Consider the following 60,948-nt stretch of genomic DNA (forward strand, 5'->3'; position numbering starts at 1 on the left):
ACCTCTCCTTTATACTTGCTTGGGGTTTAAACTTGTTAGCCATTGTTTGCTGGGTTGCCCACACCTCATGGGATTGCTTTTGGACTTCCCATTGGTCTAAGAATTAGCCAATCATGTCCTGTGAGGTATGCTAAAGAAAAAAGGATTTTTTACTTACCCTTAAAATCCTTTATTTGTACATCATGACCCCTCTCCCTTGTGTCTATGATGACTTCTTTATTGCTTGCCACAAAACTTAAGTCCCTAATAAGAAATTTTTTGCAAGGTGTTCATGTAACTCTGCAAGTTTTCCTACTATCACCTCTCTTCAGGACCGATGTCCCTCTGACAGTAGCTGGTGATCGGCTTATTTTTTCTTTTTTTTTTTTTCTTTCACGTGATCAGCTGTCATTGGCTGACAGCTGATCACGTGGTAAGGGGCCAGGATCAGCCGAGTCTTGTGGACTCGCTGATCAGAGCAAGCCGTGCGCACCCCGCGGGTAGCTCCTACACGGGAGGACGTACATGGACGCTCTCCCAGCAATTTAGGCCCGCGCTGTAGCAGTCTTTCGGTTATAGCACAGGCAGAAGAGGATAACTAAAAGTCCTGTGTCTTGGACTGTACTCCAGTGTAGGCACTGTGTAAGGCAGGGAGTGTTACTGGCTGGATCACAATGTGAAAACTAAGGGGAAAAGGTCTAAAAAATAAATAAAACCGTAAACTAGTGCAGCCAGCACATCTAGGGATTGGTAAGCTGCAATATATTACATTTTTGGTTTTGGGTTTATTACATCTTTTTCACCACATATCCTCTGCTAGCGCAAAATTACTTTGATTTGCCAAAGAACATTTTCAATGTGTGCTTAGTTAGTTAAATTTTTCTCCTGGATGTATTTCCCTCTTTGATTTCTGCCTGTCTGTATTTTAGTAACACCTCCAGAGGCAAGCTTGTTTTACCTTGTGAGATTGATTTTAAAGTGCATATAAAGTCAAAACATTTTTTAGTTTTAAATAGAATGGAAAATATTAGAACTTTTCAGGTTTCTTTTGCTGTCTGGATCCCGGTTGGTAAGATTCAACCTCATTATTGATCTTGGTAACCATGTCATCAGTACAGAAAGCAATGGAAAACCCAACTTGTTGTTTTGTCCCAGGAACTAACAGTAAGGGGACATCTTCTTCTAGTGGGTGAACCTGTTCTGGAGAAAAATGTATAAGAGGGGATTTCCTTTTGCTTTGGAGAGATCCTCTTACGGCCTGCTTTGTCTACGTGAAAGGAAGGTAAACGAAATCTCTCCAATGGGAGAAAGGCAAAAGCCTGACAGGGGTCTTCATTTTCTGCTCTTTCCAAAACCTAAAAAGATTGCTGTGTGCGTATGTATGTATGTATGTATGTATGTATATGTGTGTGTGTGTGTGTGTGTGTGTGTGTATGTATGTATGTGTGTGTGTATGTATGTATGTGTGTGTGTATTTTTTATTTTATTTTTTTTATTGGCTCTAGATAGTAGATGGAGTTGGAACTAAAGAATAGTCACTGAAAAGTGCAAAATATCTTGTTTTGTGATTTGATATTGAATTTGTTTTCCAGGTCCTTTCCGACTTGAAGGCGGATAATCAAAGACTTAAGGATGAAAACGCAGCTTTAATAAGAGTCATCAGCAAGCTTTCTAAATGAGGAGGCAGAACAAGGCAAGGATGATAATGGCCATATATCCAGTATCCATACCTTTGGCCTCCCTAGGCCAACATGGGCTTGAAGGCCGGCTGGGCCAGAACGCTGTCTTCCTGGATTGAGCAGCTACTGCATAGGACTGTCTGGAACAGAAGCAATGTTCAGTTTGGCATTGTGCTGCACACACTGGAGCAAGACTTTCAGAGCCAGCTTCCCAACCCCGTGAATGTGGAGAAAATCTGACCTGCTAGTTTTTCAGTTTTTTTTTTTTAAATGTATATCTTCAAATATTTAACAGTGCATATATACAGAAGTCTTCAAATCATCGAAAGTCAGCTTAAGATGACACCTAAAAACGTATTGCCATCCTTGGTATAACTAAGCCAATTACCCTGTTTTCCCTGTGGCTGAAACGTGTTGTGATTGATTAGAAGAATCTTTTGGACACTTCCTGCCTCACTCCAGCTACAACTGACACACCCCCTTGTTACTCCAGCAAATTTAGTAGTTTATTTTAACAAAACCACTAGTACTTACTCAAAGCAATAAGTGAGGTTCAAAATCAGACTTCTAATTCCTATTTAAATTCTGTATTCTATAGAAACACCATGCAACACATTTTTTTTTTTTCTGCCCGCTGACTACATATGAAGGCATGCCTATCCAAGAACAAATATGCAACGTTTAACACATTGACGTATCTATGAATGTTGTGTTGTACGAGCTTTTCAGCTTGTTGAACCGTTACACTGTTAATGCCTTTAATGCTGCATTGTTCTATAAAGTTCCATGCTGGGTCCTGCCAAAGTACGCACTGAAAATTTCTACGAGAAGTCCACGGTAGAGTTTGGGAAAACGCGAGGAATGTAAAGTTTGTGTAGCAAATGTCATCAAATCAGGCTGCCAGCTATTATTTTTCTAGTGTATGTTTAAAAAAAATGCAGATGTCTCCTGTTGTATCACATTTTTCTTTGAGGTTTTTTTTTCTTTTTTTTTTTTTAATCACTATCCTAAAAAGCCAGGATTTTAAGATTCCAGAAATGGGAGTTGTATAATTTCCTGGAAGCATTTTAATTGGTTGTTCAGTCAACTGTGCGATTGCTAATGGCTATGTAATGCAGAGTTCTCCTGTTCTTAAGTAAGAACCATCTTTAATAAAAAAAAAAGTAATTTATCTCTGTGCTCAACTGAGTAGGTATAAACCTGCAGTGGTACAGCAAAGTTGTCTGTTGAAGCCAACACCAGTGATTCCTGATGAGCTCCACTGTTATTTTAATTCTCTGTAAAACGGATGCACCCCAGGGTAATGTGAATCTCCTCTTATGGGCATGTCAGACCCCCATAGCTGTATATTTATAAGACCTGTTTGTTTAGACAGCTGAGAACCATGTATTGTCAAGGAAATTCCCCACCAGGCAGATCGTAAATGTTAGCCGACCTAGGAAGTATTCATGTCCTTTACATGTAGTTGCGCAGATGAACATAATGTCTTATGAGTCTCAAACATTGTGTGTGCAACTGAAAGGATAATCATTACACTGTAAACTCATTTATATGTTTGTATGTATGTATCATTTTTTATTCATAATATTTAACTTTTGTATAACATTTCTGTAATTTCTTCTTTTTTTTTTTTTTTTTTAAACTAAATTAACTACCAATGTTTTTTTTTTTTTTTTTCCTCTGTCACACCTACATTTTATTGTTGAATATATTCAGTGTTACCTTTCAGTGATGCTTTGATACAAGTTTAGGTCACCGGTTAAAAATTAATTTTTAATATTCACTGCAGATTTTCTTGAGCTTACTACCCTTTGTTTATAAGATGTGCTGCAGTAGGCTTTGGAGCACTGAAAAAAATATATAGAATGGCACGTTTAAATACCTAGTATGATTCAGGTTATGTGGACAAAAACGTTCAAAAGCCCCTTTTGAATTTGTAAGGCATTCAAGTGCCCTTACATGGGTTAATGAAAGTTTCACCTGATAGCAAGGCTATGCTTAAAGCGTAAGTGCAGGAAAAATGAATAAAAGCACCACAAGGGACATTTACAGTCAGTAGGATTTGTCCCGTGTTCTTTTTTTAGTTGAAGTCCACCTCCATCCATACCCCATCCCCGCCTCTGTGTTCTTCCAGTACAGAAGGGGTTAATACAACTAAGAGGCTGTCAGACTTTCATCAAGAGCACAACTATGCCACTTTTTTCCACCATTCATGGAAGCTGTTGCTATAGCTTCTATGAAAACAGGATCTATGAATGGAGGTAGACTTCATCCGCCTGTCCTCCATTCTTAGATTGTTTCATTCATAGAAGCTGAAGTAAGGCTTCTATGAATGGAAGAGCTGTGCGGAAAGGTTGGGCATATTCGCGCACTCTTGATGAGCTGTATTAACCCCCACTGCACCAGAAGGATTGCATGGGTGAGGGGGTGGCATGGATGGAGAAGGCTTTCAATGAACAGAGGCATCTGCACAAGGGACACATCCTACTTGACTTTATGTCCCTTTTGCAGATTTTTAGTTTTATGTTGGCTGTGCTTGGGCTTTAAGATAAACTTTGTGTATATCAAAGACTTTTGAACTTGATGGTTGGCTAATTTTGGGAAGCAGAATGGAATCCAGGGGTTGTTCAGACAGGATTACATGGCACATGGCTGCTCCTTGACTGACTCCTCTGGTAAAAAGGCTGCCCAGAAATGTTTTAAGTATACCAAGTTCCCTTAAAGGTATTAATATGGGCCACATGGTTGCTATGAGAACAAACGTCAAGCTAAAGATCTTATGGAGTCGAGAGGAACCGCTAGAAAAAAAAAAATTAATCTGTAATTTTAAAAACCTATTCAGAGGAAAAATTACCATCCTTATCAGTTTATGAGTATTTTAAACATGTTTAGCTGAATCAGTAAGGGGGGTGGGGGTATGCTTACCATGTCCATTGAGCTTCATTGTCCTGCACACCATCACATGTATGGTGTGTACAGGGCATAAAGAAAACCAAATATCCAATCACATTTTCAATAAGCCTTTTCATTTGCCAAAGTCCTAGAATAGTCTTGCTTATCAAAGTGTCCAGAAGAGTGCATCCTAGGGACATAAATGAAAGTGTTGGATTGGCTGATTCCTTCATATGCTTTGTGAAATGAAACTCCAGCATGGTTTGACAGCATTCTGTTTTAGCCCAGATTATGTCTTCATTCGCCATTTTCCACCCCTATAACTTTGTGATGAGACTGTAAAAAGCTGTTCTGGGTAGAGTATAGATAAAACGGTCACCTTTTTTGTCAATTTGTTGTTGGGAAGATTTCACTTATCTTTCTGTACTATAAATGCAACAGGAAGTGAAAAGGATATATCTCTAAAATAAAGATAAGCCCCCTTTTTAGACAAACATCAAAGGAACAAATATCACACTTAAGCCCCCTACACATGTACCGAATGTCGGCCGAACAATCGGCCGTCTTTTGTCCGGTGCTGTCCTGTCGGCTGAAAAGTGCTAAAGACTGCACACGAATTTTGTCGGCCAACAGCCGACTGCAGAAGTGATGTCATGTGATGGTTAACTTTCCGTGTCTTTTTTCTTTTCTGAGCATGTCCAGTCTTGCTAATCGGCTGTTTGTCGGCCGAATTCTGTACTGACTGGCGAACAATTGGCCTTTCTGGTGTTGGCCAACAAAAATTTTAATGCCTGCACAACAGATTCTGTTCGGCCGAAAAGTCGCTGTCGGTTGTCAGAAGCATCATACTAACAAGCCAACAATCGGCCGATCGTTCGGCGGCCGAATATTTACGGCCGACAATCGCTACGTGTGTACGGGGCTTTAGGGTTTTCCCTTCCATTACAGTGACCACTAAAATCTTTGGATATTTCCTCACCAGAAGAAATTGAGTTAGATCTCCTTGGTGGAAACCCTGAATCCTACCAACTAGCGAAAACTATTTTGGCTTTAGATACATTTCAAAATAAAATCCGTACTGAGCATATTCAAAAAATGCTAGTAGCCTGCATGTTGACCTTTGTACCTTTCTGAGTAAATGAATTATGTGGAATCGGTAGAATTTTTTTCTGTGAAGGGCCCTGTCAGCATCATCTGGCTTGCCTTTTGTTGAATGAGCCAGGCGATTCTCCGCTGGATTAAATGGCTTTCATTCAAAGCGGTGAGGACATTTTGAGATCGAGGGGAAGTACCTTGGAGGGACAGCTCTGGATTAAATGGCTTGCATTCAAAGTTGTGAGGACATTTTGAGATCGAGGGGAAGTACCTTGGAGGGACAGCTCTGGATTAAATGGCTTGCATTCAAAGCAGTTTTTTTTATCATGATCATTCAGCCTGTAGTTGGGCTTTATACAAGCCTGTTCGCTTTTTTTTGTTGGTCCTTTATATGTAGTTTTGTCTATTTGAGCCAGATTTGTGATGTACAGCACTCCTGCTACCAGCACCATATCTCAAAAGTATTTAATGTATGCATCAGTGCAGCCATTACAGTCCACAAAGAATGTTATACGTTTTTTTAGTAGTCTCCAACAGTTATAGGGCTTATACAGTTCCGAACTATAGTATTCTTCCCCCTTGGACATTTGAATGTTTTATTGTCATGGAGGATTCAATCACAGTGGATTTAAATTTTTTATTTTAGTCAACAGAAATACTAAGTCTAAATGAAAACCTCTCTCCAAAGTGATTTAAATGAAATACAATGGAAAATGCAAAATACCTGAATACAAAGCACACATTTTCAAGTCAGTATTTAGTAGATGTGCCAAATATTCTGACATGTTGCCTAAAGCTTGAGAATAAATGGCCTTTTCAAAGTCTAGCCACAAATTCTCTATTGGATTGAGATTTTGTTTTTAACTAATTTCAGGACAATGTTTATCCGTTCTCTGTAATTTTAGCTTTAGATTTTGGGTCTTTGTTTTGCTGGAAGACAAATCATCTTCTAGGGCTTAGGTCTTAAAGATTTGCCAAGATTTACCTATGTTTTTCTTTCTATCCTTACAAGCCTTTTAGGCAAAATATCCGCACAACCTTATGCTGCCACCACCATGCAAACGCCAAACATAGCATTTAGTCTGATAGCCAAAATCTGTCCAAATCATAGAACCTTAATCAACTTCAAAGTCTCCCATGCGCCTTTTGGCAAACGTAAAGGGTAACCAAAAAAAGTCAAATAAAACAAAAGATAGTATAGCATCTATGATTGCTGCACTACTCACATTGTAATTTAATGTTATTAAAAAATGAAATTTTGTTTTCAATTTGAAGCTCTGTAATTTTCTATAAATTGCAATATGGCTAACTGGAGGCGTTCTGTACAAAGATTTACAGAACACCCCCCAAATATGTCATTTCCTGCTAGTGTGATTGGCTTACTGATTTTCCAAAGTCTGCACTGAGTTGCAGGTCAGATTTTGGGCATCCCCTGCAATAATGTCTTTTTTGGTGTGATGCTCCCAAAGGGAAATCATGTCTAAAGCGATTCAGACCCTGCAACTTTTTTAAATGGAACCCTGGAAGTGCAGCATCGGATTGAGAATTATAAAGTCCCATGAGCTTCACTTTCCACATGGAAACAAACAACTATTTCTTTATAATAACAAAGTATAACTCTGTAATAAAGTTTGGTAAAATCTATGCAATATACCAGATATAAGTGGAGTTACTCATTAAATTAATGTTTAATGGCATCATTTAATATAAAGTGGCTTCCTTTTGCCACTCTCTCATAAAGCTGTGACTGGTAAAGCACGGTCAGGCAACAGTTTTTTATGAGGACAAGTAGTCTCTCTTATCTCAGCAAATTAGACCTGCAGATTATGATCTATCCTTTGTGGCCCCCTTCAGTCTATCTGTATCACTCAGTTTGGTGATGTTTTCATGGCATTCCTTGGAGTGTTCTTTTTGGGTTGTTTCCATTAGGGCTCTTTCACACATGGAGTCCGTCGGACGGACTCCGTTTTTCTCAGCGGGGAATCGATCAGCCGATCCCTCTCTGAGCAGGAGAATGACAGCTGTTCTCCGTGCTGTGTGCAGAGACACAGCTGTCAGGTCCCCATGCATCTCTAAGGGGAATCTGATGGGAACGGACCATCTGTCCGTTCTCATCCGATCCACTGGACGGATGTAAAATAGGGTTTCCATCCGTCCAGATTTGACGGATCGGATGTCAGCGGACATCCGATGCCCCATAGAGATGCATGGGGTGACGGTTCAGACCAGCCAAAAAAACTTACAGGTGCATCTTACGGTCCGCCTGTGTGAAAGGGGCCTTACACATGTATTTAAACTACAATCATTTGAAACCCCTGGATTACACACAGGTGACCTCCATTTAACTAATTGTGAGATTGGAAAAGGACTGGGTGCCCCAGTGGTGATTTGGCGTACCATAGTAAATCGAGTATAGTATTTTTTAGTTTAATTTAAATCATTTGTCAAGATCATTTGGCATGTAAAATGTTATATAAAGAGGTTTTTTATTTTTCAGTCTGTCTTGGCATACTTGTTTTAGAGCTCACATTCAAGTTCAGCCCCACAGTCACGTATCCTGAATGGTAAATGGCTAAGAGTTATAAATCACACTAAACAGCTTCTTTCTTTGGGTTTGGCAATTTTTCGTCAGAACTTTATATATTTTTTTTTTTTTATTTTGGTCACAGATTGTTTTTACCACCCTGTATGTGGAGAAAGATAAAATAGTCTAATTTGTGGTTGTGTTGTAGCAGCTTTTGAAGCTTGTATGACCCCGCCCCCCCCCCCCCCCCCCAATTGTCTTTATAAATAAAAATCACCCTTTTAAATACATACATACATACATAGTAAAGAATAAAAACAGCTGAGAACCACATTTAATCCCGGAATCTTTGGATTGTTTACCTGCTGGTGCTGGTCACCTAGCATTACCCGGTGTCATGACCAGTGTTTTGACATTGGGTGACATTACAAGCAATAGTGGACAGAAGTTTTTTTAGGATTAACATTTTTTTTTTTTTTTAGTATCTCTTTATATATTGGTTACATAGGATGTACTTTAAGGGAAAGATTATAGTTGCACTGAGGCAAAAGTCTTTAGTTTATTATTAATTTTTAAAGTTCTGCTTGTAAAGAGGCCACTGCCCTTACTGGAAAGATAAAGAGCTGGTTAACCAGGACATTTAACCACTTGCCAACCAGCCGCCATAGTTAAAACTGCGGCAGGCCGGCTCTGTTATGCCAAACAATGTACATGTACGTCGCTTCATGTAGCAGTTAGTGTGGTGCGCGTGCGCCAATTGGTAAACATGGCAGATCGCTGTTCTGTCCGTTCTAATCACAGGGATCCTGTATTCCTCCTATTTAGGAACACAGGTCTCATTCAGATCTCATGGTGTTCATTCAGTGAGCCCACCCCCCACACAGTTAGAAAGCATTCTCTAGGCACACATTTCCCTTTGATTGCTCCTAGTGTTAACACCTTCCCTGCCAGTGTCATTAGAGTAACAGTGCATATTTTTAGCACTGATTACTGTAGTAATGTCACTGGCCTAAAATGATGAATTTTTTTTTTTTTTTTTTTTTTATTGGGAATGTTTTATAGCAGAAAGTACAGTGTTTGTTTTTTCTAGAATTGTCGCTTTTTTTGTTTATAGCGCAAAAAATAAAAATCTCAGAGGTGATCTTATACCACCAAAAGAAAGTTCTATTTGTGGGGAAAAAAGGACATCAATTTTATTTGGGTACAGCATCGCACAACCGCGGAATTGTCAGTTAAAGTAATGCAGTGCCATATCACAGAAAAATTACCTGGTCATTTAAAGGAGTAAAACCTTCCAGTCCTTAAGTGGTTAAAATACACACATATGTTGTGTTACAGACTAAGTAGGCTCAATCTATGAGCCATCAGGCAGATTATGCTTCCATTCAAAAAGGGACTGTTTTGCAGGCTTATTGACTTTTAGCAACTGGTCTATAATATGTATTGTATTTGGGGTCTACCACTAAGTTTACTAGTTTGAATTTAGAAAACGCTGATGCTGCTTAAGAATGAGGGTTTTGTTACCAACGGACAAGGCAGCAATGTTTTCATGCATGTTGGCTCTCTGGCTTTCCAGCCCTGATTTACCTTTCCTGCTGTATTAGACAAAGGCCTAACTATGTAATCATTTAATCAACTAAGGAGCAGAATAAGTAATATCAGAAGTGTTAGGATATTAGGTATTCAGTTGTGCTTTACGTACTGTCAGGGCAAAAATACACTGTTCCATCTAGAATTACTGTCACTAAAAGTGAACCTTTCCTGATAAAAGCATGGAGAAAAGTCATTTTAGTCTTTGGGTATAGAGCATGCCACACCATAGAAACATTTTTGTGCTTATACGGTCTTCTATTGGCTATTCCAAGTTGGGTGCTCGGTATAAGGTATTTGTGAAGCCCTTTTCGCATGTCCTCTTTTGCCGAGCAAAACAACCCTGCTTGGTTTAACTACCAACTCTCTTGCCTCCTTTCTGCCAAGGTCTGACCTGCACTAGGGTCACTGTTGATAAAAAATTAACTTCTTTTTTAAATTGTGCCATGCCACTTCCATGATGAAGTTAAACTGCAAAAAATCCATTATTTCTTGTATCTGTATATAAGGAAGCCTATTTTATATACATAATGTCAAAAATGTGCAATATGCATGGGTTTTTTTTTTCCAGAGAAATATATATATTGTATTTGTTGCAGCAGATACAGTTGAAAGTTCTTGTCCCTTGGCTGCTTTTAAGGTGTGCATTTCATGTCATTTGATGCATTGCACACATTTATGGCACATTGGGTGAAGCACATAAAAAGAAAATATGAGCAAAAAAAGAATTAAAAAATATATATGTTCATCACCTCTGTTTTTTGTCTTTTATGTTTTGGACTTTGAGCTTTTGAAGTTATTCAGATTTTTTGTTTTCTATTAAGTTGATGTATTTTTATAGTTTGACAACTTGGAGAGGCTGTGTAATCCATTCTTATGCACTGACTCCTCAAATATACAAAGTTTAATAAATAGAAGTTTTAAAACCAAATTGATTAACTGGATCAAAGAAGAGGTGTTGCCTAAGTAACCAATGAGAATGTAGGCTTTATACAACTTAACAGGCTAGACTGGTGTTTCCCAAATCTTCATTAGTCTTAAGCTAGCCATAGAAGGATCGAAATTTGGCCAGTTCCGCAGAACCTAGCTAAAATTTCAATAAGTGTGTGGCTGTCCCGGGTTCAAAAAAGTTGGTTGTTTAAGGGACTTCTGTAAAAGCCCGTACACACGAGTGGAAATTCGGCCGGGAATTTTTGTCTGACCGATCTGCCGATTTTCGGCTTGTTAGTATGATACTTCCGACAACCGACTCCGACTTTGCGGCTGAAAAAAATCTGGTGTGCAGGCTATAAAATTTTTGTCGACCCATCAAAACACATCTGATTTTCGTCTCATTAGTAAGGATTTTTCGATGGGGAAAAATCTTATGAGCAAGACTAGGCATGCTCAGAGATGAAAGAACACATACAAAGCAATCCAACACATGACATCAAAATTCGTGTGCAGTCTAGAGCACATTCCAACCAACAGACACTACTCTGGACAAAAGACGGACGACCGGTCGGCGGAAATTCGTTGCGTGTGTACGAGGCTTTAGATTTGGGAAAACTTTTCCTGCTTAAAAGGATGGGAGAATCTGTTTTTAAAATAAACTTTCTCTGTCGCTGATTGACAGACGCAGTCCTCTTGATTAATATCAATTGGGTTATACTGCCCTCTACAGGAGTAGGACACTAGGCAGAAAAAATGTTCTGGGGGCAGTCCCAGGGGGTACATCCTCTCTCTCCCTGCTACAGGATGTTAGTTTTTTTCTGTCTAGTCAGGAGTAAGGACCTAAGTTCCTTGCTGGGATCTTTGGTCCTGGCAAGATTTTTTAGATCTTTTTTAGTTAGCTTTTTTCTCCAGTTGTTCCTGTGAGATCTTCAAGCAATTATGCCGGATCTGGGCGACGGGCTGGATGTTGAGGTCCAGTGATCACCCCCCCCGGCCTACAAGCGCGTGCAGGCTCCAGCTCCGCGCTGGGTCGGTCGCGACACATTCAAGCAATTATGCTGGAGCTGGGCGAGCGGGATGCTGAGATCCAGTGATCACCCTAGCTCCGCACTGGGTCGGCCGCGACCTAGTCCCACTGGACAGGGACTGGCCCTGCGAGTTAAACGTCTTGTCAGGTCGCCTACGACCAAATCTGAAATTGGAGTAGTGGCGTCTGTGTTGGCCGACAGCCCCCCACTGCGGTGGAGAGGGGTTCTGTCAGGAGTTGGTGCCCGCCTGTTCCGGTATGGTGAATAGAAGGTCCCCCCCTCTACCTCTGTCGGGTGGACGCAGGCCCCCTCCGTGGGATAATCGGACCCTCATAATCCCGGGTTCCCCTCTATCCTGTAACATACTCCTCCTATCTTCCCTACCTAATTAAGGCTTGTCCTGTAAAGATATACAATTGGTCACTGAGCTCCAGGCTTGGTTAGAGACTTACTATATCCATGGCTAAGGGGTAAAGGATGGAGTATGATGCCGCGGGCATTACTAGTGAACGGTCATTCAGATTGTCAAACACTTACCGCTTAATTTGCTAAGGTTGGTCAGGGAGGATGGCCAGTAAAACAATCAGGCAGATTGTCGGACACCTACCGTGTGATCGGTCGGTTGCAGCGCACGAAACACCATCCTTTCAAAGCCATAAAACTGGGGTTGTCAGGGATGGAGATGGCGCCGCAGGCATTCCCACTAAGAACACTGTCAGACACCTACCGTTGATCGGTTGGTTGCAGCCCGGAACACCATCCTTTTGAGTCGATCGGTCGGCTGTAGCATGGAAGCGGTCAGGTATGGGGCCGCGGGCATCGCACCGGCAGAGGCTGCAAACACGCGGAGCGCCATTTTTCCGTGGGCCACGCAGGGCCGCCATTTTGGCGTAGCCTAGATGTCCCCTCTATGGCGGCGGCCATCTTGGATACACCCAGCCTCGTGGAGCAGCGGTGGGAGTGCCGGAAGGGGCGGGCCGCTTCCTTTACCTGGGTAGATCAATCCACAAGACTTCCTGTCCTGTAAAGACAGCGCTGAGAGTAGTCCGGTAGGAACTTCTGTGCATCAGGTGGTAAGCCTTGGGGGTATCTCTTCTCTCGCTGTGGGGGCTCCAAAGCAAGTGGTCACTGAGGGGCGCCATTGCGCTGAGGGATTACTTTAAAGAGAAAAAGTTTTTTCTTTAATTTCAAATTTTGTCATTTGTTTGCCGACAGGTGCCTGGCTTTGCCATGGACCCTGCGACACATGTATCCCCACCTGATCCCCTCGAGGTGACCACGGGACCCTCCAACTCTCCACTCACTATAGATGCATTATCAGCGGTCCTGGAGTCTTTTGTATCCCGGGTGGAGGTGGCCTGTCAGGGGCGGGGGGTGAAGAAACGACCCCTGCCTACCCGTATTTCATCTGACATATCAGATAGATTCTGAGCCTGTCACTGCGGCTGCAGGTCCCTCTTCGGGGGCTTGTGTCTCGGGTACCGTCTCCTCAGATAGTGAGGAGGACGTTTCTGCCTCCGCCATAGCACTAGAAGAAACATTGGTGGATTCACTAATTGTGTCTGTCCGGGAAACCTTAAGACTTGAGGTTACACCAGCAGAGGTAGCTGATACTGAAATTCCTTTTGGTACTCTCAAACCTACCAAGATGGCGAAGGTGTTTCCCTTGCCCAAATGTTTTGGTAATATAATTAAAGAGGAATGAGGTTGTCCAAAACAAACCCCTGGTATTTCCAAACGGATTGCTAGGCGCTATCCGTTTGAGGAATCCCTCCTTAAAAATATGGACGGTACCACCATTGGTGGATTCACCGATTTCCAGACTAAATAAAGCTACTGTTATTCCATTGGAGGACGCACCGTCCTTTAGGGATCCAGTGGATCGTAAAGTGGAAGCGCTATCCCGCTCCATTTTTTCCCTGATAGGGTCAGCCTTTAGGCCAATGATTGCCATTGGTCTGGTCTCACAAACATTGACAGAATGGACCAAGTTGTTACGCCGTGACCTAGAGGGGAGAAGTATCCCCCCGGCAGTATCAGACTTGCTGGAACAGATGATACAAGGGCTACAGTTTGTCTGTGACGCCGCTCTGGACGCCACTCCATTGTTGGGGCGTGTATCGATTTCAGCAGTGGTCCTCAGGCGTGTGTTGTGGTTAAAGTGCTGGTCGGCGGATCAAGGTTCCAAGCTTTGGCTAATCTCCCCTTTCAAGGGAATCGCCTATTTGGGGCCACCTTGGATGAGATTATCAAGGATCTCACCGGGGGCAAGAGCACTTTTTTGCCACAGAATACTAAGGGTAAAGGACCTCGTCAGAGACGGGGGGCCTTCCTTTTCCGCTCATAAAAAGTTTTTTCGTCCCGCTGGGGCGGGCGATAAGTCAAAGCCCTCCAAAGCCCCTCCAGGAGGTTTCAAGGGGCGCTGGTCGGGTAAACAAAAGTCCGGCTCTTCCAGAGCTGAGGATAAGACCACTAAAGCCTGAAGGTGCGCCCCCCACCCATATCTGGGGTGGGGGGACGTCTTCACCAGTTTCCGGATCCATGGCTTTCCAGAATCCCGGACAAATGGGTTCGCGAAGTCATACGATCGGGATATAAGATCGAGTTTCGATCACTTCCACCGGTGCGATTCTTCCCTTCCAATATTCGACTATCCTCGGATCGCTTAAAAGCTTTGCGGGGGGCAGTAACGGATTTGATGCAACAAGGAGTGGTGGTCCACGTTACTTGGACAGAACGTTTTCAGGGGTTCTATTCGAACCTATTAACAATACCCAGGAAAGAGGGCAAGGTGCGTCCAATTCTGGACTTGAGAACACTGAATCATTTTGTCAGGGTACAAAAATTCAAGATGGAGTCCATTCGCACAGTAGCGGCCTCCCTGCATCAGGGGGATTTTCTGGCGTCCATAGACATCAAGGATGCCTATCTTCACATTCCCATTTACGCAGGACATCAGCGTTTCCTGCGTTTTTCCCTAGGAGAGAACCATTATCAGTTTGCGGCGTTACCCTTTGGTCTTGCCTCTGCTCCCCGGGTCTTCACAAAGGTGTTGGCCCCAGTTTTGGCGCTGTTGCGACAGCAGGGCATATCGATTCTAGGTTACCTAGACGATCTTCTTCTCCGTGCAGTGTCTCCGCAGGCTCTGTTGCTAAACTTGGAGATCACTATGATCTCTTTGCAAGAGTTCGGGTGGCTGGTGAACCTGCAGAAGTCATCTCTGGTTCCCATCAGGAGGCTGGAATATCTGGGTCTAATTTTAGACACATCCCTGGCAAAGGTGTTTCTCCCTGCGGAGAAACTCCAGAAGATTCAGACAACGATTCAGTTGTTACTGTCAGTCAACTGGCCTTCCCTTCAGACTTGCTTGAGGGTCCTGGGTCTGATGGTGGCTTCCTTTGAGGCAGTACCATTTGCCCAGTCCCATACCCGAATCCTTCAAAAGGAGATTCTTCTCAAATGGAACCGGAATCCCGATTCCCTGGACAATCGGATCCGACTGAGCGAGCGGACCAGGGAGTCTGGTCTGGTGGCTTCGGTCTCCGATGCTCAGCCAGGGGAAGTCATTTCTTCCGATATACTGGACGATTGTCACCACGGATGCCAGTCTATCCGGATGGGGAGGAATTCTCGGCAGATTATCTGCTCAGGGGCTTTGGTCCCTGGAAGAATCCAGGTTACTGATAAATGTATTGGAACTGAGAGCTAGAGCTATCAGACTTTGTCTGATTCATTGGACCGAGCAGCCCGGTTCGGATCCAGTCGGACAATGCCACGGCCGTGGCTTACGTCAATCGCCAAGGGGGCACCAAGAGTGTTCTGGCGGCCATAGAAGTGGCCAGCATTCTTCGTTGGGCGGAACGATTTGTTCCAGCTCTCTCCGGGGTTTTCATTCCGGGGGTGGAGAATTGGCAGGCAGATTATCTCAGCCGTCAGATTCTGGATCAAAGGGAATAGTCTCTTCATCCAGAGGTATTCCACCAACTGTGCCTTCGTTGGGGCACCCCGGATGTGGATCTGTTGGCATCTCGGCTCAACAGGAAGGTGCGGAGGTTTGTAGCTCGCTCCCGCGATCCTCTAGTAGACGCCGCAGACGCGCTGGTCGCCCCGTGGGGGCAGTATCAGCTACTGTATGCCTTCCCTCCTCTCAAGTTGCTCCCGAACTTTCTTCGCAGGATAGAGGTGGAGGGAATTCCAGTCATCCTGGTAGCTCCGGACTGGCCTCGTCGGGCCTGGTACGCCGACCTGGTCAGGCTGGTCGTAGACGTTCCTTGGCGACTTCTCTCAGGGAGGATCTGCTGTCTCAGGGACCGATCTTCCATCCTGCTTTACGATCGCTGGCTTTAATGGCCTGGCTATTGAGACCCAGGTGCTGAAGGACAAAGGGTTGTCAGCTTCAGTTATTCCTACTCTAATTAAAGCAAGGAAAACGACTTCCAGAAAAGTCTATCATCGCACATGGAAGTCTTATATCGTGTGGTGTGAATCTCTTGGGTTTCCTCCACGTTCTTACTCGGTGGCCCGAATATTGGCTTTTCTGCAAAAGGGGGTTGAGCAGAAACTGTCCTTGAGCACCATCAAGGGTCAGGTTTCAGCGTAGCAATCTTCTTTCAGAGGCCTCTGGCTACTCATTCCTTGGTGCGGAGTTTCATCCAGGGGGTGTGCGCACCCTTGCCGCCCTGGGATCTTAATTTGGTGCTGTCGGTTCTTCAGAAACCTCCCTTTGAAAATATCAGGGAGATTCCCTTGCTTACTTTATCCCAGAAGGTGGCCTTCTTAGTGGCTATCACTTCTGCACGCAGGGTTTCAGAACTGGCCGCATTATCCGGTCGTTCCCCATATCTGGTGGTTCATAGGGATAAGGTGGTTCTTCGTCCGAATCCATCCTTCCTTCCTAAGGTGGTTTCAGAGTTTCATTTGAATGAGGACATTGTATTGCCTTCCCTGTGTCCTAAGCCCACTCATCCTTGGGAATTCGCGTTGCATTCCTTGGATGTGGTTCGGGCGATCAGGGTATACTTGAATACTACGGACTCATTTCGTAAGACTGATTCACTTTTTGTGATCACGGATGGCCCTAAAAAGGGGTTGCCTGCATCTGCGGCGACTATCTCTAGATGGATCAGACAGACGGTGGTACAGGCTTATTCTATTAAGGGTCGGGAGCCTCCGTTCCCTGTTAAGGCGCACTCCACTCGGGCGCTTAGTGCTTCCTAGGCCTTTCGTCATCAGGCGTCAGTGCTTCAGGTTTGCAAGGCGGCTACATGGTCGTTGGTACATACCTTTGCAAAATTCTATAAAGTTGATGTGATGGCATCGTCGGATGCCTCTTTTGGCCGCAAGGTTCTGCAGGCCGCTGTTTGAGGAAGGCCGGTGGTCTACCTCGAGGGTTTTTTTTTTTCTGTTGGGTTTTCAGTTGAGTCTCATCCGTTTCTCTGATGAGCCTTTAAAACTTCTGGTTGGCACCGTTTGGGCCTTCTAGATTGGATTTTGATTTCTGTTAACCCACCCCTCATTTGTGGCACTGCTTTGGGACGTCCCAATTGATATTAATCAAGAGGACTGCGTCTGTCAATGAGCAACAGAGAAAATTGGATTTTTGTAAGAACTTACCGTAAAATCCTTTTCTCTTAAGCTCATTGACAGACTCAGTACCCACCCCTCTATTTTTTAATTGGGTTGGGTTAAATTCTCTGACACTGCTTTGTGACAACTAACATCCTGTAGCAGGGAGATAGAAGATGTACCCCCTGGGACTGCCCCCCAGGGTGTGGCCAGAACGTTTTTTGTGCCTAGTGTCCTACTCCTGTAGAGGGCAGTATAACCCAATTGATATTAATCAAGAGAACTGCGTCTGTCAATGAGCTTAAGAGAAAAGGATTTTACGGTAAGTTCTTACAAAAATCCAATTTTTTTTTTGGTTCAGCCCAATGGCTATACGAAAATAGTCATGTCTAGCTTGCTTTACTGTTACCATTTAGGCCTGGTTCTTTGTAGGCTTTGTGCACCCCATGCGTTTTCGTTGTGCTTCCTGGTAATTCTGCCACCTAAAATTATAGCCACAGTTTGTCCTAACTGCCCTCTTGGGTCTCAGCTGCATGTCCCCCTCACTGCCAGATGTTGTCATCAATTATAACATACAAATAGACAAACTCACTTTTTTGAGATGCACAACATTTCATAAAACAAAAAAATCTCAATTGAGCCCACATAACTTCTATACATCTGCTCTATATACTAAAACATAGCCCTATCTAGCAGGGAGAGAACCGAAACGGTTTCTGTTGCATTTTCACATTTAGGCTCTTCACCCAACTCCACCCTGTGCCTGGACAAATGTTAGAGACTGTGCACGATTATCTGTCACTCTGCTCTCTCCTCTTATCAGCATTCTCCTTCTGTTGCGTCTCCCTCCCACTGTCTGAGCTCTTCTGTACAGTAGACTGCAAGACTTACAGTACATGAAGTACATTCAAATATTATTGATTCCAGATCTACAATGTGTTTTTATATCTGGAGTGCAGCTTTAAAGAAAAATGCCATATGTACCCCCTATTTCAATTAACCCTCTTCTGTAATTTTACGATTTCTTTTCCCCTAGTGATGGTCAAAGATGACAATTTTTTTTTTTTTTTTTGTGTCCCAGCAATACAACCCCTGTCCTTGGAATTGTTTAAATCTGACACTAAGGGCCCATTTACACTTATGCATTAAGGCACGACTGTTAAACTATTTAGAACTGTAGGCTGCTTCTGGGGTATGCCCATTTTGGAAGGGCGTAGCTAGTAGTATGAGGTATACCCCTCTTTTAATCTTGCCCATGTGAAAACATCTGTCCGGTTAGCGCAAGACAGAAGCTCTTTCAACAGTTTTGCCCTTTTTTTTTGGTATTGGTAACGCTGCACCTACATAGTGGTTGTGGCCAGGGACCCAAGAGTGCCAGTTAAAAATAAATAAAATGGAAAATTGTTACCAATACTTACTGTACTTTTCCTTTCCTGGCCAGTCCTCACATCAGCACACCTGCGTTTGCTCCTCCCGCGAGCCCTCCCATTCCCTCTTGTTCTATATTTCGTGGGACAGGCCACTTAGGTAGGGTAGCAATGTTGAGCACTGGCTAGGAAAGGAAAAGTACGGTAAGTATTGGTAACCGTTTTCAGTTTTCCTGGCCAACCTCACATCAGCACACCTGGCATTTAACCTAGCTATGTATGGGGGGGGGGGGGGGGGGGGGAGAGAGAATACAATAAAAGAACAATCCATTTTGTCTGCAAGGGTGCCGTCACTACTGCCATACCAAATCTTGTTGCGTTGGCTGATATCACGTCCACGTTATAGTGTCTGGCAAAGGTCTCGCTCCCAGGTGCTCCAGCTGGCTGTTCTGCATATTTCTTCCACTGACACTTTGGCGAGTGCTGCCCATGAGGTCCTGGCTCTCTGCTCTAGAGTTTAGTGCTGTCTCTACGTTTTTGACCCATAACTTAACGGCCCTGGAGATGCCTTTCAGCGCTGACTTGATGCTGACCAACGCTTGCTGGTGCTGGAAATCACTGACTTGCTGAACTGTATTGAAAACTGACTTCTGATACTCTGGTTAGCTCAAAAGTCCTTGACTGTACTGAAGACTAACTTCTGACACTGTGGTTAGCTCAAAAGTCTTTGACACTGCTCCCTCCAGTCCTTCCTGACTGAGGTAGCCTCTTGTAATACTGCTACAACTCTTAACACTGTACACACTGCACTTCAGGGCCCAACCACTGGCACCCCCTTTTATTCTTCAGGGTCAACACTGGCACCATCTTTACTTTGCTCCTGCACCGGCTGGCTAGCTCCTGGATCCCTCTAACCTTCTCTGGAGTGGTCCCCTCACACTAGGTAGACCTCCCAGGGGCCGTTTGCAGTACTCACAGCAGGGAATGCTTTCCTGAAACTCGTCCCTTCTTGGCTCTGCTAGTCCTCAGCACACCGGATCCTCTTGACAGCTCTGCCTTCTACCCCCTCAGGCAAGCTGCCTGGGATACCCGATCCTTCCTGTCAGGAGGAGAGACAGCTGTACCCTCCCTCCTGGGAGTCTGCTTCCCGCCAAAGACAACCTGTCATGTGCTCCCCACAGACTTATACCCCCTCCCAGAATCCTCTGTGGCAGAATCTGCCCTTCCAGGATGGATACAAGCCCTGGTGTGCTATTGGTTGTTTCCTCCACTGCCCAATGAGAGCCCTGTTTGGGACACAGTGGGGAGACTCCCCAACTCAACAGGCACACCTGGGAACACATGCCAGCCTAGATGAAAATCATGGCCATGCTGATAAGCAGACAAGGCCCACTATACTTTACCTAGCACCTGCCTTGGAGGGTGCTACATCAGTAAAACAGCTGTACACAGTCCTAGACAGAAACAAGCTGTTGACACTTGCAGAGAGGATGCATGGAAACTACAACGGAGGATTTTATTTTCCATTGTTAAATTTAAATTGTTTCCACCATTTTTCAGAACTGGGGTTGAGGGTGGCAGGGGAAGCCATTGAAGCGGATGTCTAGTGCAGCCCAGCTGCTGAATGTGACAGTCAAATTTAATGTGTTGTGCTACCTGACAGACAAAGTACATCATACCCAATTTGGGGGAGGCAGACTGTATTTACCAAGCACCCCCTTCCAGCATTGGCGTTTACCCAGTGTTACTTTTCTGATTTGCATACATAGTAGCCCAAAAATTGGTCTCAAAAGTTCACTTTCAATACTGCACGTCAGTTCTGCATTTCATACGGCTAGTGAATAATTAATTGCATTGTAATTGAGATTAGAAAATCACAAAGCATGACTGATTCTGTGTGTGAGAATGTGTACACTGTGCCAGCAATGTGTTTGAGGGAGGAGACCGTTAAGGTTTAGGAGGGCTTTCGCTAGGCACCTTCATTTACATCTACACTATATTACCGAAGTATTGTGACACCTGCCTTTACACGCACATGAACTTTAATAGCATCCCAGTCTTAAGCCTAGTACACACGCAACGAATTTCTGCCGACCGGTCATCCGTCTTTTGTCCAGAGTTGTGTTTTGTTGGTTGGAATGTGCCTAGACTGCACATGAATTTTCCCGCACGACAAAATTCTAATTCAGAAGTGATGTCATGTGTTGGTTTGCTTTCTTTGTGATTTTTCCCTGTTGAAATCTGTACTGACTGCACAAAAATCGGACGTGTTTTGACGGATGACAAAAATTTTATAGCCTGCACACCAGAATTTTTTCGGCCGAAAAGTCGGAGTCGGTTGTCGGAAGCATCAAACTAACAAGCCAAAAATCGGCAGATCGGTCGTCGGACGAAAATTCCCAGCTGAATTTCGACGCGTGTGTACGAGGCTTTAGTCTTTTAGGATTCAATATTGAGTTGGCCCGCCTTTTGCAGCTATAACAGCGTCAACTCCTCTGGGAAGGCTGTCCACAAGGTTTACTAGTGTGTTTATGGCAGGCATCACTATAAATGGTGGACCGCGGGTCGAATGCGGACCTCGTCACTCTCCCATTTGGACTGCCGCAGTCCCGCCGTTTAGGAACCTTTTCTTCCCCCTGCTGTCGCTTTGTAATCCTCACAGTGCCGACAGCGGGAGGAGGGCAGTTCAAGATGGAGGGCAGAGCCACCCGAGGTTAACAAGCTAGTGATTGGCTGCTAGGATAAAGGGCGGTCCTAGCAGCCAATCACTATCTTGCAATTCCCGCCTCCATTCAGACAGCACAGCATGTCTCCATCCTATCTGTCTGTGTTAAGCCCCGTACACACACACAGATCGTCGTCATACAAACGTCGGCGGACGAAAGATCTGCCGATTGTACGCGTGTTAGTATGGTGCCTCCGACAGATGTCTGCGCACAATCCGCGGACAAGAGTCTTTCTTGCAAACATGAAAATTTTTGTCTGCGGACACCAGAACGGACGATTGTTCGCCTGTCAGTACAGAAATCAGCCGACAGACCGCAGATTTGCAAGACTGGGCATGCTCAGAAAATAAAAAACACAGGGAAAGTTAACCATTACATGACATCACTTCTGCAGTCAGCTGAAGTCTGCAGACAAAATTCTTGTGCTGTCCTTGTGCTGTCTTTGCACTTTTCAACAGACACCGACATCCCGGGGAGAAAAGACGAACATTTGTATGACGACGATCTGTGCGTGTGTACGGGGCTTAAGGTAGAACAGTGAGGGGGGTGAATGTAAGGGAGCTAAGGACATTAATGTGGAGGAATTATGTAAATAGGGGCAGAGGACAGTACTGTTAATGGTTGTTGATGTCAAGGAAGTGTGAGAACACTACTGTGAAAGGAGTTGAGGGGGATGATGTAAAGGGGAGCTGAGGACGCTCATCATGAGGGGATCTTGAAAGGTGAGGGGACTGTGATGTACAGTGGGGACTGAGGACACTGATGTAAGAATGGGTTAAGAGCTGTGCATGTGCATTAGGCGCACACGTCATGGGCTGTACTACCAGCAAGAAACAGAGAAAACAGAGAAAAAAGTCCTTAGCCTTTTTCTTAAATTGCGCAGCACCAAGCTGTATGTTGCTGCAGCAGTTTGGTGCACGTGAAAATGCATATTGGTACCGACATGATAAAAATGTTATTGACCGGACCTCAGAGAATTGTAATTTAATACCACTGGTCCATGGGAATGTTGGACCATTCTTCCAGTGGTGCATTTGCAGGTTTCATAAAGACATGGATGAGCGAATTTGGGGTGGAGGAACTTTACTGGCCTGCACAGAGTCCTGACCTCAACCTGATAGAAAAACCTTTGGGATGAATTAGAGCAGGGACTGTGAGCCAGGCCTTCTCGTCCAACATCAGTGTCTGACTTCACAAATACGCTTCTGGAAGAATGGTCAACCATTCCCATAGACACACTCCTAAACCTTGTGGACAGCCTTCCCAGAAGAGTTGAAGCTGTTATAGCTTAGTTGCGAAGGGTGGACCAATTCAATATTGAACCCTACGGATCAAGACTGGGATGCCATTAAAGTTCATGTGCGTGTAAAGGCAGGCGTCCCAATACTTTTGGTAATATAGTGTAGTTGTGATTGTACTACACACATGTAGTCCTCTTTAGGGGACATCAGTCTCCCCAAACAGGCTCTGGCACTAAACTTGTAGGTGGATAGCTAGGACAAAAGCCTTCACCAAGTGGAAGAGTGAGTTTGATCATAAATTTAGCAGTGCCTCCACCCAGAACATAGCTTCTGTAGGCAGAGGGTATTACATTCCTGGGATATGTAATTGGGAACAGAAGAACTCTTGCACCCACCATATAACAATATCCATGCATATACCGTACAGCAGGCATGTCCAAAGTCCGCCCCGCGGGCTGCTTTAATATGGCCCCACAGGTAATTTGGAAAAATCTATTGTTGTGGCCCCTGTAAATACCCGAGCGCGGCTCAGGACTCCTGGGATCTCTGGATCTTTCAACGCCGCGGGACTGCACGTATGCCATATTAGTTCTTTAACCATTCATTTTATACATTCTCTTATATATGCTACTGTTTTGAATGACATACTCAAAGTGATGATCCATCCCAGCCCACTGCATCCAATTCCCATAGCTCCCAACTTTTGAACTTCAGAATGAGGGACAATTGAGGGAGTAAAGCCCCGTACACACGCAACGATTGTTGGCCGTAAATTTTCGGCCAACGTCCGATCGTCGGCTTGTTAGTATGATGCTTCCGACAACCGACTGCGACTTTTCGGCTGAACAAAATCTGGTGTGCAGGCTATAAAATTTTTGTTGGCTGTCAGCAGAACGGCCGATTGTTCCTCAGTCAGTACAGATTTCGGCCGACAAAAATGTGATAATCAAGACTGGGCATGCTCAGAGAAGAAAAAACACACGAAAAGTAGACCAGAACATGACATCACTTCTGCAGTTGGTTGTTGTTGGCCGACATAATTCGTGTGCAGTCTAGAGCACATTTCAACCAACACAACAACACTGGACAAAAGACGGCCGATCGGTCGGCCAACAATCGGTGCGTGTGTACGAGGCTTTAGTGAGCTGCGGCGTGCGTAATGGCAAAATGTGGGTGTGGCTAACGTCTTGATGGTAGGGGCTTAAGGGGTGTGCTAAAAAAAAAAAAACCCCAGCTCTCTGACCAATGCTCCTAGCTTTCACTAATGCCCCCAGCTTTCTCACCTCTCACAAATGCCCCCCCCCAGCTCTCTCACCAATGCCCCCCACCCTAGATTTCTCAGCAATGCCCCCCCCCCCCCAGCTCTCTCACCAATTCCTCCCTCCTCTCTTACTAATGCCCCCCAACTCACTCACCAATTCCCCCCCTCCTCTCTTACTAATGCCCCCAACTCTCTCACCAATTCCCCCCTCTCTTACTAATGCCCCCCCAACTCTCTCACCAATTCCCCCTCCTCTCTGACTAATGACCCCCCTACCTCTCTTACTAATGCCCCCCAACTCTCTCATCAATTCCCCCCTCCTCTCTTACTAATGCCCCCCCCCAGCTCTCTCACCAATTCCCCCCTCCTCTCTTGCTAATGCCCCCCAGCTCTCTCCCTAATTCCTCCCTCCTCTCTTACTAATGCCCCCCAGCTCTCTCACCAATTTCCCCCCTCCTCTCTTACTAATGCCCCCCAGCTCTTTCCCCATTTCCCCCTCCTCTCTTACTAATGCCCCCCAACTCTCTCACCAATCCCCCCTCCTCTCTTACTAATGCCCCCCCAGCTCTCACCAGTTCCCCCCTTCTCACTTACTAGTGCCCCCCCCCCCCGCTCTCTCACAAATGCAGATTGTTTTGAATTCCTGTGTTGCTGAAGCTCCAAGTGTCGGGACTGTAACATGGAGCCGGGGAGGAGTGTCACAGCACTTCACTCGGCTCCATGCTACAGTCCTGACAGGCGGGAAAGAAGACTCCTCCAGTGCCCAATTAAACAGGGATGTGGGAAGTTGTGGCGCCCCCGGGATCCAGGACACCCAGCAGCAAATATGGTTCATGTCCCCTCTGGGTGCCTGGCACGATTTCTCTTACCTTTCACAAGTCTCTGAGAGCCTACATCGGGGCCAGTGGCGGCTGGTGCTCAAAATTTTTTGGGGGGGGGGGGGCGCGCAAACAGAAAAATGTAATAGGCATTGCTTTGCGGCAAAAAACGCTGTAAAAAATTGCATGACTTTGAGGTCACAAAAGTGTGAAAGGGGCCTTCAGTAATCAAGGTATAGTGTGCCCCTTTCAATGCAGAGAGACCAGCGTGCCCCCTTTCAATGCAGAGAGACCAGTGTGCCCCCTTTCAATGCAGAGAGACCAGCGTGCCCCCTTTCAATGCAGAGAGACCAGTGTGCCCCCTTTCAATGCAGAGAGACCAGCGTGCCCCCTTCAATGCAGAATGACCAGCGTGCCCCCTTTTAATGCAGAGTGACCAGCGTGCCGTGCCCCCTTTCAATGCAGAGAGACCAGCAGGCCGTTCCCCCTTTCAATGCAGAGAGACCAGCGTGCCCCCTTTCAATGCAGAGAGACCAGTGTGCCCCCTTTCAATGCAGAGAGACCAGCGTGCCCCCTTCAATGCAGAATGACCAGTGTGCCCCCTTTTAATGCAGAGTGACCAGTGTGCCGTGCCCCCTTTCAATGCAGAGAGACCAGCAGGCCGTTCCCCCCTTTCAATGCAGAGAGACCAGCGTGCCCCCTTTCAATGCAGAGAGACCAGCGTGCCCCCTTTCAATGCAGAGAGACCAGCCTGCCCCCTTTCAATGCAGAATGACCAGCGCACTTACCTGCAGCAGCGGCGGCTTCTCCTCAGTCCCCCGGCGTCTCCTCGAGTCCTCCTGCCGCCTCCTCGGCCAATGCCATGGTTTTGCCTTTCGGCCAATCAGGAAGCGGATCCCTTTTCCTGATTGGCCAGGAGGAGGATCCGTGTGACAATAGCACATTTTCATGTGCTATTGTCACACAATGGGTGGGCTCGGGCGCACTGCTCTGCGCCCCGGGTCCACCCTTTTCTGATCGGGAGCCGAAGATGGGGCGGTGCTGGGAGGAGGAGGGGGCAGCAGAGATTGCCGGCAAGATTTTCCGGGACTTCAGCCCAGACCCCGGGACCCGCTTCAAATTGCGGGACAGTCCCGCGGATTATGGGGGACGGTTGGGTGGTATGAATTCAGTTTTTTCCTGTTACTTGTGAATACACTATTGTTACTACCCACTGCCTGCCCCCGTCCGCTTTATATCTCTTGCTCAATATGGCCTCGGACTTAGCCTGATTAGGAAGCACTAAAAAAAACATAAATAAATCCGGTGCTAGTATGACAGGACCAGCGCCCTCTCCATGATAATTGGCATAACACCTGGGGGTCAAGTAGCAGCTGTGTTGGAACAAAACACACCAGGAGGGATGTTCAAAAATATCAGTCACACACATATATAAACCCACCGATGATGATTAATGATGGCAGCAATAATAGTCATGAATGATGCCAATGTAGTAAATAGAACATTGAAATGTTGTCAGGACAACCATACGAGAAGCAGGCACTCCTCACGCTCCCCTGCATTGGGTCACCGCACATGCCGCTCACCACCAGCGGCTCTATAGCGTTTCTAGCCTCGTTTTGGTCCTCCTCCCAGACTCTGACATCACGCCTGGGTCCCCTTCCCGGTCGGCACTTATCGTGGGTGTTAGGAGCGGCCACAGACGGCGATCCTCCTTCCCTCCTGTCCAGGATTGAGGCATTCAGTTATCTCCTCACAGCCCAAGCAAGGCACAACTGTCCACACTGCTGCATTGTTCCTGGCTGGTTTTATGCCTTCACACACACACACACTGGATGGTCACCAAGCTGTTAGTTTTTAACCCTTATTTTGGCTTCACCATTGCAGATCCAGCAGGGGTCATTGTACAAGGTGTACTGCTGTTTTATACATACATGGAAGCAGTGCTGGGACAAGGTCATTTGGTGCCCAGGACGAAGATGGCAAACTTAACCCAGGGGCGATCAAAGGGTTAATTGTGAGCCTAGGGGAGTGTAAGGGAGATACTTGTGAAATGATCATAGAGACCTGTGTTCCTATATGGAAGGATCACAGGCGCTCTGTGATCATTTCAGAGAGAACAACGGTCAGCTGTGTTTACAACAGCTGACCGTTCTTCTCTCTCAGCAAGGAGAAAACACGCGGTGCCCAGCGGCAATCACGGCTGCCGGTCCCATGGATCGTAATCTCCTCAGCCTAGTAGGGGCGGAAGCGCACTTGCCCCCCAACACCACTCTTGCGAACCGACGTACCCTTACGTTGATTTGCACAGCCGAGCCAGCCTACCGCAGTAACGCTCCTCAAGGTTGCGGCTGAAGCAGAACTCTATACTCCTCCTATCCGGCCGGCCTCTCAGCGAGGGACATCACGCCGGGCCGGAACTACAGAGAGCCTGTCAGGGGGAGTATTATCCACTGACAGAAAGGAAAAGCTAGGCTAGGCGTGTGTCGGGTGCATGAGAGCACTCGGCACATCGTTGCAGCAGGCAGGCACAGAGCTATTAGCGGCTGGATCAATTACACACACAGTCAGTCTGTGAAAGTTGTCCAGCCATTTTTGATAAGTACATGATTTCACTGCGCCCCCCCTCTCCAATAACTTTTACCGCCCATGGCATTTGCCCCTTCAGCCTACCCCCAAATAAATTTTACCGCCCAGGGCATCTGCCCCTTCCTCCACCCCCCCAATAAATTTTACCGCCCAGGGCATCTTCCCCTTCCTCCACCCCCCCAATAAATTTTACCGCCCAGGGCATCTGTCCCTTCCGCCCCCCTTGTACCGGCTCTGCATGAAACTGACTTTGAAAAAAATGTTTCAATGTTCTATTTACTACATTGACATCATTTATGATCATTATTGCTGCCATCATTAATCATCATCGTTGGGTTCATATAGCTCTTATATGTGGTTAACCCTTATGTGACTGATTAGGGAGCACGCATGCTCCGAATTGAGATGAATACATTGTAAAATCTCAGTTAATTGCAGTTGGTCTAAATCAGTTATAAATATATTTGGACACAACATGTATACTTGGTGTTATGTTCCTGTTCATATTTTTTTTTTTTAACTTAAAAGTTGACAGACAACCTTTATTACCAATAATATGTAATGTACTTTACAATGTTCCTGACATATTTCAGCTTCCTGGATTTTTTTTTTTTCATCTGGCCTTTAGATATGAAAGGTAGAATGATTTAACACCTGTTTAGATTTGCCATCCATGTGATGAAATGAAAAGTATGCCGTTTGCAGTAAACTTTGCATAAATTAGTTAATTTGCATTTAATTTTAATGGTCCAAAGAATGTGAGGCAAAATGGTTAGCCCTCACGCATGTTCACTTCATCAAATCTGGCCCTCTTTGAAAAAAGTTTGGACACCCCTGCCGTACAGATATACACCAGTATGGAAGTAATACACACTTTTTATGATTAAAAAAAATGAGTATAAATATGTACAGTATCTCAAAAAAGTGAGTACGCCCCTCACATTTTTGTAAATTTTTTATTATATCTTTCCATGTGACAACACTGAAGAAATGACACTTTGCTATAATATAAAGTAGAGAGTGTACAGCTGTATAACAGTGTAAATTTGCTGTCCCCTCAAAAAAACTCAACACACAGCCATTAATGTCTAAACTGCTGGCAACAAAAGTGAGTACACCCCTAAGTGAAAATGTCCACATTAGGCCCAATAAGCCATTTTTCCTCCTCTGTGACATGTGACTCGTTAGTGTTACAAGGTCTCAGGTGTGAATGGGAAGCAGCTGTGTTAAATTTGGTGTTATCACTCTCACTCTCTCATACTGGTCACTGGAAGTTCAACATGGCACCTCATGGCAAAGAACTCTCTGAGAAGCTAAAAAAAGAATTGTTGCACCACACAAAGATGGTCTATGATATAAGAAGTTTGGCAAGACCCTGAAACTAGGCTGCAGCATGGTGGCCAAGACCATACAGCCGTTTAACAGAACAGGTTCCACTCAGAGCAGTCCTTGGTCGACCAAAGAGGTTGAGTGCCCGAGCTCAGTGTCATATTCAGAGGTTGTCTTTGGGAAATAGACGTATGAGTGCTGCCAGCATTGCTGCAGAGGTCGAAGAGGTGGGGGTCAGCCTGTCAGTGCTCAGACCAAATGCTGCACACTGCATTAAATTGGTCTGCATGGCTGTCGTTCCAGAAGGAAGCCTCTTCTAAAGATGATGCACAAGAAAGCCCGCAAACAGTTTGCTGAAGACAAGCAGACTAAGGACATGGATTACTGGAACCATGTCCTGTGGTCTGATAAGACCAAGATAAACTTATTTGGTTCAGATGGTGTCAAGCGTGTGTTGTGGCAACCAGGTGAGGAGTACAAAGACAAGTGTGCCTTGCCTACAGTCAAGCATGGTGATGGAAGTGTCATGGTCTGGGACTGACTCACACCTTACTCAAGCACAGCCTGCATCTCTCCTCACACTGAACATAGGATGGTATACAGGCACACTGTGTGTCTGAGAGTAAACCAGAAAGAAAATTGGGAAGGGAAATTACACCAACCTGTTTAATGCAAGTTTGTTACAAAAAAAGTCCAAAATGTCAAAACAGTATCCCGCCCCACACCCACGATGAACCTGCCTACCTCCCTCCCCTAACTCAACCTCATCAAACCCACTAGACCAGACTCTAAGGAACCCCCCCCCGGAAGTAGTGGCGTCACTAGGGGGGGCAGAGGGGCCATGGCCCCCCAACATTATACTGTGCGTTCCCAACAGGATCCCAGCCACCTCCTGCTCTGGGATGGCGGGTTGTAAGCCCATATTGTGGGTTCCCGACCCCCCATGCCCCAGCATCACTGTGAAGAACAGAGGCGGCACTAGAGGAAGCTGAGCCAATGCTTCCTGTGTAGTAGTGTAGTGCTGACTCCTGTAACAGGCGGAGTGATAACAAATGTACTCTGCCTGTGACAGTGACAGGAGCAATACAGGAAGAATTGGCTCTGCTATCTGCTGCAGCCGCATACTTCGTTCAGCGCTGGCTCCTGTCACACTGATGCTCAGGGATGGTGGGTCAGGAACCAGCCAGCAGTACCAGCCATGGAGGACAGCCACAGCAGCCACCAACCATACCTGCCTGGGGGACAGCAGCAGTCAGCGATGCCTGCAGGAATCGTGAGGAAGAAGTGAAGATTGAAGTCAGTTGAGGTGCTGGTAAACTGCAGTGCATCCGTGTGAAAGCAGCCTTAGGCCCCTTTTACATGATCGGTCTGATCGGGTCCGCCTGTCTTTTTTCAGGTGGACCAATTGGACCCTCCATTCACCTCTATAGAGCAGCAGATGTAAACAGACTTGTGTTCGTTTCCACCCAGTTATCTCCGATCCCCTTAAAAAACAAGGGGATCTGTCCCCTTCTGTCTGGGCGGATCGGATCGGAGGGCCCATAGAGTAGAGCGGGCTGTGTCCATGTCTGCTCTGCTTATGCTGAGTGGACACAGACCTGTCATCTGCCTTCTCCGCTCATTGTGGCCCACAACCAGTTACCAAGTCACTAAAATGGCCCTCGTTCCTCAAAAGGTTGGGCACCCCTGCTGTAGGGACATGAGTCCTGAAAGGAGAGGTGCACTGTAGCAGCCTTTCTCCTTAGTTCCACCACAGTGTGTGGCAGAGGGAAGAAGTCCGGGATAGAGAGGTGTGCTGTACTGTGGCACATCAGGAAACCCACAGGGAAATTATAAAGATCTCCCATAAAGTTAATAAGAGTGTTAGGATTGCCGCCACAGTGGTTGGCAGATCTCACTATTCCTCCTTACCTCCTCCATGCTGAGATCATGGCATCAATACTAGGTTTTATTACTGCGTAAACTGGCACCAGTACGAGGGGCTATTACTGCATAAACTGGCACCAATACTAGGGGCTATTGCTGCGTAAACTGGCACCAATACTAGGGACTATTACTGCATAAACTGGCACTATTGCTAGGGGTTATTACTGTGTAAACTGGCACCATTACTAAGGGTTATTACTATGTAAACTGGCACCAATACTAGGGCTATTACTGCGTAAACTGCCACCAATACTAGGGGCTATTACTGTGTAAACTGGCACCAATACTGGGGGCAATTACTGCGTAAACTGGCACCAATACTGGGGGCTATTACTGCGTAAACTGGCACCAATACTGGGGGCTATTACGGCGTAAACTGGCACCAATACTGGGGGCTATTACTGCGTAAACTGGCACCAATACTGGGGGGCTATTACTGCGTAAACTGCCACCAATACTGGGGGCTATTACTGCGTAAACTGCCACCAATACTGGGGGCTATTACTGCGTAAACTGCCACCAATACTAACAATTGCATATGTGTGTATACGCATGCCACAGATGCAGATTTTTTAATTCTGTGTTATGGATCTGAATGAAGTGCCTGTTTACACACCTGTGAGTATCTCTATTGAAAACAATGCAGCTCCATTCAGATACATAAATATTGCTATATTTCAGGTCCTGTGCCAAGCAGATTCCTCTCTGCATACTGGAGCAGACAGAATCTAGAGCAGCTGTGAATGGCAACCAACCGGCTTCTAGTTTTCATTTTTAAACCTTAACAAAACACCCTAAAGCTAGAAGCTGATTGAGTACCATGCACAGCTGCTCCAGGTTTAGTACATTCTTCTCTTTGTATTTTCTTTCACTGAAAACTATGCATTCTCTGATTGGATGACATGGAGATTGTGACTTTACCACCCCTTCCCTCCACCTCATCCAATCAGAGAAAACCTTGTATTTACTGAACAAAAATAAAATAAAAGACATTCTATGAATGGCGGTGTTTAGCGAGTAACCCATTGTGATCAGTGTGCAGAGGGGAATTATTACATATAACTGCCTAAAAACTGAGTCTTCTTTGATATCAGCCTCTGGTAAAGCCCTGCACAGTAGCACTTAAACTGGAGGAGGGAATTTCTAAGCTAATCAGGCTCCACTGCATTGTACAGTGCTATCAGTCTCCCTTCACACAGAGAGATAATCTCATTGTCCAATCAGCAAGATGGACAGGGTTGGTGACTAAGCTGGATTGCTTAACATGGACCTTGCACTTTCTGCACGGTCCACTTTTTAAATGTGATTACCTCCCAATTCGTTGAAACACTGACAAAACATAGAAAAACAGCTATAAGGGAAACGTTACACAATAAAAACACCTTTTCACCCAGTTTCTGTAGTGCAGAGAGTGATGTAAAAAACCAGCGAATGAAATCCCAAAGAATGCGGAGAACTCTAAAGCTCGCAAGAAGACAGACTGTCTTTTCAACATCTTAACGAGGAGATAGAAAACCCATACAATCCTAGAATAGATTTTTTTTTGTTAAATTGACACTGTTAAGGCACACAATTGCTCTTCTCCCCTTTCTTTTTTTTTTTTTGACATGCCATATTCCCCATGTGTCCAACTGTGTCTCTTATTATCATTTATTTTATTCTTAACCTTGATAGATATTTTGTATCTTTACACGGTATACAGCATTCATTTTACAGAATTTTTCTTTTTTCATTATTTATCGTCATCTTTCTTTTTCTGAGAGTGATTATATTATCAGTTTACTGACAGATAAAACAATCGTAACCCAGAGTTTCCTCTTTATGTCTGTCATGCTCATTGCCCACTCCCCCTTGCGCTCTAGATATAAGCTTAGCACATCCCCCCTGTCCTCTCTTTGGTTTGACAAAAAAGCAGAACCGCTCTGAAACATGTTACCTTTCATCGGGTGATGTCACTTCTGCCCAGACATCCTTCTGGCTTCAGCTACAACGACCCACTTGCGTTCCAGCATGGTTGTGGGCCGCACTAGCAGCGGTCCCTGCTTGTTCCACAGAACCATCAACAGGTGTCCTTCTTCATGCTCCTCTATCTTCAGCGGGACATCTGGACATCGTCGCCCTTAGCAAGAGCCATCAACTCTCGCTAACCATCTCCCATTGGACCCCCATTAGAACTTAGGAACATTGTGTATTCCAGCTAGCTGGCCCATGTGTAACCCCCTCCTATCTTGGGAGTGCAATCTTTTTACTTGTTTTATACACCCTCAATAAACAGTTACACTTAGATGGCCGCACGTTCTTCTTCTTATGTGTCTTCTCGACATCACATTCAGCTAGGTAATGTCGGTAGAAGCTGGGGAAAAGGTCATTTTTTTTCACTCAGAAGTCTTATTCAAAGTATCAGCAAGGGGTAGGGAGCCACATCTAGAAAGTGAACCTTGCTTTTAAGGCTCTTTCACTTGGGACAATAATATTTCTGAACAGTGTCCCTCAGGAAATGTATGAAGATGAACAGTTTGACTTTTCAGATTATTGCAGGAGTGTCTCATAGACCCTTGCTAGTGAGATGGGGTGGGGTTTGTTATTGTTAAGTACCTGCATTCCTTTGTTCTATTGTTGTTCTGTCTGCCTTAGGATAAACTTATTATGGGATGTATTTGTGTATGTGGATTGGCTGCTAAGGAGGAGGGGGGTTGTCCCACAGTATATATCTGTATGTGCCTGTGTTTCAATAAAGAGTTAGTTGTTGCTTTCAGATCCATACAAGCTAAGTTCAGGCTATTTTTTGTATGTAGGGCAGCTGGAATCTCTATACATGTCCAGACTGGAGGAAGCCGTATACTGACAGAAGACCACAAGTACAGTGTGGGTCGGCGCTTCTGTTACAGTTCAAGATCCACTTTAATTACAGCAGAAAATAAAGGTCAACAACACCCTAGCTGTTTTCTGGCAGTGTATTTAGAAAGCAGATCAAAACTGCAAATAATTTAGTACAGAAACCAGTCCCAATTTATAAATTGCAAATGTGCATTAGGTTATTTATCTGGAGATTAGGATTTAAAGATGCATTTACTTCAAAATACCGTTCAAATGCATTTGTCCTTCAACTTTTTGAATTTAAAATGGTTAATAAACTGTACCCTTATAATTTACTTTTTTTTTTTTAATATAATTTTACATTATACTAAAAGTAATGCAAACGCCCATGCAGGATTCCAATCTTTATATTATTTTTTTATCTCCTTTTTAATAAATGATTATGTTTCACAGTCATAATTCTAAAAGACCACTCTTTTATCATAAGACTTTGTCTTGTTGGAAACACACTCCTAGTTGCTTGCGGACTTCATCCATGATGGTGTGCAGCAGCTCACTGTCTGCCAAGGTCATTAATGGACTTTCTTTTAGTCCTAGAAGCAGAAAATCTCATTTAAACACAACATAGGGAGCATCAGTGGAAAATATAAATCATATTATCTTGCACGGTACCTTTTAACAGACACTGGCGCACATGCTCGGCCTCGTAGCTAAGTCCTGTGCTGTTTGTAAAATACATAGGTTTACTGGAAGGTGGAAGGGGAAATTTTGTTTCTTTACCATTGAGAATAACAGAGGTAGGGCACCACATGCACGAAGGAATCTAAAAAAAATATATAAACCTATATTGATGCAACAAATCACACACAGAATAGGCAGCAGCTACCAGTATGATCACATACAGTCCAGTTATGTATGCTTGTCATTTACAAATCAAAGGATGATAAGGAGTTTTAGGTGATGCATACAGAGTGCTTAATAGGTAGGAGGAGTACCAGGAAAGAGCAGAGTCTTGAATGCCAAGGAAGTAAAGTTTTGTGAGGAGGAAATGGTGGTCAACTGTGTCAATGGCATGAGTACGCAGTAGTGGTGTTAGCAGTTAGTAAGTCATTAGTGGCTTTTAGAAGGGCAACTTCTGTGAAGTGTTGTGGGCAAAAGACAGACTGTAAGGCCCTGTTCACATCTGGCATTTTGAGATCTCGGGCAGAATCGCTCAATTCTGCCCCTGATCCCAAATCACACTGCAATAGTAGCAAAATGCATCACACGTGTTCAGGTGCCATTAATTTTCATTGACACCTAAATCCGGTGTGGTTTTGCCATGATTGTCATGAGAGAAATTGAGGCAAACTGCATTGTGCAAAGCTGGTCTCCCAAAAGAAGCTCCTGCTTCTTTTTGGGTGACAAGATAGGCATGATGCTGTTTGCCGTGATTGCAGCGCGATTTATCGTGCAACCTTCAGGCAAAACCTCATTGCGTTTAGGTGTCATTAAAAATGATTGGCACCAGACACATATGGTGGCAGGTGGGCATCAGAGAAATGTTTAGCAACATCCTCTGTAGTAAGAGGGTCAAAAGTGGAAACTATTGAATGTCGTTGTAGATATATATGTTAAGTGGGGAAGATATCTGGACAGTGGGACAAAGTAGAATTAAAGGTAGCACAGAGTTGACAAGAACAGAATGAGAGTGTTAGTGCAAGTGATGAAGTAAGTCTGCTTGGCAAAAACAGAGGTAGGAATCCAATTTTAGGAGGGCAGATTTATACATGGTGAAATCTTGAAGGAATTTAGTTTTATTTCGCACTTACTCAAGAACTGGGCTATGCAGCTTCTGGTTTCTTCTGGGGTTATTGTGCAAAGTATTCTATGAATTAACTTTTTGCTGCTTGGAGGGATAGGGGGTAAAGACAGGGAGAGTGTGGAACTGATACAATTGTTTTCAGAGAAGGAAAGGTTGCAAGGAGTGAAGATGAATTTAGGTTGGGAGGTCGAGAGGTAGCTGGGTACTTTGTGTTACCAGGAATGGTAAAGTCACCAAGAATGATAGTGGGTATGGGTAGCCACTCAGAGAAGTAAAGGAAGCATGACACTGGTCCAGGAGGCCAACAAATCAAAGCAATCCTCAAACAACTGGAAAAAAAAGATGAATATAGTAAGATTTTAAAGAGGAGAGGGAGGCAAGGGAATAACTTAGAAAGTTCTTTGCAGGGATAGAAGGATTCCAATTCCACCTCCCTTTCATCCACTGGTCTGGGTGAGTGAATCCAGAGGAGGCCGCTTGAGAGACAGGGTCAGATTCCTGAAGTCACACTGCAGAAACGGCAAGTAGGGTAACAGGTTTGGAAATAAAAAAGGTCATGGACAGACCTGAGGTTTTTACAGACATTCTAGAGGGCACGTGAAAATAGGGTGCTGGTTGTTGGAAGCAGGGAAATAGAAATGAGTGTGTGGATTATGGTTGCTGCCAAAGGAATGAGGGTGCTGGGTGTGGAGGTAAACTTTAGATAACAGAGAGCCAGATTTAGTCAAAATAAAATATTCCCAGAAGTTATTAAAAGCAGGAGAGTGAGTGACATAAAATGGGATTGAGACTTAGAGAAGTGTATTGTATGTGCCCCAGTGTTGTGGAGGTTATGTCAGCACGTTGTTCAGAATTATCAGGAGGTGATGAGTGCAGTAATATGGGCAGGAGTGAAGGTGATATATACAGTACAAGTTGTGGAGAAATTGTGTAAAGGAATTACATTTTAAATTTTAAAAGGACACTATTGTGAAAGGCAAAGAAGAATGGGAAAAATTGAACTGGCAAATACATAGAAACAAGTTTAAAAAAATAATTAAAAAAAATAATAATAAATTAACATACATGAATGAGATGATTGAAATCAAGCTGATCTTTTTTCCATGTTTCTTAAAAAAACATGTACAGACTACACAGCCCTTTTAATAACACATGCCATGTCCATAGTGTGCTGTCAAGTGAGACAGTTTTCTTTTTTTTTAGAGAATGTAAATACCTGAATCATTCCTGTTGAGCCACAAATGGCTGCCTGGTTTGGCATTGCCACCATGATAGTGCAGGTCAGAATTGCTTGACGTTTTCCTGAATACTGAAGAATAATTGTCACGGTTTCATCCACACCTATTAGGAGAACGATGAAATGGGCAGTAATAGATATGGTATTATGGTGCTGTAAAGGGTCCTAAATGGTTGTAGTTTGGCATAAATATACTAGAGATATATTAGTCAGCTATTGTAGACAAATAGTGGTGGTCTGCATTCATACACTTACCAGTTTCATACAGAAAACCTTTGGCAGTCACCGATTCTGGTTTTTCACCTTTAAATACCATTAATGCAAACTGGAGACAGTAGCAGCCGATATCCAGCAGTGCCCCTCCTCCCAGTTCCTTCTCCACTGACCGGGGAACATGGTACTGGTTAGAGCCAAATTCTGCCCGGACAACCTTTACATCCCCTATGGCCTTCTGGGATAAGAGGGAACGAATCTGATCATACACAGGAAAATAGCGACTCCAAACGGCCTGCAATACAATAAGTGACCCTTATAAGCAATAATACATGGGAAATGAAGCCTTGAGATACATACAGGTGGCACAGCCTGCTCATTACTCATTTCTACCCAGGTGTTCCTGTATTTTGCCGCCAGGCCAACCAACTACCTTCTTCATAGTTGCCAACATTTGAAACAAATTTCAAAATTTTCAACTAAAAGTGATAAATACTGTACAGTATATGCTAAAGAATTATGCCATGGACCATTGTCTTATATCTCAGGGACTCTAGTCTTGGATTCTGTTAATTTCAGAGATAGGTATTGTGGGTGTGATATTTGTTCCAAAGATCTATGTTAAGAATGTAATTGAGTTATTCATTAGAGCCGTTTGGTGTATTTTTGGTTTGTGATATTACATTCATAAAGACCTTTAAATTAAGAGCTGTATTTCAGACAGATTGGGAGAACATATTGAGGTTGTGTCTGCTTAATATGGACACATCCAGCATACTGTGAGATTTATGTTTCACTAAACTTGAGTGAATGCCAGTATTGCAATGTTATATTGTCTTACGGAATTAGGGGCACAAACCAAAGGGGAACAACTCACAATGTGAACGGAATTTTGAGATCTTGTGGTTGAGTGGGTTATTCATCCTACTGGAAAGATGGCATATTTGAGTTGTAGCCTTCATTATGCATTTTGTTTTTTTAATAAAAATACTTTCTTTAGACTAGGAAAGGGTTAGAAACTCTTTCAGGTTTTTATTCCTGTCTGTATTGCCATTGGTGAGATTCCCCTTAACCGTCTGTCCTGCATACAGCACAGAGGATCTAACCCTTATCTAATCCCCAATTTATCCAAAACTCAAAGAAATTGAGCTGAAGTTTAACATTAGAAGAACTAGTTCATTGCAAACATTTTTCAGGGGAAACTCTTGTAAACTAAGCCGCAGTGCTATGGATCTGCTAACTGCATCTAGCCAGAGGTGTGCAATTCCATTTAGAGAAATTGGAATGGGAAAGGGGAAGATCATTGTAATGTTTTGTAATGTTTTTAACATAAATGTAATTGGAAACTAGAATTAAAGTTATTAATGCATTCATTGTTTTTTTTTGTCTTTATATCTGCTTGGAGTTGAGTTTTAGACAAAGGCCATGGTACAGTACCTCCATAAAGAAGACATTGTATTTCCGGGCAGCTGCTATGAGCTCTTTCACCTCTGTGGAGTTCATGGCCAGGGGTTTTTCACATATGATGTTTTTTCTGTGCTCCAGATACATCAAAACTACATCTCGATGGATGGTATGCAGGACACCAACATAGATAATATCTGCAAGTAAAGACAGCATAAAAGGACATACAGTCACATTTCCCCAGACCTCATACAGAATATGCAAGCAGTGGATCTTCATAGAGCTTTTTTATTTTTTAACACAGACATGTGCATGGGTCTCCTAGCAGTCATTGTGTAAAGATGATTAACACAAGAGAATTGACAATTAGTCTTGAAGTGACGAAGTGCACAGTAGTCACAGCTAGCTGTTTTACCCTACGTTCCCACCTATGTGATTTTTGGTGCGTTTTGCAATTTGCAGAAACGCATTACATTTCATTTAACATGGTTTCCTATGATGCACGTTCACATCTATGCTTTTTTCAGCCAGTGCATTTTTAGAGAGGGTGAGGGACTTTTTTTCCCAGCAGCAGGTTGTGTTTTGCGTGCAATAGTCTTCAATGGAGTCGCACCAGAAACGCAAGTGTTGCACGATTGCATTTTTTAATTTTTTCTCCTTTCAGAATATATTATCGTAGCTAGTTGCTAAGGAGCGGGCTGGGAAGCCGGCCGTCACGTTCTTCACAATCGATGAGTCATCAGCTGTCAGTGGGGTTCTCCCCTCCCCCCTCCTGAACCATACCAGGCAGCATGCCCTCAACATGGGGGGGGGGTGCTTTGGGGCAGGGGGGTCCTGCCCCTCCCCAACCCAAAGCACCTTGTCCCCATGTTGATGGAGACAAGGGCCTCTTCCCCACAAACATGGGCTGTGGTTGTGGGGGTCTGCAGGCATTAGAATCTGGAAGCCCTTTTTAACAAGGGGGTCCCCAGATCCTGCCCCCCCCCCTCTATGTGAATGGTTCTCCGCTGACAGCTGAATGTAAAAACAAGAATTGCTGGCTAAAAAAACTTTGTGAAACAAACAGCGTGGTTCCCCCCCAGATTCACACCAGGATCTTCGGGTCTGGTATGGATTTAGAGGGCAGCCCCACACCAAAATAAAAAAAGGGGTGTGGGGTCCCCCCAATTCCATACTAGCCCTCCTCCTGAACCATACCAAGCCCCATGCCCTAAACATGGGGGGGGGGCTTTGGGGCAGGGGGAGGGGGGTTCTGCTGGGCTACATGCTCGGATAAGGGTCTGGCATGGATTTGGGGGGGGGGCTCTGAAGGGGAATGACAGGACCTCTTTCTAGTTGCTGGCAACCATTTTCTAGCTTGACCTGTGTAACACCATTTTCTTTCTTACAACTGTGACTTGTAATGACTTGTTTCAGTTAAGGTTACTTTAAGTCTTTAGTTAAACATGAACAATGACCTAAGTAAATCACCCGATATGTTCTGACATTTCAAGATAAAGATACATCCCCACTTCCTTTGTACCTAACACATTCTGCTTCCTTTTATTCTAAGTTGAGCTATAGGGTCTAGACAAGGCGTATTTTGCAATTTCTAACGAACATTCTGTATTAACCCATTGTTCAACTTTTGTGAGAACTTGACTCTTCCTGAGAGTATCCACTCCACCTCCCAACTGTATTTCCTGTTCAATACTGTGTATAATAGTTACCCCGCTTTGAAAATAAAGTTAAGAATGTTTTAGACTGAGCAGTGGTTGCACGTGTTTTCTTTAACAGGATAAAACATTCTCCAGAGCTCTGCTGTTTTTGCATAGAACAGACTAGACGTTGCTATTAAGTCAGGGACTTAACTTTTGAGTATACATTTAAGGTATCTAGGGTGAATATAAAGAGAAATCACCAACAGATTGGGGGCTACGTCTGGGATCGGAGAGAGAGCGGCCATCACGGGTCCAAGGATTCACCGGTCTGGGTAAGGAGATATTTTATTTTATCTGTTTGCCTGTCCGGTGGGACTTGGCCGTTTGGCCCTGGTTCCGTTCTTTGAGCCATAGACACCAAACGCTCAGGGAGCGTGTTGGATAATAGAGCAGCTCTGGGAGATGCTCTGGATCTTTACATATATATATATATATATATAGAAGCTTCAGGGAAGCTTGAATACTAATATATATATATATAGAGGCTTCAGGGAAGCCAGAATAATATTTTTCAGGGAAAGATATTATATGTTAGGTTGTTGAACCTGAATACGTTCCGGGAACGTATCGAGACAGTGTCTCTGGGAGACACAGGATTTGTCATTTATAAGGAAAGACAATATCCGGGGCTTCTGGGAAGCCCAGGGGATTTTTTCTCGAGAAGAATCCCGTTCCTCTGGGAGGGACAAATAAAACGTCTCTGGGAGGCGTTGAAGCTGTCTTCAACAAAGACAGTTTTTTTATTTGGGTTTCAGGGAAGCCCAGGGGGTTTTAGGAAAACCCCGTTCCTTTAGTGAATAATAAATAGATGTCAGTCTGTTCTGTGTAGAAAACAAATACTTTCCTTTTCTTGCTAACATCTTTCTATCGCATAGAAACTGTAAGATTTAGAGTATAAGATAATTTGTTTGTTTGATCTAAAAGACTTATTTGGTAAGTAGATAAGTCTGTTGATCACGTGATTATTTTGTTATTTCATTTTGTTATGCCATTTGAAAATATTGTCATATTGTATTGGAGTATTATATTGCTGGTTTGACATATATGGGAACTCTGTCTATAATTATATATGACTTGTAAAAATTGCGCCTGCTGACTGTTAATATAACACTGATAGCGACAGTTTCATTATTACTGTAAAAATTGACTGACCGATCGTGGGTTATCAGACAAATCAAGATAAATGTTTATTATGTGTATTGTTTGTTTGTCTATAATGGTGGTAAAGCCTTCTTGATAGCCACTATACCTGGGAGTATAAGGTGTAATATACATACACCAAATGGCTTTTCAGGAGGTTTTTTAACCATAAAGAGGGTCTAAGGACCCAGATACATTTAAGTGATTTTGTGAATGTGTAAATCTTAGAGACATGTTTTGTTTATGGTTTTGTGAAATTATACTGAAGGTTTAGGTCTGATGCTGGCCATACATGATACAATTTTCTTACAATTTTCAGTGCGGTTTTCTTGAAATTTACCTTCAGCTATGTAGTACAAACGTCTGCCTAATTGAATACAAATGAATGTGTTTAATTTTGACCTCTTATGTGGTTTGTGGTGGATCTAACAGAAAATTGTACGATAAAGAGTTGTCCGGACATGTATGGCCAGCCTTAGAGATATTAGGATACAAGTAAATCTTTTAGTAAATGTTTAGTTGAGTTGATAAAAGTACATGGAAAAAGTGGGGAGAATTGGTTTATTTATGCCCCGTATTAGTACAATAGAATAGGAAAAAAGCTGCGTAGAGCTATTAGAAGTGAAAGTGAAAGTCTTTAAACACGTAGATATAGACCACAGCGATTGCCTATAGACAGAAGATGGGTGAGAATTTGGCGTTTTTGGGCAGTGAAGTGTCATTGCTGAGTAGCACAGTCTTAGAATTCAAACATTTGCCGTTAATTTAAAGTCACAGTACATGTTAATTGTAAAACAGCAAGTTTCTGATTGGGCTACTAAAACTTTGTAAGGTTTTCAAAAAAGCCATAACAGAGAGCGATGTGGCTGGCTCTTTTGATCTGTCTAAAGAAAAGCAGCCTGTCAGGGCGCATTTCCAAGGACCTTATCAGAAGAGGCAAATCAAAGAGTAGGACATTTTCAACATAGGTCCCCCTATAATAATAATATTACCTTACAAATACCCCTGACCACACCTGCACCCCACGGTTTCATTTTCCAAGGCAGGTGTAGTTTTCTTCGTAATGTCAGACAAGCAGAAAATGTTTATGTGTCAGATACATTTAAAACTACTACATTTCCTTACACCAGGGGAAAAGAGGGGGGGTCACTTCTGCAAATGAACGGTCTCAGCATTCCTACACATATGCAATTATTTTTATAGAATTTTTTAGAAGTTTTGCCATTTATACAATTGTGCCCATCCTGTATGAGCGTAGTAATAATGAATAAAAACACTATTTTATTAAAAAAAAAAAAGAAAAGAAAAAATATAAATTGCCGTTGTCGGCAGGATATTTTGAAGTTATTTTTTATAGAATTATAGATAATGAAAAATTATATTTGGCAAATGGTCTCCTATGTGAAGGGGAGCCTTCCTGCAAAATTTTGAAAATTGGCTACTTGCCAAGAAAGCGTTCAAATGTCATATCTTTATTCCTGTCATAATTATGGAATTTATTTTTGGACAGAAAGAGTTACCGCAATAAGTGTGACCATTGGACCCTGTTGGCACAGAGCCAAAAGTTTCAAATCAGATTAACTTTTTATCTGATTATAGTTTTTAAATTATGTTTTATGTGTATCCTCTATTAAAAGAGGGGAACCTCTGGCCAGATTTTTGTTAGAATCTGAAAAAAAAAGTTTTTTTTGGAAAATTGGCACTAAGCCAAAAAGTTTTTTAGTTCTTAATCTGATCATAGCATGCAAGTGGTATCTGATGTGCCATCTCTACTGACAACCATACCATCCGATGCTACCCACTGTACAGTGATTGGTTTAAGTAGTGTGTTTTTTTTTTAAAGCGTCCTATTGGACTGCCAGCCCACAGTGGGTCTTGCCCGCCCACAGGATCATTGCTTGTTATGGATCCGGACTGCTCCTATCTATAATAACATTTTGAGACAAACCACAGGTCCAGAAATGTCACCAGAAATGTTAAATGCGTTTATATATCTGAAAAATGCTATGGTTGTAGCGCCTGCACTGGGCCTCCCAAATCATGGAAAAATGTTTTGTGTTTATGCAAGGGACAATTGTAAGACCATGACAGGTGTACTTACCCAGGAGTATGGTGGAAAACTTTGCCCTATAGTTTTTGTCCAAAGATGGTCGCAGTCCAGGTCTAAAGGCATGCCTGAAGTGACTCCGAACATAGCACATAGCATCTTGTGAGATGGTAATGGGGATGGCCACATCATTTGCCCTAGGTAGGCCCCAGTTTTAAATGGGCTACTGCTATTAAAGGGTGTGTTACTCCACAACATGATATATAGGCAGCCATAGAGGGAGCAGAATATGTTTTAGTTAATTAGTTAATTTCCTGCTCCAAGCCAAAAGATCACACATTGTTGAAGCTACAAACACATACTACAGAACAGGTTTTAAGGACTAGGGTGATGTTTTAGAAAAAGTTGAGAATCGCCTTTTTCTAAAAGAGGGGAGCTCTTGTGTGTATCCCCGCAGCTAGCACCCCACTGTTTATTGCCTAGTATTATGGAATAGGACAAAGGGGGTGGGAAAGAACATATGAAGTATTACTGACAGTTTAGTGCAAGCATATGTTGCTAGATGCATCACTTGTATTAGAAACAAACAGACCAAACATGAGCATCTCCAATACCCATCAAACCCATTCACACATCTACAAATAGATTTCACATATAGGCCCAAAGCAGGGAAGAAATAAGAGTTCTTTTTAGTCAAATAGTGGACGTGTTCAGCAGATGAGTGGAAGCTTTTAGGACCACAAAAAAGGGAGATGCCCACACGGTGGCATGCATTCTCAATCAGGAGATTATTCCTGGATGGGGGTGCCTGCTTTGAATTAGGTTTAATTATGCTCCAATTTTCATATCAAAAATATGCCAGGAACTAGTTAAAATCTTGAAAATAGATTATTATCCGCAGAGTTCAGGTATAATGGAAAGAATGAATAGCACAAATAAAGAGTAATTGAAACTTAAGAATCAAGTGGAACGGAACGAAAAGTTGCTCGCACCTTTTCTTTTCTTTTTACAGGAAAATACCCATCCCTTCAGAGAAGGAGACGTAGTGGTGATGAAGCTGCTGCCCAAAGGAAAGAAACAAAAGGATTTCGCTTACGGCCCAGAGACCACTGTGGTAGCAGTTACCAGGACCGCTGTCTTGACCGAACACAGCCCTACTTGGATCCATGCCACTAGAGTGAAGTTGGTGCAGATAGGACCTGAGCCAGAGGATCCAGAAGCAAGCAAGAAGGTACTAACGGGGGCAGACCGCCCTGACCTTGAACTGGAGGATCCAGAAGCAAGAGAGGTACTAACGGGGGCAAATTGCCCTGACCTTGAACAGGAGAGTCAAGAAAAGGGGGTACTGACAGGGGCAAACCGCCCAGACCCTGTAGAAAATGACTTTTCCAGTTGCACCGGACTCAGCCAAACTATGGCTGCTGATAATCCTGATTCAATTTTCAGTGTTTTCCCTTGTATGGACTGTTACTAGCTGCATCTATCACCCTGAAAATTTGGGTGTCATGAGAAGTATATGCGGACCATACCCTGCATATGAGACGCATAACAGAACAAAGAGAGAATTGAGTATTGAGCATGATGTAGATGAGAATCCACCCACTTTTCATAGTGAAATGTTATTAACAAAATTTAAATATGCTTATGCTAATAAGTCAGGTTTTGAGAAATGTTGGATATGTAGTAAACTCCATCCAGAAACAGCCCACATCCCTCTTATTGCTGTCCCTTTGAATATTACACAGTTCCTTAATGAAACCTCTGCTACTTTAACTAATGTGCCAAGTAATAATAATATCACCTTCCCAGTAGATGGTAGAAGCCATTTCCCAGACTGGTGTTTCAGCCTGGGAAATAACACACGTGTTAACCCTTCTATTTGCAAAAAGTCAATTCTTAATATTACTTCCTGCCAAGTCCCATTAGGAGAATCATGTTCCCTGTTTGATATATCAAGTCCTAGTTTAAACAAGACCATAATGAGTAATTACCAGAATTTCTCTAGAGACATACAAAAAGTACTGGACCACCTTGTGACCGCAGTACAAAATAGACGCCTACAAGAATACATTGCCCAGAGACCCTTTTCACTGGGAAAGAGTATATATGTATGTTGTGGGAGGGAATGTTACCCCTGGGTCCCCCTCCATGTCTCAGGGTGGTGTTATTTAGCTTCAGTGGTCCCAATTATGGGAGTTGTGGATAATGACGACAATGAGCACATGCTTGAAGCAAGTGCACATCCAAGATACCCTTTAAGACATAGAATCAAAAGAGATCTGTTCAGCAAGGGAGACCTCGCGTGGGCGTGGCTCCCTTCCTGGACTGGGTGGTCAATCGATATGATGAAAAAATTAAATAATTATTCTGGAATCATTGATGAGATAATGGAAAATAATTCAGATGATATTAAGTTGCTAAATCTTGAACAAAGGGCCATTAGGAAGAAGTTAGAATTACATGATCTAGCTATAGAAAGTATGAGTGCTGCATTGACTGGCCTCTGTGAGCATACTGAGGACTATGAATGTTGCACTTGGATATACAATACCACTTTGGAAATGCCAAATTATTATGACATAATTGCCCAACACAGAAAGGAGGTCAATAAGTTGCAAGAAGAGGCCCGTAACATTGCTAAAAGCTGGGATCCCTTTGTAGGTATGGGAGGTTTTGGTTTTGGAGGAGTGTTTTCCTGGTTAAAAGACATTGCTATGATGATTGTGATGATTTTACTTTTTCTATTATTCTTATATGCATGTTTTAAGCTTATTATGTGTTTAATCGCTAAAACCACAAAGACCCCAGACTCAGCAAATAGAGGGGGATCTTATGTAAGTTTGTACTTTAACAAGAGATGTGGAAAATGTTGACACAGTTCTAACAGCTAGACAAGGTGTGCTGATCCAACAAACCCAAACCCCTTTTGATTACCAGGAATACGTAAAGTTTTATAAAGCCAAGAAAGCTAAGTCTACCATTTAGGTGGGCAGGTTTAGGTCCTTATTTGATTATACTAAGGAAACAAAGGACATTGTCACCTAACCTGCTATTCCTTTCCAGAGAGGCCTGGTGTCCTCTGATGACACCGTATAAATGATAAGGAGAAAAATCATGCATATGAAATTATGATTTTTTAGAGGGGATTGAAGGGGAATGACAGGACCTCTTTCTAGTTGCTGGCAACCATTTTCTAGCTTGACCTGTGTAACACCATTTTCTTTCTTACAACTGTGACTTGTAATGACTTGTTTCAGTTAAGGTTACTTGAAGGTTATGATTGGTGATTTCTCTTTATATTCACCCTAGATACCTTAAATGTATACTCAAAAGTTAAGTCCCTGACTTAATAGCAACGTCTAGTCTGTTCTATGCAAAAACAGCAGAGCTCTGGAGAATGTTTTATCCTGTTAAAGAAAACACGTGCAACCACTGCTCAGTCTAAAACATTCTTAACTTTATTTTCAAAGCGGGGTAACTATTATACACAGTATTGAACAGGAAATACAGTTGGGAGGTGGAGTGGATACTCTCAGGAAGAGTCAAGTTCTCACAAAAGTTGAACAATGGGTTAATACAGAATGTTCGTTAGAAATTGCAAAATACGCCTTGTCTAGACCCTATAGCTCAACTTAGAATAAAAGGAAGCAGAATGTGTTAGGTACAAAGGAAGTGGGGATGTATCTTTATCTTGAAATGTCAGAACATATCGGGTGATTTACTTAGGTCATTGTTCATGTTTAACTAAAGACTTAAAGTAACCTTAACTGAAACAAGTCATTACAAGTCACAGTTGTAAGAAAGAAAATGGTGTTACACAGGTCAAGCTAGAAAATGGTTGCCAGCAACTAGAAAGAGGTCCTGTCATTCCCCTTCAGGCTCCATGCCATTTTTTCTTAAATGTTGGCCTGGGATTTCCCTCCAAATCCATACCAGACCCAAAGGGGGGAGGACCCCACTCCGTTATTTTCCCAATTTTTTATGCCTGAAATTCTTTTTTTTTTTTTTTACATTTCCCTGTCAGGGGGGAATCCTGTTGACAGCTGATGACTCTTCGGTTGTTAAAGGTTAACTTAACTCCACTTTCATGGGAAAAAAAAAACAGATGAAATATAATATATAGCATATAGAATTGCAACACAAATAATTTTGTAACTGAATATTATTAAAATGACATTCCCTTTTCAATCTGTAATTCTCTGTAAAGTGCAATGTAATATGGCTACCTGGAGAAGTTCTGTACACAGAATGTGCGCCCCCCCCCCCCCCCCCGAAACATTTCCTGCTTGTGTGATTTGGCTCACTGATTTTCCCAGAAATCTGCACTAAGATACAAGTCAGATTTTTGGCAAATAAAAATAATGTTTAAAGGGATGCAGACCCAGCAACTTTCCACATTAGAGCCCTGATTCTGCAGCAGCTGGTTAAAAATTATGAAACCACTCCCATTAGATTCACTGAGCACATGGGCACAGAGAAACAAACAGTGATTTATTTAGAACAAAAAGGTAGGAATCTGCAACAAAGTTTGTTACAATCCTTGCAATGTACAGAGATCACCCAGAGGGGAATGTTTTTTTCAACAAAAGTGGAGTTACTCTTTAAGGACGCAGCGGCAGGCTTCCCAGCCTGCTCCTTAGCAACTAACTATATACAGTGTTTTTAAAGGGGAAAAAAAAAAAAACACAACACACAAAAAGCAAAATGCATGAAAACTGCATGCAAAAACGCAGGTTACAAACGTGAAACGCACCACCAAACGTGCCTAAAAAAACGCATCAACCATAACCACAAAGATTTGAACCTAGACTTATGGGTTTAGTTTCAGTGCTTTATTATGGCAATAAGAATACTGGCTTCTTTGGAACTGATCTCTAGTGTAAGCAATGACATCCAACTCCAGAATACACTCAAATCTCTAAAATTAAAGTCAGAAGCTTTTCGCTTGCAAGTACCAGTGGTCAGGAATTTAGTTATTTAGTAGTTTGTAACCACTAAGAGCTCATTTACATTGCAGTCTATTCCTTCGGATTGTAGGCATTTCTGACTCCTGACTTAGCAACCTCTGAGAAGGCTAAAAGTGTACTGAACGAAATGATTTATTTTACACATTGTGATCAGGGTGCTGCAAATCAATGTTCAATTGCTGCCTGCTACATTCATACTGTGGTTTTGCCAATCAGCATTTTTAATTTTGCTAGATCAAACACTTGTGTTGGAGGCTTGTCATCAAAGCACTGTGCTGGAGATCTAGGAAAGAAAATGTTCTCACCAAAATGCACATGTATCAGCCACTATGGCACTAAGGTGTATCCAACCCCAAAAATACAGCCACCCCATCTAAGGACTGGTAAGTTGCAATATACTACTTTGTGCTTTTGGGTTTTGATATCCCTAAAGCTGGATACACACTATACAATTATCTTTAGATTTTTTCCTTACAATTTACCAAAACCATATAAATATCAGGTCAAACCTAAACACTTTCTATTTGTATCCAATCAGGCAGGCCCTTACACAAAATAGCTGATGGTAAATCTAAAGGAAACCAAACAAGTTGTATAGTGTGTATCCAGCCTTAGGGCTCATTTTCACAGGTATGCTGATCCATACATGCGTGTGAAGGGCAGTTGTTTCCCACACATGGATGCACAGAACAAGTGCATCCAAGTGCAGGTTGTTCCATTCATGCCTATTGGGACACAGCAGCTGTATGGACACAGTTGCTGGTTCAATTTGAAAGCCATGTGGGTACAAGTGCGTGTCCCTCAACACAGATAGTGTGCATGCTGGGACACGCACTTGCACCCTTACAGTTGTCAGATTGGGACTAGTGGCTGTGTCCGTGCAGCCACTGCATCTAAAGGCCCGTATACACGTAGCGATTGTCGGCCGTAAATATCCGGCCGCCGTCCGATCGGCCGATTGTCGGCTTGTTAGTATGATGCTTCAAACAACCGACTGCGACTTTTCGGCCGAACAGAATCGGGTGTGCAGCCTTTAAAATTTTTGTTGGCCAGTCAGTACAGAATTCGGCCGACAAACAGCAGATGAGCAAGACTGGGCATGCTCAGAGAAGAAAAAACACATGGAAAGTTAACCATCACATGACATCACTTCTGCAGTCGGCTGTTGTTGGCCGACACAATTCGCGTGCAGTCTTTAGCACTTTTCAACCGACAGGACAGCACCGGACAAAAGACGGCCGATCATTCGGCCGACATTCGGTACGTGTGTACGGGGCTTAAATGAATAGGACTGCCTGCACGGGAATGTATGGAACACTTGTGAATGCCTTGCAGGAAAAACGGCCCTTTGCACAGGTAAATGGATTGCTTTATCAACGTGAATGAGCCCTTAAAGTGAAATTCTTTCTTACCAATATTGGTGTCCTTGGCAAGCTCTTCATATGAACTGTACACTTTTGGTATATTGTGAGTTTTTGCAAATTCTTTAGCACGTTTCTGGTCTTTTGCTGCAACAGCCACTGCCTGTAGGGTATAAACAAGAGTGGCTATGATAATTCATGAAATCAAAGTTTATTGAACATAAAAGACAGAGATCATGAACACCAAAAGTAGAATAGGTGCTTAATGATGGTTTACTTTACGCAACCCCTTACCAGTGACTATAGCCCATTACTGGTATAAGTGTAGGGAGGGACCCTGCCGTAGGAAGTAGTATTCAGAGTTGTAATCAAAAAGTTAGACTGAGGCACCATTTAATGATGGCCATTTACAGAGTGAATTTCAGCTGGTTCCTGATGATCTTGCATAAATGTGCACAGTAGATGACCCCGACAGCCCCCCTCCCATTAGGTGCAGGCACTGCTTGGGTATTTTGACAGTTGGTTTAGCCAGCTGTCAAAATACAATAGCCACAGTCAGAGATTCGTCCATCCATGCTGTGTAATGCCATCGGTTTGATATCAGTTTAAATTGATTCTGAGATATTTAACAATTCATTGATAAGTGCAAATGACCTCCTCTGACCTTCATTAAGTGGGCTTTGAATTCCCATCGACTTTTAGGAGCATGCAATATCCATATGAAGCAAACATAAGACCTTAGATATGCTTTCTCTGTTGGTCCTCATCCAGAGAATTCTGTCTTCTGTGGATCCTGGAAGATATTTCCATGCAGGGAATATAGAGATAGATCGTACACAAACTGAGAAAAGCATCTGTGGTTGCCCACAGCTGAATTGGCCACATGAGGGGGCAGAGATAAGAAACTCCCTGCTGACCTGCAAATACAGATAGAAAACCCAAGCAAACACATGGACCTTGGTTTTGCAGATCTTGATCTGCCAGTCATACTGGGTCTGTGTTGCCTGGGACCTAAAAGTATAAAGGTGCTGCACATAAATCACTAATAAGAAGAGTAGGGATGAGATCAGCCATGTTCAAATCCTAATCCAAACCCACCTGAGCGATCCACGCCTTGTATATTGTACATACAGCTGCGGTATGGGGAATATTTCAGCAGCTTATGATTGGCTCAGCACAGCAACAGCTTCCTTATGGGATCACTGAGGTGGGTTCAGACTAGGATTCGAACATGCCTGAGCTCATCTCTACTTAAGAGGTACTGTTGCCATCATTTTAGCTATTCTGTTCTCTCATCCTCTACTGCTTAAAGCTGAACTCCAGAAACTTTTTTTTTTTTTTTCACATTGGTGCAGCTTGGTTACATCCAATTCTTCATCTCACATCGAGAGGGCCACTGAGGATTATGAAATTCCCTTTCGTTACCCGTGCTTCATACAGTGTGCTGTATCTTTCGGTGCTGCTCAAGTGACTTGCAATTTGTATATTGAACACGAAGGACAACTTGCTCAGCACCTCCACCATTCAAAACACATCTTGTATTTTTTTTTTTTTTCTATGAACACAAAGCATTTTCTGATTGCAAAAGAGCAGAGGAGAGCAGGACTGTGTCTGTGTCCGCTCAGCACATTGAGCAGAGACGGACCTGTTATCCGCCTTCCCAGCAGAGATCAACGGATCGATCCCCCCGCTGACAAAAGCAAAGTCCCCTGGGCGGAAAGCCCGTGTGAAAAGGACAATTAGGGAAAGTTTCCTTTACTTCCCATTGTGCATCCAGGACAAAAAAATAAAATAAAAAATTAAACAAAAGCATGCAACTGCCACCATATTCTATAGGGCGTCTGCTTCCAAAAAATATATTTTATTTTATATAATTGTTTAGGGGTGTCAAGTAATTTCCTCTTATTTTTTATTATTCCAGCTTCCCTATGTACCAATATAACATTAATGTATTTCTTTTGCAAAAATATCAAAGCTTTCCATTAATTCTACAGACGCTCGCCTCGGAGTCTTCATGGATGTTTCCAAACACGTATCCATTACTTCTGCCTTACTTCCTGGTCAGATTATAGGTCATGACCCAGGAAGGAGTTGACCAGCTGACCTCATTAGCACACACCCTGCATCATCCACCCTCCTACCTACCCACCCATTTCCAGGTGCATGTTTTTTTTAAATGAAGTGTAATCAATCAGTGATCACCCTTCTCACTAAATACACAGACATTGATTTTGATTTGATTTTTGATTTATTTTTTTCCTACCTTAACGTAACCCTTGCATAGATAGTTCAGGCATTTTGAAGTGTGCAATAAATGAGAGACGAGATAACAGCATATGTGGATAGAGCTGTAGTATTGCATTGCTTGGGACTGTCCCTGAATTAGAACAAAGTCCTCCTGATTTGTCCCTCATTTTGCTCTGATCTATATAGTTGCTTATAAAATGCACTTTTTATCTTTCAAAAAGTGTTTCCCAGTGCTAAACTTTTCATCCCGTTTCTAAATGAGTGTGTTTGTAAAATTCAAAAGCCAATATAAATGAATGGTAGTGGTAAAAAAAAAAAAAAAAAGCCACTTGTGGGTTTAACTAATCATTTTTTGTAGAATTCTACTTTAAGGGGGCATGGCAGGGGGTGTGTCCTATGTCTACATACTTTTTCTAATAGGTGTCCCTCATTCTCATTTCAAAAAGTTGGGAGGTATGGTATTAAAAACAGGAGAAATGTGCCCTGGGTTCTATAAAGTTCACCATACAATCTCCTTTAGATCTACCATCAACTATGAAGTGCAAGGGCCTGCCTGATTGGCTACAGAGTGATTGGCTAGATAGGGGTTTCCTCCTATTATATACATTTGGTAAGTCTTAGGCCCCTTTCACACAGGCGGACCGTTAAGATCCACCTGTCCGTTTTTTTTGGCGGATCTGAACGGTCACCCCATGCATCTCTATGGGGCATCGGATGTCAGCGGAGACATGTCCACTGACATCCGATCCGTCAAATCTGGATGAGAACGGACAGATGATCCATTCCGATCCGATTCCCCCATAGAGATGCATGGGGACCTGACAGCTGTGTCTCCGCACACAGCGCAGAGAACAGCTGTCATCCTCCTGCTCAGCGGGGGATCGACGGATCGATCCCCCGCTGAGATAAATGGAGTCCGTCCGACGGACTCCATGTGTGAAAGAGCCCTAAATGAGATCCGCCCTTGTTAAAGAGCCCCAACTTAAAATTGCATAGATAGTTCATTCGGAATTTTGAAGTGTGCAGGAAATGAGAGATGAGATAACAGTATATGTGGGGATAGAGCTGTAGTATTGAAAACAGGAGAAGTGTGTCCTGGGTTCTGTAAAGTTCACTATACAATCTCATTTAGATCTACCATCAACTATGTAGTGCAAGGGCCTTCCTGATTGGCTACAGAGTTTCCTCCTATTATATATATTTGGTAAATCTAAAGGAGATTGTACAATCAGATTGTATAGTGTATGTCAAGCTTTACAGAACCCAATGATTGTTAATGGCACACCAAACACAGAAGCAAACACACTTGTACTATGCGAAAAAACGAGTTGGCAAATGCTGCAAAATGCACAGTAAAAAACACGCAACCCACAATACCCTAAAGGCCCGTACACACGTGCAGATTGTCGGCCGAAAAGATTCGGCCGACGAACGATCGGCCGATTTTCGGCTTGTTAGTATGATGCTTCCGACAGCCGACAGCGCACTTTCGGCCGAACAGAATCTGTCGTCCAAGCATTAAAATTTTTTTTAATTTGTATGCCGACACCAGAACGGCCGATTGTTCGCCAGTCAGTACAGAATACGGCCGACAGACAGCAGATTTGCAAGACTGGGCATGCTCAGAAAAGAAAAAACACAGGGAAAGTTAACCATCACATGACATCACTTCTGCAGTCGGCGGACAAAATTCGTGTGCAGTCTTTTGCACTTTTCAGCGGACACGACAGCCCGGGGCCAAAAGACGGCCGATCAGTCGGCCGACGATCGGTACGTGTGTACGGGGCTTAAAATGTCCCATGAGCTACATGTAGCACAGCCCATTGAAATCAACAGGCTGCCCTATGCGTGTCACAGGAAAAATGAGCCGCAAAACGTGCACTCCCACTAAATGTGAATAGGGCCTGCAAGTTAAATTGGTGCGTTACCACAACAATGAGGCTCCATTCATATCTGTGTGTTTACTTGCATTTCAGAAATGCGCTGCACCAAAAAATCACAGTAAAAAATGCACCAAGCTCCGCCCCAAAAAAGTTCTGAAGCTTCCTTGGTACGATTGTTGCGTATAGGGCAGCCCATTCAGGTGGATAGGCTGCCCTATGCACGATGAGTAAAAATTCTCCAAAACACCCCCCTGCCCCCTGAAAAAAAAAAAAAAAAACACACGTGGGAATGTGAGTTCCCGCAATGCAGAGATATGAATGGGTTTTGACAGCTGAGTGTTTCTGTCCACTACCTCCTAGGTACTTTTAGAAAGATGGCTATACACGATACGATCTGATTGCACAATGTACATTTTCCTTTAGATTTATCAAAACTATGGATTAGGAGTACCCACCTATCTATCCATTCACTCTGTATCCTAACACAGGCCCTTGCACTACAGAGTTGATGGTAGGAGATTGTACAATCAGATTGTATAGTGTATGCTGAGCTTTACAGACCCCAGGACACACTTCTCCTGTTTTCAATACTACAGCTCTATCCACATATACTGTTATCTCATCTCTTATTTCCTGCACACTTCAAAAATGCCAAATAAGTGATCTATGCAAGAATAAAGTTAAGGTAGGAAAAAATAAATCGATGCCTGTGTATTTAGTGAGAAGGGTGATCACTGATTGATTGCATTTCATTGAAAAACATTCACCTGGAAATGGGTGGGTAGGTAGGAGGGTGGATGATGCAGGGTGTGTGAGCTAATAAGGTCCGCTCCTTCCTGGGTCATGATCTATAATCTGACCAAGTAGTAAGGCAGAAGTAACGGAACCAAAAAAAAGACTGAAAATTAAAAAGAAAAAAAAAAAAAAAAACACGTTTTCTGTCAATAAAGTTTGTAAATAAGTAATTCTTCTCCTTCACTACCCTCCTGCCTACCCACCCATTTCCAGGTGCATGCTTTTTTTAAATTTAAAGCAATCAATCAGTGATCACCTTTCTCACTAATTACACAGACATTGATTTCTTTTTTCCTACCTTAAAGTGGAGTTCCACCCTATTTTTATACTTACCTCCATCTTCTCACTCCGGGTCACCTGAAAAAGAAATGGATAATCGCATATTTTTTTTTTTTTTACTTACTTTGTAGCGAAGAAAATATACTTACCTTACTTCCTTCTTCCTCCTTCCTCGGCCGCGGCCCGTCGTCACTTCCTGGCTCTGCAATGATTCCTGGGAGCTGGACGTCATAGCTCCCAGGAATCATTGCGCCTGCACCGGCCCCGACGTCAGTTCCGGGTCTCGCGCGTCATCCCCTTCTAAACAGCTTCTGGGCATGCCCAGAAGCTGTGGAGGGATGACGCGCGCGACCCGGAAGTGACGTCGGGGCCGGCGCAGAGCATCGTGGGACCAAAGAAGGCGGAAGAAGACGCCGAAGAGGACGCGCTGGCTTCAAGCTGCCCACATCTGAGATGGCAGCGCTGGACAAGACGTTTGCAAGGTAAGTATTTGTCCTAACAGGTAAGTGCAACCCGGGACAGGTCAGAGGCTAGCCATTGTGGAATGCACTAGCCCTGACTGTCCCGGGGGTATTAAAAAAAAAAAAAAAAAATCCAGGGTGGAACTCCGCTTTAACCTAAATCTTACATTGATCCGGCGGCGCGTGCTCGCTCCCAAAACCCTTGCAGGCTAGCGACGTAGCCCTACCTCGCTTTACCTGTGAGGGGCTGACTGCCAACATAAATAGTCGTGTGGCAGTCGGCAAGTGGTTAAGTATGACAAATCATAGATAACGATAGATAGGCAGACAGACAGACAGACAGAATAAACAGGTAGAATGTAAGCTCATCTGGTGATCCTGAGCTGGCAGTGTCTGCAGGGCAACCATGAAATCATTGCTAATCTTTCCTGCAGAACAGATACCCCATCTAGTGGCCATACTGAGGGATTACAGCTTCTCCCAGAACACAGGTACTGTCAAGTATTTTCTGTTCCTGTGCATGCCTGCCAACCTGCCTTTATACTGAAATGTACTGGGTGTGTCTATTTCTTTATAGTTAACAAAAAAAAAATCTGCTGACAAATCAGTGCCAGAGATGAAGCCAAGGTCTTTTACCAATTATTGCAGTGTGACACTTAGGTGCTGGGTAGATAGGCAGACAGACAGACAGACAGAATAAACAGGTAGAATGTAAGCTTACCTGGTGATCCTGAGCTGGCAGTGTCTGCAGGGCAACCATGAAATCATTGCTAATCTTTCCTGCAGAACAGATACCCCATCTAGTGGCCATACTGAGGGATTACAGCTTCTCCCAGAACACAGGTACTGCCAAGTATTTTCTGTTCCTGTGCATGCCTGCCAACCTGCCTTTATACTGAAATGTACTGGGTGTGTCTATTTCTTTATAGTTAACAAAAAAAAAAAAAATCTGCTGACAAATCAGTGCCAGAGATGAAGCCAAGGTCTTTTACCTATTATTGTAGTGTGACATTTAGATGCTGGGTAATGTTATTGCCTGCCAGTAGAAGCCACTGGGGACAGAAAATGTATTTCTAATTACTGCAGAACCGCCATCAATTGCAACCTTCTTATAGTGTATATGTGGATATAAAACCATTTCTTTATTAATCATATCAGGGATTTTAAAGTTCAAGAAATTTAGTGCAGGAAGTTTACCAAATTTAAAAAATGTATTTGTATCTTAGTCGCAGTTCATACACTTTTTGGCTTTGGCTTTAACAGAAATGTATAGTATTTGATTTTCTTTATTAAAGTCAGGACTATAATAAAGTGAACATTTGAAGTGTAAAGAAATGTTATTTTGTTTTAGCCATGTAAATAGATTGTAAGCTCTAACTATCAGGGCCCTCCAATTGCTCCTGTATTGAATTGTATTGTAACTGTATTGTCTTCCCTCATATTGTAAAGTGCTGCGCAAACTCTTGGCGCTATATAAATCCTGTATAATAATAATAATAATAATAACAAATAAAGTATATAATATTGGGCTAAAACATTATCTAGTCTTATATCCATGCAGCAGGTAGCGGTCTGATTTGCTTTCTGGTTTCTTTTTCTGTACTACTGTAAAAAGCCAGTTGGGTTTGTTGAATTTTGTACATAGTACTGAATGAGTAGGAGTGACACATCCATTATTGAGGAGCTCAGTCCAAAGTTTCATTGAGATGGGGCCAGCTGGAGTGTGCTGCACAGTGCACTCTCGGCACAAAGATTGAGCTGTCACTGACAACTTCAGGTCTTGTACTAATGACTGGGAGCCAGAAGAACCACCTCTTGATCATATGATTGCTGTGATAGCCTGACACTGTACAGCTTGCCCCATGTTCTTTCTCTTCTTGCACTGAGAAAACTACATTAGATCTTTTTCTCCCTGCTAGAGAAAAAGATTGTAAAAAAAACATAAATAAATAAAGGTTAAATAGCAAGACCACAGTTTGATCCGGGTCAATGAAAGAACAAAAGAAGGGTGCACCTGTCCCATGCATTACCTAAGCTTCCATTTATTGGAATGTATAAAAACAATGCAATATACTCACAAATCCGGATGGGTTTTGGGCTTAGACACATAAAGCAAAATAAACTAAAAAAAGAGACTTGAACCACAACTCTAGGTGGGCATCAGCAGCATCACAAAGCAGAACCAGATGCTAACGCGTTTCAAGGGTTATACCCTCTATTTCAGAGCTATCTGACTGCAGACTTGGATGTGTTTAAATAGTTATATGTATTAGTATTAGTCCGAACCCCCAAATCTCAAAAAGGGGGAGGGTTCACAATTCAGCAAAGAGAATAAAAGAAACCCAAAATATAAACTTTGAATGTAATAAAAATGATACAGTGGTATATAAATACAATTGATTAATGATCAAAGTATAATCAGTTACCAAATGAAGATTCTAATAATGATACAAAATAGCACAGGAAAGTCGCATAGCAAAGGGATAGCAATAACAATGAGGGAATATTATTCCTTATTAAACACCAAACTGTGTATGTCATATTTAAGAGTAGCGAATGAACACCCAGCAAAAGGGTTCCATAAACAAGGCCATAGAAAATAAATGACCGATCTTCACGTGTACCTGTAAGTAAAAGTCTTTCTGCCTCGCATTTCAACAATCATCCTCAGCACTGTGGTGATGGTAATAATTATAAAAGTACCTGATAATAGTGAGCATGTTTAATTTAGCCGTGTCCAGCTTCATATACAGTAGGCACCAGTCAAGAGGATGGCAATATACCTTTAACAGTAACTTTGCATCAGAAGGGATCTGTACATCAGAGTGGATATCTAAATATGGCTGCCGGAGCCTGTGGAATACATGCTGAAAACACAGGTAGGGCAGCTGTCCAGAGAGGAAAGCAGCCACCCCACTACCACGTGGAGCTGGATGACAGTGTGCCTGCCCCCATAGGTTGACTTGCGAGCACCAGTACTCAGAGGGAGGGAGAGATTGCATTATAGCTCAGTCAGAGTGCCAGTATTGCACAACAGACAAGTAACACTGACATCGCAAACTGGCCACCTCTGGTCACAGGTAGAGATGTGCATGACAAAAACAATTTGTTTTATTTTGGATTCATTCAATAATGCAATCATTTTGTTTCGTCATATTAGTTGTGTTATAATGATTTATTTTTGGAATTCATTTTGGATATTAGAATTCATTTCGTACATTGGTTATTTAGAATCAATTTGTATTTTCGAAAGTTATTTTAGAAGATTCAGGTTCATCCATTATGTTTCCAGTGCAACTTTGCACTGGGACTTGCCTGTGACTTCAATTCGACTTGCAAATACATGTATAAGCTAATGGGATTCAAGCACAGGTATATCTTTTCTCTGTTGTAACGCAGGTCAGTGACCAGACCTGAACCTAGTTGCTCTTCCCCACCTTAGGTCTTTATGCCCCATGTTGGCATGGTGTCCACCGTAGCATTTGCAGTGGCAGAGCAGGACTGGCCAGAAGAGTGATTACTTTGATGCAGTACGTCCGCTTAAACATGTACTGCTATTTATGTGAACTAAATATCCCTGTTATTCATTACATAGTTTGCTGGAAAGGGTGTAGCAGTGTCTTTATGCCCCATGTTGGCATGGTGTCCACCGTAGCATTTGCAGTGGCAGAGCAGAGCAGGACTGGCCAGAAGAGTGATTACTTTGACGCAGTTGGTCCGCTTAAACATGTATTGCTATATATGTGAACTAAATATCCCTGTTATTCATTACATAGTTTGCTGGAAAGGGTGTAGCAGTGTGTAGAGGGTTCATCCAAAATTTGTGGTGTTGTTATGTGGTCACAACCCTTTAGCACCTTTTAGTTTAAATACATGTACAAGATATTGGGATTTGAGCACAGGTATATCTTTTCTTTGTTGTAACGCAGGTCATTGACCAGATCTGAACCTAGTTGCTCTTCCCCAACTTAGGTCTTTATGCCCCATGTTGGCATGGTGTCCACCGTAGCATTTGCAGTGGCAGATTAGAGCAGGACTGGCCAGAAGAGTGATTACTTTGACGCAGTTGGCCAGCCTCAACATCTATTGCAATATGTGTGAACGAAATATCCCTGTTTTTCATTGCATTACTTGTTGAAAAAGGTGTAGCAGTGTGCAGAGGGTCCACCCAGACTTTGCTTGCAACTTCGATGCCACTTGCGACTTTGATGTGGCTTACCTGGGACTTGCCTGTGACTTCAATGTGACGTGCTTGTGACTTTGATGGTTTGAGACCTTGGCTTTGGTCAATCATAACAATACATAGTGTGACACATATTATTGAACTTACAAAACCCTCTGAAGTTGAAAACGAATGAATATGAACAAATTTGTTGTTTTCCTTACAACTGATTTCGGATTCGTTGCAATTCGTTACTATTAGGATTTAGGGAGATTTGGACACATCCAAATAATAAAAATTGTGTCTGAATTTCGATTCATAACAAAACGAATCATACATGTCTAGTCACAGGATTAGTACCTGCAACTGGCAGAGGCCGATATTGAAAAGACAGCACTTGTAATATCTGTGCTATAATCAACATAAACAACCAGTGTGATAATTACATGTCATGTCAAAATCAAGAAAAACACACTATATAGCTCATTTGAAGTCCAAATGGTGACAGACATTACCACAGGTGTAAAAAAAAATTGTAATATCATGTGTATCCAGTATGCCCTAGATCCTCACATCATACTCACCAGATTATATTGACTTTTTCAAAAACAAGAAAGTAAAAAATGGCAAGTCACAAGATATCACACTTTGTGGATTCCTCTCCAGTGTCTCCTGCATTTTGGCTTCACTTTTATATTCTCATTTGGCGTTAAGAGATGCATGACACACCCAGAAAAAAAAACAGTGAAAAGCATGAAATAGTCTATTAAATATATTAAAAATAGAGCCAATGCACTTACATTGTAGTACACATCAGGAAACATGGCTATGACCTCCAGCGTGCGTTCCAATAAGCAGAAGTGAAATGTATTGCTGGACACATAACCCACCTCAATGGCAGATGAGGGTATAAATGACAAACTGAGTACCACAATTAATAAACTGCTTGATACTGTGGTCCTTACCATTAGATTCTGTCAATTCCTACTTGTGATGCCACATGTAATTGCAGGCTCTGCAGTTTCTCACACCATACTTATAGCTGCCCTTCTGGTCCATAAATGAGCCCCATTGACTAAGTTGTGTAGCTGTCATATGTGTCTTAATGCTAATAGGGGTGATAATGCTCCTTAGATCTCTGGCCTTGTCAGGCAAGACACTGGTCAAGGGAGAATCTTTTTTATTCCAATTTTTAAGAATACACATTGGATATCAAAAGCCCTATTATTGAATTGAGTAAAAAAAGATCCTTGATTCTTTTCCATTTTAAAAGTACATTTAAGTTGTAAAGGATTTTCAGGTGCACTAGACTCGTACTGGACCTTATATATGAGATAAGTCTCCTCTAAAAGGGAATTCTTCCTGGTAACCCATATAGATGCTAGCATAACTAGGGGCAAACCTGGCTCCCATGGCTGTACCTTTCATCTGTCTGTAAAAGTCACCCAGGAGGGTAATACAGTCAGGTTTTAAAGGGGGAACGCTATACACTTGTGTAAAACCTGCCTGTGTGTGAATGTCCATGCCCTTTTCTAAAAAGTGCTGATTTGCCTGGAGACCACATTCATGCTTTATGGACGTATATAGTGATGTAACGTCAAGAGATCCCCATTTATATCCTGGCTGCCACTTATAAATAGACAGGATATTAAGCATATTACCAGAATCCTTCACATAACAGGGGAGCTTTTATGTGTCATGGACATAGTCAAACGAGGATAAGTGTGTTTTAGGTAGGATTAAAAAAAAGTATACAAAACAATTTATAACTGCGCTTAATCAAATTATATGAGCAAAGGTGGTTTTGATGGAAATAGCAGCCAGCACATGAAGTTGTTAAATCTCAACATGTACTATAAAACCTGACAAAGTGTGCAGAGCTCAATATA

The 60,948-nt window shown here is 43.1% G+C and overlaps 2 protein-coding genes across 5 annotated transcripts in view; one reads left to right on the top strand and one right to left on the bottom strand.

The window, feature by feature from the left end:
* The window catches only part of PPP1R12C (protein phosphatase 1 regulatory subunit 12C), a 202,415-nt gene extending 199,829 nt beyond the window's left edge, over window positions 1-2,586 (top strand). For all 3 annotated transcript variants that reach the window (XM_082273822.1, XM_082273823.1, XM_082273824.1), the window contains one exon: window positions 1,572-2,586. In XM_082273822.1, coding sequence (XP_082129948.1) covers window positions 1,572-1,658 — 87 coding nt within the window. In that variant the 3' untranslated portion in view covers window positions 1,659-2,586. The remainder of the gene's footprint in view (window positions 1-1,571) is intronic.
* A 31,218-nt stretch (window positions 2,587-33,804) lies between these two features.
* Window positions 33,805-57,763, bottom strand: DHDH (dihydrodiol dehydrogenase). Of its 2 annotated transcripts, XM_082273827.1 has the most exons (8): window positions 57,601-57,763; window positions 55,619-55,818; window positions 49,284-49,395; window positions 38,051-38,214; window positions 36,656-36,908; window positions 36,380-36,504; window positions 34,032-34,182; window positions 33,805-33,952 (listed from the first exon to the last, which is right to left on the bottom strand). In XM_082273827.1, the coding sequence occupies exons 2-8, from the start codon at window positions 55,706-55,708 to the stop codon at window positions 33,840-33,842; spliced, it is 1,008 nt and encodes a 335-aa protein (XP_082129953.1). In that variant the 5' UTR covers window positions 55,709-55,818; window positions 57,601-57,763; the 3' UTR covers window positions 33,805-33,839. The 2 variants fall into 2 exon arrangements, with proteins under 2 accessions (XP_082129953.1, XP_082129954.1); XM_082273828.1 differs by lacking the exons at window positions 55,619-55,818; window positions 57,601-57,763 and adding an exon at window positions 55,267-55,472.
* Window positions 57,764-60,948: the final 3,185 nt, after the last annotated feature.

The sequence above is a fragment of the Pelophylax lessonae genome (genome assembly GCF_965119305.1).
Source record: "Pelophylax lessonae genome assembly, chromosome: 12".
Taxonomy (NCBI): domain Eukaryota; kingdom Metazoa; phylum Chordata; class Amphibia; order Anura; family Ranidae; genus Pelophylax; species Pelophylax lessonae.

Coding starts and splice junctions, on each gene's coding strand:
- DHDH (XM_082273827.1), bottom strand. CDS start 55,708: ATGGCCACTAGATGGGGTATCTGTTCTGCAGGAAAGATTAGCAATGAT. Junction 49,396..55,618: donor TGCCAGCTCAGGATCACCAG/GTAAGCTTACAT, acceptor TATACCCTACAG/GCAGTGGCTGTTGCAGCAAA. Junction 33,953..34,031: donor GCGCCAGTGTCTGTTAAAAG/GTACCGTGCAAG, acceptor TTCTGCTTCTAG/GACTAAAAGAAAGTCCATTA.